Here is a 72,089-nt window from a genome sequence, read left to right as displayed (position 1 = left end):
TTAGCATGATTTTTGTATATGAAATGTGTCACGTAAGGGGTAAATAACTAAATGGTTAAATTTGTCTTTAAAAGATTATTCGTTTTTAAATTAGTCTCCAAATTCGTCTTTCAAAAATTTTAAATTAATCACGTTAGTCTTTCTGTTATTTTTTTTTGTTGATCGCGCCAAAATTTGTTAATGTGACACGTTAAGTGATACTACAATACACACATAGGAGTCTTAATTGACTATTAGCATGATTTATAGAATTAGATCAAATCAAAATCTAATTGAGGGGAGAACTTGAGGCATTGGAATCCTTCAATTTAGAGTTTATTTGATCTAATTTCATAAACTTATCATGTTAGCCGCCAATTAAGATTACTAGGTATTGGAAAAACTCAACAATAGTTCAAACAAGAACCTGTCTAACAGCGGAAGCACCAAAAATAATTTTCCCACAACCTGTGTGATTAAATAAGCAATACCAAAGATACTCCAAGCAACAAATACAATGACAGAATTTAAATAATCAGACACCCGAATTTTAATGTGGAAAAACTCCCAATAAGAGGGACAAAAAACCCACGAGACCTAGTCCAGTAAAAACTTCCACTATCAAAATAATGGGAACACAAACAGTCTTTCTAGTAGCACTAGGGCATCTCAACAATCAACAAAATACATCATCAAAACTGATGGAATCAACATAAACCCTCCACAAAGTGGGTATCTCAAGTCAGACAAAAGAGAAGACAATACAACTAGAAACTTATATCCTAATGTTCATCTCTACACCAGGAATAACATACTAAAATTTCATAAGAAATGGAGCAAGTTTACCGGGTCAATCGGATAAAAAATGGCTTGCCCTTTTCCCCTAAATTTTCTTCTTCTCCTTCGACGAAGCCTCTGCTTCGTTTCTTTCTTTCTTTTCAATATGAGAGTCTAAAAAACTCTCTCTCCCTTCTCGTGGCTTAAAAGCCACTTTCTTTCATTTATTTATTTATTTTTGTTTTAAAAGTTATGTGGGCCCCATTTGAGATTGGGGACCCACCAACAAATCTCTCCCTTACCAACTCAAGTGGAGATAGGCTGCTCTACCAAGTCCGCCTTCTCTTTGCAAGAATCAAACTTAACTGCAGGTAAAATCTTAGTCATCATATCTGAACAATTATCATCAGTATGGATCTTCTCAAGTGCGTATGACTTCATCTCAAACGCTTGACGTATCCAATGATATCTCACCTCTATGTGCTTCGATCTGGAATGAAACGTAGGATTCTTGCTGAGATGGATAGCAGTCCGACTGTCACAAAATAACACAAACTTCTCTTGATTGATGCTAACTCTTGTAGAAATTTTTTCATCCCACAAGAGTTCCTTAGAAGCTTCAACAATGTATTCTGCCTCTATAGTAGACAAAGCAATATATTTATGAAGTCGAGATTGCCACGACACAGCTCTCTCTGCAAAAGTCATCATATAACCAAAAGTAGACTTCCTTGAATCAGGATCCCCAGTCATATTCGCATCTGTGTAACCATCCAATACAGGTTGGCCACTCCCAAAGCATAAACAAACTCTGAAAGTACCATTAAGGTATCTGAAAATCCACTTCACTGGTTGCCAGTGTTTCTTGCCAGAATTAGAGAGAAACCGACTAACAACTCCAATGGCATGAGCAATATCTGGCCTGGTGCAAACCATAGCATACATCAAACTGCCAACTGCAGATGCATATGGAATCTTCTTCATTTCTGCTTTCTCTTCTTCACTTGTAGGACATTGCCGTGAATTCGGCTTGAAATGACTAGCAAGTGGAGTACTAATAGGTTTGGAATTACTCATGTTAAACCTCTTTAAAAACTTCTCAATATACTTCTACCGTGACAACCACAATTTTCCATTCTTCCTGTCACGAGTGATACTCATGCCAAGAATTTTCTTTGCAGGACCCAAATCTTTCATAGCAAAGGATCTGTTCAAGTCTTTCTTAAGACTTTCAATCTTTTTAGTGTCATGACCAACAATCAACATATCATCAACATAAAGTAAAAGAATTATAAAATCACCATCAGAGAATTTCATAACATACACACAATGATCAGAAGAAGTCTTACTATCCCCATGATCTTTCATGAAGGAATCAAACTTCGTGTACCACTGTCTTAGCACTTGCTTCAGCCCATATAAGCTCTTCTTCATCTCGCATACAAGATGCTCATTTCCTTTAACCTCGAAACCCTCTGGTTGCTCCATATAAATTTCTTTATCTATGTCACTGTGAAGGAATGCAGTCTTCACATCAAGCTGCTCAACCTCTAAATTCAAGCTAGCCGCCAAACTAAGCACAACTCGAATAGAGGACAACTTCACAACTGGAGAGAAAATCTCCTCAAAATCAATACCTTTCTTTTACTCAAAGCCTTTCACAACCATTTGGGCTTTATACCTTGGCCGTGAGACATTTTCATCTACTTTCAATTTGAACATCCATTTATTCTTAAATGCTCTCTTACCCTTCAGTAGCTTCACCAATTCTAACGCATGATTCTCATGCAAGGAATTTTATTTTTTCTTGCATGGCCTTCAACCAATCTTCTTTATGCTCATCAGACATAGCTTCCTGGTAGCTCTCTGGCTCTCCAGTCTCAGTGTTCATCACATACTTATGAGGAGAGTATTTCTGAGAAGGATGACGCTCTCTAGTAGATATTCTCAATTCAGGCTCAACGGGTGGTTCAGGTGGAACTTCAACATCTGGCACCTCAAGTTGAGGTGTAGGTTCATCATGCCAATCATCACCATTATTATCAACTTGTACATATTCCCCATCAACAGAAGGTCAAGTGGAAGGACCAGGTTCATCATCAGCAGAACGTCTAACAGTTATTGCTGACTTATCTGTCTTCTCAAGATCATCAATCGTTTGGTCTTCAACAAAAATCACATTTCAACTTCTAATTATCTTCTTTCTCACCGGATCCCATAATCTTTAACCAAAGTCTTCGTGACCATAACCCATGAAGATACACTGCTTTGACTTTCCATCAAGTTTGGACCTTTCATCTCTTGGAATGTGAACAAAAGCCCTACAGTCGAACACTCGCAAGTGACTATAAGAGACATCTTTTCCTCTTCAAACTTTCTCTAGAACATCACCATTTAGTGGAACTGAAGGAGAAAGGTTGATCAAATCTACCGCAGTCCTCATTGCTTCACCCCAAAAGGATTTAAGCAACTTTGCATGAGAGAACATACACCTGATTCTATCATTGATAGTGTAATTCATTCTCTCTGTAACTCCATTATGTTGAGGAGTTTTAAGAACCATCTTCTCAAACTTAATCTCATGTCTTTTACAATACTCTTCAAACGGACCCCTGTATTCACTACCATTATCTGCTCGAACACATTTCAATTTTCTTCCCGTTTCTCTTTCAACACTTGCATGAAAGTGTTTAAAGATACCGAGCACCTGGTCTTTAGATTTCTAAACAAAAGTCCACACTTTTCGAGAATAATCATTAATAAAAGTAACAAAATACCATGCACCACCTAGTGTCTTAGCATCCATAGTGCAAACATCAGTGTGAACTAAATCTAGAACATGTGATCTCCTATGAGGTCCAGAACTATGAAATGATACTCTAACATACTTTCCAATAAAATAATGACTATAAGTATTTAAAGTTGTATCTTTCGCTGAAAGTGAGTGCTTCTTGGCTAAGACGCTTAGTCCTTTCTCGCTCAAGTGACCAAGACGTATATGCCACAAATCAGAAGAGGAATCATCAGCTACTTTCACCTTTTTTTTGCACAACTTTGCTTGTAACTGATAAAGAGTAGTGAGACTATTGTCTTCTCTAGCAATAATGAGATCCCCTTTAGTAAATCTTGTATTTTCCACTACCAAAGGAAGTGTAATACCCCTCTTGATCCAATGTCTTCACTGAAATGAGATTGAACCACATATCTGGCGCATGCCTAACATTCTTCAACTGCAACTTGCATCTCATGTTGGTTTCAAGCTACATATCACCCATACCAATGATATTACACACTCCTTTACCTCCCAATTTGATTTTGCCAAAATTTTCAGCAGTATAGGAAGTGAAAATTCCACACCTCAGAGTGACATGACATGAGGCACCAGAATCCATAATCCAAGTGGAATCATCACAAACAAGATTCACATAATTTTCATATGTGATAAGAACATCTTCATAAACAATAGCAGCAGTTTCTTTATCACTATCTTTACCTTTGTCTTCGTTTTTTTCTTTGATTGTTCTCTTTTCAAGAACCTACAATACCTCTTGATATGTCCCGACTTGCCACAATGGTGACAAATAAACTCCTTTCTTAGCTTGCACGTTCCTCTTGACTTGCTTCGACTCTCTAACTTGTCAGAACTGTGAGGTTTTCTACTTTGACTTCTCCCCTGTGACTTTGAAATAAGTGCTTCTGACCGGGAGGAGGTATTAGTCAAACCTCGCTCTCTTCTTCTGACTTCTTCATTCAACATGCTCTCTTTGACCATTGCTAACGTCAACTTTTCTTTTGGAGTTGAGTTAGTCAATGTCACAACCAGAACTTTCCAACTATCAGGCAAAGAGCTCAACAACAACAAGGCTTGCAACTCATCATTCAAAGTGATTTTATTATTTGTCAGTTGGTTCGCTGTCTCCTGAAAAATGCTTAAGTGCTCCGGCATTGATTTACCTTCAATATACTTTATATTGACAAGCTTCTTAATCAAGAATGCTTTGTTTTGCACATTCTTCCTCTCATATATCTCCTTCAATTTGTTCCACATCTTCTCGGCATTCGTTTTGGTGACAACATGTGGATACATGCTAAGATCAAGCCATTGCCTAATCAAAGCAACTGCCTTCCGATTCAGCTTCTTCCATTTAGCATCGGATTTAGTACCTTTGGATTTATCCCCCTCCATAGGATCATACAAGTCCTTGCTATACAACATATCTTCCATGAGGGTCTTCCAAATCGAGTAATTTTGGGAATTCAATTTGACCATATTTGGTCCATGAGTATTTTCCTCTATTTAATCAGCACAGAAATAAACAACCAAAGCTCTAGATGCCACGTTGTTGGAAAAACTCAACAACATTTCAAATAAGAACCTGTTTAACAGAGGAAGCACAAAAAATAATTTTTTCACAACATGTGTGATTAAATAGGCAATACCAAAGATACTCCAAGCAACAAATAGAATGGCAGAATTTAAATAATTAGACACCAGAATTTTAATGTGGAAAAACTCCCCAAAAAGAGGGATAAAAAATTCACAGGATCTAGTCTAGTAAAAATTTTTACTATCAAAATAATGGGTACACAAACAATCTTCTTAGTAGCACTAGGGCATCTCAACAATCAACAAAATACATCATCAAAACTGATGGAATCAACATAAACCCTTCATAAAGTGGGTATCTCAAAAATACAACTAGCAAATTATATCCTAATGTTCATCTCGACACCAGGAATAACATACTAAAATTTCATAAGAAATGGAACAAGTTTATCGGTTCAATCAGATAAAAAATGGCTTGCCATTTTTCCCCAAATTTTCTTCTTCTCCTTCGACGAAGCCCCTGCTTCGTTACTTTCTTTCTTTTCAATATGAGAGTCTCAAAAACTCTCTCTCCCTTTTTGTGGCTTAAAAGCCACTTTCTTTCATTTATTTATTTATTTTTGTTTTAAAAGTTGTGTAGGCCCCACTTGAGATTGGGGACCCACCAACACTAGGTGTGTGTTGTGGTGTTACTTATCGTATCGCATCAACAAATTTTGATGCCGTTAGCAATAAAAGTGACAGAATGACTAAAATGACTAACTATTAAAAATCTTTGAAAAACAAAATTGAATAAAAAAATCTTTTAGAAAACTAATTTGACTGTTTACTCGTCGCATAAGCAATGCGTATGTGTGTCCACTATTTAAAAGGTTATATAAAAAATATAAATTAATTATAAATCTTTTATTTTTAATGTGTTAAATATATAAAAAATTAATTTTTTTTGTGGGCTTGTGACTGTCGTGCGGTTTCAAAAATAGCAAAGGAGACACCGCGATTTTGAAGATGGTACTCCTGTAACAGTTACCGTCGCCTCTCTTAATATTTTTTTTCTCTGCTACCTTCGATAGACTAACTCAATTTCACTCTTCACCACCTCGAGTTTTCTATTCCCATTTTCTTCTCTTGTTCTTTTTCCTTATTCGTTGTTCTTATTCTCTTCTTTGTTTTTTGTTTTTTGTTTTTTTTTATTTTTATTTTTAAAGAATATATACATTAGTATTTTTGTAAAATTATTATTATTTTATTAGAATGATTTTGATTTTTTATTCTGAGATTTTTAAATTCAAATTAAATTTTTGAAAGTGACTAATAAGCAGTAGTTGTTTTCTAGAAATGAGATATTGGTGTATATTTGTTGGAAATTGAATAAAAAATATAGCTTATCAGAGAGGATGGTGTATTAGTTTATTTGGATAGAAATATATCTTATAAAATTGAGTTTAATTTTGACTTGTTGTCATTGAGTTGCTGATGTCAAACTTTCTCCTTCTCCTCTCACTTTAAAATTGAGTTGTTGTTTGAAAGAAGGGATGATTGATGTTGTGATAAGGTGAGATTGATGTTGTGATTAAGTGAGATTGATGGATGAAGAGTGGTGTGATAGTGGTAGTGGTGATGATTGAAAAAGAGGAAGAGGAAAAGAGAGAGGGAGAGGGAGAGGGAGAGAGAGAGAGGTGCGTAGCCATGGTGACGATGATACAAGGATTAGTGGTGAGGTGGGTTTTTTTGTTTAAAGACAAAATTTTTCGAAAAATGTCGATTATGGACAAAATGATAATTTTATAACGTTTTGTAACGTTGAGGATGATTTTAATAAGAAAAAAAAAGACACGAGACGATTTTTATTTTGACCGAAGACTTTAAAGACGAAAAAAGTATTTAACTCTTATTAATATAATATTATATTTTCATATTTAATTAATATTTTTTATATTATATAATATTTTTTTATTTTACAATAATTGAATTTCGGTATATTAATTAAATTTAATTTTTAAAAATAAAATTTTATTAATTTAATATATAAAAGAGTAAAATATACTTTTTGTCCCAAAAATTTGCTAAAAGTTTTAAAAATATTCCTAAATTTTGATTTGTTTCAATTTTGTCCATCAAGTTTTCGATTTGCATCAATTTTATCCTAATTACTAATTTTCTGATAATTAATATTTTTCTTTCCAAGTATACCCCCTTCCTTATACTATCATCATCATCACAATCCTCTGTCTCTCCTTCTTTCTCTCTTTTCATCTCACTGTCATCTTCACCACCACCATCATTATTGAGCAACACTGTTAACCTCCTCCTTCATCGTCGCCGGCCAAACTCCTCATTCTCCTTCTTTTTCCTTTCTTCTCCGACCCTCCATCTCCATCACCACCATCTCTGTTGAGCTCCATTCTCGATGACCACCACCATTTTTCTCCTTCTTCGCAGAAACCCAGCACCGTCAAAGCCATCGCTCTTCCTCCTTCTCTGTTAGCAAACCCAGCTTCCTATCTTTTCATTGCATGCATATATCATGTATACCCTAATCAATAATTATACTAATAAATTAGGCCCCTCTTGTATTTGACTGCAAATTGAAGCCTAATTGAAGATCTAAAGCTTTGTTATTACTACTATGGCTTTGTATTTGATGATTTGAAGAATTAAGAAAGTTGCAAGGCTTGAAGATGTTGTAAGTCCTATTATTATTATTATTATCATCTATACTAGTATTAGAAAATTTGAATATGCAAGAATCTTGCTGTGAAGAAGCAGCAGCTTGATATGATGATGGCAGAGATGAATACCAATTACTATTTGATGCTTTCTCGACCAAAAAGTTTGAATCTTGATCATTGGGGTTGAAGCTAATTTGGGATTTTTCACAAATTGTAAAGTCAGAATAGTAGTTGTAAGAAGAAGGATCATAGAACCAAGGGGTGTTACTGTTATTATGATTATGATTATGATGAGAAAAAATCATGATGATTGTTGTTTGGAAAATTGGGCTGTTGAAGATAGTAGTTTATAGTGGCTTTGCTTACTTGAAGCTGCAACCTTTTTTTCTTTATCCTCTTTTCTTTGAGAGCATTTTGGTGCCCACCAAGTACTTGTAAATTTGCAAATTCCTTCAAACAGTATTGGCACTCAAGCTTCTTCTCATTATTATTAGTGGTTATGGTTCTTTGATCTTGTGCTGTGATTTTTTCCCTAAGCTGGGTTTGCTAACAGAGAAGGAGGAAGAGTGATGGTTTTAACGGTGCTGGTTTCCACGAAAAAGAAGAAAAATGGTGGTGGTCATTGAGAATGGGGCTCAACGGAGATGGTGGTGATGGAGATGGAGAGTCGGAAAAGAAAAGAGAAAAAAAGAGAATGAGGGGTTTGGCCAGCGACAATAAAAGAGGAGGTTGACGGTGGTTGCTCAATAATGATAATGGTGGTGGAGTTGACAGTGAGGATGAAAAGAGAGAAAGAAAGAGAGACAGAATTGTGATGATGATAGGTATAAAGGAGGGTTATATTTGAAAAAAAATATTAATTATAAAAAAATTAGTAATTAGGATAAAATTGATGCAAATCGAAAACTTGATGAACAAAATTGAAACAAATCAAAACTTAGAGATATTTTTAAAACTTTTAACAAATTTCAGAGACAAAAAATATACTTCACTCTATATAAAATTTATAAAATTATATTTTTACATATGTGATCAACCCAAGTTAAACTAATTTTTTTAAATTTATTTAAAATAAAGTTAAATCTTTAAAATAAATAAAATAAAATGTTAAAATTAAATCCAAATTTAATTAAATTCAACCCAATCCAACCCAACTCATATACACGCTAGCCTAGCACGTGTTATGTGTATGTGAAAACTCACCTTTTTAGTTTTAAAGCAGGAAACTTCCGGTTCCCCGCATTCGTTATCTTATTAATTTCCCGTACCAAGTCAGACTCACAAGACCCTTTTTTGAGTTTTGAAGCACAAGTTTGGTACCTGCTAAATTTAAGTGCATTAAAAGTTAGTACCTGCTAAATTTCACGTAAAAGTGTAGCCTTATTTACTATTTATTTAATATTAAATAAAATAAAAAATAAAAAATTTGATAATGTTTTACTAATACTTTTTAGAATAAATATCTAAATTAATTTTTAAAAATTTTAAAAATAGATATTTTAATAAAAAAAATTAATATACTAAAATATCTTCAAAATTTTACTCTAGATAAATTAGTCTTCAATCTATTTTTCGGCAGAATAATTATCTAAATCAGTCTCCAAAAATTTTAAAAACAGACATTTTAGTCTCTCAAAAAAATTAAGGTAAGATCAATTCTCAATATTTTATTGTCAGACATAATAATCTTCTATCTATTTTTTGACATAACTCACTTTAAGAGAATGCAAATTTGACACACTTTTTTTTTTTGTTAACATAATTTTTACACACATTATAAATCAAAGAAAAATAATATATATATATATATATGTCACATGAATGTATATGTTAAGTTAGTTTAATTATAAAGAAAAAATTCAGTTAGCCTTTTGAATTAATTGATAATTTAGTGATCAAATTAAGATTCAAGTAAAATAAAGGGCAAAAAACCATATTAAGCCAAAGCAAGAATCTTGTAACCAAAATGCGCCAAATCCAATTTCGTTTCAGCAATGAGCCAAAGTGTATTTTAATATAATTCGAACCAAGCTGGTTCGAATTGCACTCCTTCATAATTCGAACCAAGATGGTTCGATTTAGTGTTGTACGTATTTGAATAATTCGAACCACTAAGGTTCGAACTCCTCCCATACATAATTCGAACCACTATGGTTCGAACTTCTCTCATACATAATTCGAACCAGGTTGGTTCGAATTATGCTTTGAATTCGATTCCATGTAATTCGAACCAGGCCGGTTCGAATTACTCCTAGTGCACTCCTTCATAATTCGAACCAGGCTGGTTCGAATTAGGTGTGATTTGACTATATAAGGAGTTCGAATCACCCTCATTCGAACCATTATCCCTCCCCCCTACCCCACAAAATCTCAGAGAAAACGACCCAGATTCTCTCCGAGGAAGACCTGAACGGACTACTCTGCTGATGGGGGACGATCCGGCACAGTTATATCGGTTGGACGGAGTCGCTCATATAGCCGGGGTCATCAACGACGAGGTTAGTGGTTTTGTATCTTGGTTAGACGGTACTTTATGTTAGTGGTTTATGTAGGTGGTTTGGGTGAGGGGATTATGTAGGTGGTTTATGATAGTGGTTTAAGCTAGCGGTATAAGTTAGTGGTTTATGTTAGTGGTTTAGGGTGGTGGTTTAGGGTAGTGGTTTTTGTTAGTGGTTTAAGTCAGTGGTTTTTGGTAGTGGTTTATGTTGGTGGTTTATGTTAGCGGTTTTTGTTAGCGGTTTTTGCAAGCGGTTTTTATATGTGGTTTAGGGTAGTTGTTTAATGCTAGGTGGTTTAAGTAAGCCGGTTTATTGAATTTGTTTCTTGTTAATGGCTCTCGTTAATTGTGGTATATGCTAGCGGTTTAGTTGTGTGGTTTAGGGTTTGTTTTCCAGTTAGTTATCTTTCATGTAATGTTATGCTGTTTAATTTAGCGAAATGGTTAATGTAAACCGGTTTATGGAAACCGTTTTATGTAAACCCGTTTATGTAAACCGGTTTACTGTAAACCGGTTTATGTGAACCGGTTTACTGTAAAACCTGTGTAGTTATATATCTCAGTATGCGGTTCTTTTCATGCGCAGCCCGAGCGATGCATTAGGAGCATGAGGCGGCAGCAGGGCATGCGTCTTGATGACAGATACGTTCCATACTTGCAGATGGCAGGGCTATACCATCTTGCAAGGCTGAACGACCGGTGGTTCCGGCTAGACGAGGCGCTCGTCAGTGCATTCGTGGAGAGATGGCGTCCCGAGACGCACACATTTCATATGCCGTTCGGAGAGTGCACGATCACACTCCAGGACGTGGCATACCAGCTGGGTTTGCCAGTCGATGGCCGTTACGTGAGCGGGTGCCTGTCAGAGTTCCATATATACATCGATGGCGGCCGTCCACCCTGGGTCTGGTTCCAGGAGTTGCTAGGAGTTATACCTCCTCCCAGTCAGGTTCAGAAGTACGCAGTGAACTGCAGCTGGTTTCAGGAGACCTTTGGTGAGTGCCCTGAGGATGCAGGTGATGACACTGTTCGCCGATATGTCCGTGCGTACATCATGATGTTGCTGGGCACGCAGCTGTTTGCGGACAAGTCTGGCAACCGGATTCACATTAGATGGCTTCCATATGTAGCGAGGCTGGAGGAGCTGGGTACGTACAGCTGGGGTTCGGCAGCACTGGCCTGGTTGTACCGGTGCATGTGCAGGGTGGCAAACAGACATGTTGTGAAGTTAGCGGGCCCGCTCCAGCTACTGCAGTCTTGGATCTTTTGGCGGTTTCCTCAGTTTAGGCCTACAGGATATGAGGCGTTCAGCTGGCCGTTGGCGTCGAAGTACTATACTGGGCCTATTCTTTTTCAATATGACTTACAGAATTGCGTGTATGTTAATACTCTATTGCATAATGTAAACACATATATTAGTATATGTAACTCATGTGTATGGTGCAGATGGGCAGGTTACAATCCTTCCGGTAGCGAGAAGGGTCCGAGAGTGCGGGCGTGGAGGCTTAGGATAGACCGGTTACAGTCCAGGGAGGTTAGTATGCTAATTAATAACTGATGCTCTTTTAGTTAAATATCTTACACTTGGGTCGTACAGTTGCCTTGATAAGGGTGGGTTTGTTCTGCAGTTTATATGGATGCCGTACAGTAGCCCCGACGTACTTTAGGTGTTGCACCCGGAGGTTTTGGAGCCTCGGCACATGGCGGTGTGGCGCTCTGTGACCGCGCTGATCTACTTTGCTGTCATAGAGTGGCATCAGATAGATCGTGTTCTTCCTCAGTTTGGAGGGGTACAGGCCCCTCCGCGTCCCGCCTTGAACATCGACTTTCTGATGTCCAAGGACGGGAGAGGCGGCGATCGATGGTTCCCCTCTTCCATGCCGAAGTGGCATGCATACTGGGACGCTCGTCAGGACAGTGTATTGAGGTTCGATGTTGTTGCCGACCCTGGACCGTCTCATCAGTTCCTTCAGTGGTGGAGTCAGCATGGGAAGAGGTTCTTGGCCCCGGACACTCAGCTGGGGGATCCGAGATCAGTTCCTATACCAGTTGAGGCCTCACAGCGGGGTCCGGGGCGTGTGCCTGACATGCATCCTCCGGATGACGTGCCTGACAGGCGCAGGGTTGAGAGGAGGATGGGTGTAGGGACACGGAGGAGCCAGCGTCAGTGGAGGTGGCCGGATCATACGGCGAGGAGTGGTTCTGACCATGGGGACGACGATGACGACCAGCCTGGCCACGTTGGAGGATGCACACACGATGGAGGTACTAGTACACACGATGGCGGTCATGGAGGTGAGTGGTATGGCACAGGGCTCGGTGACGGGGCTGACACTGGTGACGCTGGACCTGGACCTGGATCGGGCCCGCTTGGAGATTACTTCGTTGGTGTGCCAGCGGATGATCAGGCTGAGCAGGGTGGTACACCTTGGCGCATATCAGGATCACAGTGGGCAGACTTTGTTGGGTCAGACTCGTTTGTTGGGGACTTCGGGAGTCCACGCTTCCTAGATGAGATCACCGCCATCATGCAGGGTGAGGTGACCCCCCGCAGAGCTGGCCAGACCTCAGGGATCCAGGCCCCCTTAGATGTTGATCTGAACGAGCCTCCATCCTCATCCGCTGGTCAGCAGTTTCGTCTTGGAGGTACCGCTACATCCGCCTTCACCGCTGCATCAGAGTCTATCGCAGGATCGTCTGCAGCACCGTTGCGTGTTGCGCCACCAGTACAGCCTGCTCCGCAGGAGGAGGAGGATGAGATAGAGGATGAGGAGCCGCTTGTCCATCGAGGTCAGAGGGCACGGGTAGCACGTCGCTGTGGTACTGGTTCGCATCTGTTTAGATGAGTCACATTTCATGTATTTGGTTTCCTCTATTTCAGTCATGTATGATAGTTAGGTGTAGTTTTCTTGTTATGTAGTGCTCTGTTTATGTCTGTTTATGTATTAAATGAAACATGATAAGGTATAATGATTTCGTTTAGTTATTAAAATGAGGATCAACGAGTCCTGTAGCATAACTTGTAATGGAAGACAACATATTCATTACTACTCACAAATAACAAAGTTCAATGCATTAATCTCAACAAGTTAGATACGTGGTCAAGCAATGCATCTAACAAGACAACTAAAAAGTAAATAACACTAACAATAACATCATGGAAACTAATTTCGCCCTGTCTGAGACGATCCTACTACCTGTGGGCATCTACGTCTAGTGTGTCCGGGTTGGCGACAAAGGCCACACCGTTTTGGCCTGTTTGGATCTGCCTCATCCATATTCGTCCGTATCCTTGTGGATCTAGGCCTCCCCTCTCTCGCACGCCTTCTGATTGGGTCCGGAATCACCGTGGGCCCATCGTAGGGTGGCCAGTAGCCCTCCGGGATTGGAGGTGTGAATCCCATCCGATAGACATTGAACACCGAGCTAATCTAATAGACGCTATGAACATAGGAGCTCCAGCTCACACGTGCGTAGGCACAGCATGCAAGTGCGTGCTGACACGGGAAATGAAGCGCCTGAAAGTACCCACAGTCACATGTCCGGGAGGCAAGCGATACTCGGTAAGTACCCAATGAGAAAGTACCAGTCGGAGTGGTCTCCGCTACGGTGAACTCGGAGTTATCACGGTCATACAACGTCACAGTGAAGCACCTGGCCGTCTTCAAGTTGGCCTCGATACACTTCACCAAATGCTGACTGAACTGCTGTCCGGTGCCCATCTGGGCCTCAGCCTCTCGCCCCTTGCGAACAAAGAGTTCGGCCAGCCTGCCATATGTTGCCTTCACCAGGGATGCTACAGGAAGATTTCTTACACCCTTGAGGATTGAGTACACACACTCGGAGATATTCGTCGTCATGTGACCGAATCTCCTCCCCTCATCGCGATGCTGCGTCCACAACGAGTAATCAATACGGTTCGCCCACTCACACATCGCTGGGTCTTCAGACCGCAGTATATCAAACCAGTAATCAAACTCAACCTCAGTCTTTGCGTACGCTGCATTCACGAGAAGCCTCCTAGCGTCTTTGCCCTTGAAGGTAAGGGCGAAATTAGCCACTACGTGTCGTATGCAGAATGCACGGTACGCAGATGGTGGTAACCAACCTCCGTCCGGGGCCTCAAGCGCAGACTTGATGCCGTTTTGCCTATCCGATATAACCAGCAGACCGGGCTGCGGGGTCACGTGCTGCCGAAGGTGCGAGAGAAAGAATGTCCACGACTCCGCATTCTCACCCTCTACTAGTGCGAATGCGACAGGTAGAATGTTGGAGTTCCCGTCCTGTGCAATCGCAATGAGCAACGTTCCCCCATACTTACCATATAGATGTGTGCCGTCAATGCTGACTAGCGGCTTGCAATGCCGGAATGCCTCGATGCACGGAGGGAAAGTCCAGAAAAGTCTGTGGAAATAAGCTTGAGAGTCGTCCACCTGTCCTCCAACTATAACCGGGCTCGTCCTGAGGACCGCAACAGTACCAGGCATCGTCAGCTGGACACCCAACACCCACCTAGGTATCTCGCTGTATGACTCATCCCAGTCACCGTAGATGAGACCAACGGCCTTCTGCTTCGCCATCCAAACCCTCCTGTAAGTCGGCCTAAAACCAAAATGCGCTGCCGTGGCGTTCAGGAGCACCTTGATGCTAACCGATGCGTCAGCCCTAACCATTGGCATAATGAACGCCGAAATCACAGAATGATCCAAACTTATGTGATCACTTGATATGGATGTGGCCAGGCAAGTGTGAGGGCCATTGTACCGTTTGACCTCCCAAATGCCCTTGCGCTTCCGGAGACTGAGCCGAATCAACCATGTGCACCCATTCCCAAACTCGGAACACTTGCCCACATACCGGCGGTGATCGGACTCCACCACCTTGTACTGTACCCCTCGCCGGATGCTGTAAGTCTTCACACTTAACAGGGCCTCATCTTTATCCTGGAATTGCTGACCAACCTGGAACTCTGTGAGACCAGCATTCCCTTCCGCATCTCTAGCTCCGAATCCAACAGGGTGCCCTAGCGCACCCTCATGCGTCATGGCGTCCAGGTCCAGCGAAGAAAAATATGGTGGATACTGCTGTGTGCCAGAGCTAGAACCACCGCCAGCCAATGCAGGCCCAGCCGCTACAACCTCGTCCCCGCTATCATCCTCAATCGTTTCGGGCTCAACGTCGTCCTCATCAGGATCACCCAATTCTCCGTCTCCGACGCCAACCGGTGGAACGCCGTGTAAAGCGTTTGGCAGAACATCAAAGGATCCTACCTCGTCGCGGACGCCGTCATTCAAATCAACAGCAAATGACGGAGAGGCGACAAGTTGGGCCGCTGGCTCGTAAACTGGGACGGAGGAAGAAGCCACAGCAGCCATCGAACTGGAGCCAGCTGCCGTGGCTACATTGGCGGTATTCCGGTTCGAACCCCCTGAGCTGGATACCACATCAACCAGCTTTGCCAGCAACTCTGGTGTGCGGACCTCCGGAAACTGCCTCCGACAAAGAAACATGACTTGGAGGTCCTCATCACTACCAATCGTGAGACAATCATACTTCACCGTATCGTGCAGGATCGTGACTGGAATGCGATAGAAAAACTTCTTAATCCGCTTCGCACCTTCCAGGCCAAGTTTCATTAGCACAGCTCTAACCAGGTCATCATAGCTTGTCGTTCGATTCACCACAATATAGAGAGGATTCTTATCTGTGAACTTCACTCCAGACCGAGTTTTCCTCTTGATGGATCCTTTGTGGTGTACCAAAACAGCAAAACTCTCCTCTTCACTAGCCATCTTAAGTCCTCTAATGAGAGCAAATCACGTTTACAGCGTTTATATAGAGCTCTGACTCCAACTAATTCGAACTAACCTGGTTCGAACCATGATACATGTAATTCGAACCAGCCTGGTTCGAATTACTACAGTCGACCTCTCTCCCCATAATTCGAACCAACCTGGTTCGATTTATTACACTAGGCTAATCTCCACAGAACTCTACCGGTTCGAATTACATGCTCTCCTGGTTCGAACCTAACCGGTTCGAATTATTCACATTTTTCCAGTAGTAGTTCGAACCAATATGGTTCGAATTACTTGCTAATAGAGTTCGAACCTTGGTGGTTCGATTTATATAAAAATGCCTCTTGGCTTATTGCTGAAATAAATTTCTGTTTGGCGTATTTTGGTTAAACTTTTCTGCATGTGGCTTAATATGGTTTTTTGCCCTAAAATAAAAGAATAACTTTAATTATACTTAATTTTTAACTATCACACCAAACTAAGTTATATTAAATAAAAAAAATATCAAATAATTTCAACTTTGAATTTTTTGGATAATAATTTCTAATAATTATATATATATTTTTTGGATAATATATTTTTTGAATTTTTTATATATTTTTAAACAAAAATATATGGTGGTGGTGGTGGTGGTGGGTTTAGGGTTTATAAATTTTTTATGTATTTTTTATGTAAATTTTTTTATATTATAAATACATATATAAAAATCTAATGAATAAATTTATTATTATTTTTGTTTAAAAATATATAAAAAATTATAGTACAATAATATATTATTATGTAATTAATAATAATAATAATAATAATTTTATTTTACTTTTTCTATATGGTGTAATCGTCAATTGATATTAATAAATGTCACTAAATGCGCATTCCATGATGATGATGATTGTATGAATATATTTACTTACAATCTTACATAGTACATACACATGTATATAATCAATGTTTGGACCACTTCTTAATGAAAGACATATCTGACTTGGAGTCACTACAAGAAAATAGAATATTTGTAACAAAAAAATTATATCAAATTTAAAATTGTTACAAATTTTGATTTTTTTGTAACAATAATTAGTTATTGTTACAAAATAAGAATATTTTGTAATAATAAAAAAATTTGATATAAAACATTTCAATATTTTATAACAACATAATTTTTTTGTTACAAATTATATTGGCTTTCGTATCAATAATTGTTATTTCGTTGCAAAATGTTATAATGTTTGGTAACAAAAATTATATTGGTGCAAAAATTTAAAATATTTTATAACAAAATATCTATTTGTTTCAAAAACTCTAAATATTTTGCAAGAAAAAATTAATTTGTTACAAAATACAATATTTTTGTAACAAATTATTTATTTGTCACAAAATTCAAAGATTATTTGTAATTAATAAGAAATTTTATTTTAAGATATTAAATGTAAGGCTCTAATTTTTTAAAATTAAAATAATAATTTATTTGTGATTTATTATATTTATTTAGAATTTTATATTAAAAAAATATTTTACTGAAAATATTTAAATTAAATTGATAATACTTTGAGTTTAAAATTATTTTGGACTCATATAAATTCCATAATCATTGAGTATTTTCTTATTTGAAATTTAAAAAATTTTTAGTAATTAAGATATAATGAGAATTTGATAATTTAATTTAAAAAATTAGAATTTTTAATATAATTTTATGAAATAAAAAAGCTAATTAGATTATCTCTAATTTTAAATTAGAGTACATATTTGAAACTAATTAATAAGTTATTAAATAAATAGTGTTCTTAAAATAGTTTTAGTGTCTGTTTTGGTGCCAATAAGTTGATAGAAAAAATTTTATTTCAATAAAAAATATCTTTTTTTAATCTTTTAGTGTGTTTAGTAAATTTTTAGTAGTAAAAATAAAAGTACTAAAAAAATCAAAAGAACATCTTTTTAAGAAGTCACAATTTACATCTTTTTTTCTTAAAACAGATATTTTTTATATAATAAATAAATAAATAATACTTTTATATTGTTATAGCTAAACATAATTGACAAATAAAAAGATCTTTTTGCATGAGATATTCAAACATAAAATTATTTTTACTTTTTTATAATATCTTTTAAAGAAATATAACTTGAAAAAAGATCTTCTATTAAAACCGCTTGACCCAGTCGACTGAAAAATCGCTCTTCCAAAAACGCCAAAAAATTTGTTGAACCGGTCGGTCGAACCAAATTGAGACTCAGCCGATTTCTCCTTCATTTCTTCCCCCTCCATCCCAACCTTTTAAGCTTCTGCGACTGCCGCAAGGAGTGGTATATTGTCGCCGTCCGCCGCACTCAAAGTTTGTCGTCTATCCGTCCGTTCATCTAGCTTTCCTCGTGCACTAAGTCTCCAACCTATGTTCGCTATCACCGATCGCAACTACTTCTTCGAGCTCGTGTCCATCGTCTTCGTCTGTTTAGCCGCACTTTCTTAGCCGTCCGTCACGCTCAGGGGCTTCCGTCCTCGTCTGATCGTGTTGCTCCAAGTCTCCAACCCATTTTCTCATTCACCAACGGTGTGGTCGTTGTCCGGTCTTCGTCTGCTCGTGGTTGTTTAGTCGTCATCTTGCTCGCTGTCGTTTGTCACGCTCAATCGCTCTTTGCTCTACTCTACTCTAGTCGTCATCTTACTCTACCTCGCTATCGTCAATGATCACTGCTAATGCTTGTTCATCATTTTTTATGATCTGTTCAGAAATTATATTAATTATTTAATAATTATTAAATGTTTTGGGTTTTTGTCGAATGATTAATTGATTATTAATTAGCTCTGTCTATTCCACTGTGTTGCTGTTTTGTGTTTTGTATATTTTTTTTTGCTAGTGCTGTGCTGCTGGAAACCTAGAATTGTGCTATTTTATATTTTTATTGTGTTGTATTTGTGCTTTAGTTCATCCCCATTATAGATTTATAAATTATTAGTCTTTCATATATTCTGTTGTATTTGTCCTCATCACAAATTTGTAGGATTTATGGTCTGTGCTGTTTTTGTGCTTTAATTGTGCTTTTTTGGTGTAGTGCTATATATGCTGTTAGAATTGTGTTGTTTTGTATTTTTATTTGGCTTAATTGTGTTGTGTTTGAGTTTTAGTCCATCCTCATTGATATTTATTTGTGCTTGTGCTGTGTTTTTGTTGCGTATGTGCTTTAGTCAAGGTTCTGAAAACCGAACCGGTTATCGAACCGCTCTAGCTACTGGTTCACTGGTTCATAGGTTCAATCGGTTCGACCGTAGTTGAACCGAAAAAATCGTTTTATAATAAAATAATAAATAAAATATAAATAAACACATGAAAATATAATTATAGTCTAATCTAAACTTTAAAATATCATTCAAATTAAAAGTACTACATAAACCAGAATGTTATAATCTTATTCAAATATAAATTCAAAAGTCAAAAAACAAAACAACCAATCAAACATAACATAGCAGCATCAAAATGATCCAAATTTGTCATCAATCATCAACCCTACCAAGTGGAATAAGGTTTTTTGTTGTATATCTTTCTTATTTTAGCTTAAGTATTTGATTAGGATTTGCTGAAACATATATTTTCTAGGTCCTGTCATTCACCCAAAAGAAGAAATTCTACCCTTAAATGTATCATCAACTCATCATCATGTTAGCAACCGTGGTTTCTAAAGAATGTACACATGTGAATAACCAACAACCCATCTACAATAGAGCAGGATCATCATCACCGCCTTCTAAGATGTCCATGTTTAATCTTCATTTACATAATTAAACAAATATTTATATACCAAAAAATGTAATGAGAGAATCTTTCAAAGGTACCTCTCCTGCAGCTTTTTTTGAAACTTCCCCCTCTGAAGCTAGAGCTCGGTCAGCACATAAATGGGAATGAGCCACATTTCCAACATAAGTGAAATCATACATGTTATTGCCATCACCAATAATAAACTGTTCAAGAGAGAATTAAAATTAAAGAATTAAAAGACTTTAAGAAATTTTCTGGTAATAAGTTACATGTGCATATTGCTCTGTCCAAATCCCTCTTTGTTTCTGGAAGCACAAAGGTTTTCTATTATTTGCAACAAGCCAATTTCTTTCAATTCATGGATAATTTGAATTTGCTATGTCCCACTCAAGATTAATTGTCCAGATTAATTAGCTACTGAAGGAGAGTACAAAAATTTATTAGGGCACTCACTACAAATGCAGTGCAAAGCATAGCCTTCAGCAGAAACTCACATTAAGAGTCAGGAAGTATGACTGAGTATGCCATAGCATCAGCTACAAGGCTCTACAAAGCAGTAAAGTCAAGCTAATTGCTAACTCTTCTCATTCTGCTCAGCCCAAAGGGGATAGGATATAAGAGTAGAGAACAGATCGAATAAACATTAAGCCTGCCTAAATCACGCAAAAACTACAAAAATATATTCTATAGCCCATACTCAAATTGATACATGAACACAAAGTACAATGATGATGCCAGAAACAAAGTTGCATACAGAAATTTCAAAGGGAAACAGAATTTCAAAGTTCACAGTTTCGGTGTTCATCATCTTGAATCACAGCTCAGTTTCAATTCAAAGTAAAATACGTCCAATCAGTTTGAGTAATCAACTAATCACACTACACAGTTCAAAGAAAAATAAAACAGGGAGAGTAGGAGACACTGAGACAGCGAAGGCACCTTCAAGGCAGAATATGCAAGTGATGCAATAGGGAGAGGGAGAGTGAGAGTGAGGCGGTGGGAGACAGCGAAGGCACCTTCTCAGATCTCCACGGCTGCTGCGGTGGCTCGACGGCGGTGGCTCAACCCGTGTGAGAGTGAGGCGTTCTCACTTCTCAGTTCTCGACGGATCTAGGTGGCGCGACGGCGGTGTCTCGACGGCAAGCCCTCGACCCGTGTGACGCGGTGACGCCAGTGACTTCAGTGAAGCAAGCTTGCTCGAAGAAGAATCATCAACAATGGGAACCACTGAAGCAGAGAGAGCAATGAGGGCAATTAGGGATCTCAGTCTCAGCCTTGGGAGTTTTCGTGATTTAGGGATTCAGACTTCAGAGGGAAAAAAACTCAAAAACAGCAGCGTTTTGTTGCTTACTTAAAAATCGGTCGGGTCACGGTTCGGTTTGACTGACCGGTTATCGGCTGGTTTGCCGGTTCAATTCCGGTTTTGTAATTTTGCGATTTTGATGATTGACCGATCCGTTTTTCAGTCCGGTTCACGGTTCGACCGGTCCGATCGGCCGGTTCGAACCGATTTTCAGAACATTGGCTTTAGTTTATTCTCGTTACAAAATTTATAAATTATTAATCTTTCATTTTTTATGTATTGTGCTGTAGTTGTCCTCGTTATAAATATATAGGGTTTAGGATTTGTGCTGTATTTATAAATTATTAATCTTTCATATATTATATTTAAAGTTGGATGACATTTGTTATGAGGATTTTGGCAGAATGTGTGTATTTTGTAGTGATTGTTTGATAATTGATACCATGGTTCTGAAAACCGAACCGGACCGGCCGGTTCAACCGAAATAACCGGGAACCGATCACCTAGCCGGTCCGGGTAAGGTCAGAAACCGTCTGACAAAAAACCGATCGAATCGGCGGTTAACCGGAAGAACCGTCCGATTTTTTAACGGTTTTTGGTTTGAAAGTAAAAGTGCTAAACGACGTCGTTTTGTCTCTTGAAAAAAAAAAAGGCTAAACGCGGCGTAACAATACGGGCAGTACAGAAGGCTCCCTCTCCCTTCACTTTCACAATTCACACAACCTAAACCCTATCAGAGAACTCAGACAAGAGCAACCCCCACCAACAGTAGAGGAAGAAACAGTGGAGGCGGTCGGCGGCGTTCGAGTGTCGCTGCATGCTTCTTCAATGTTGTCGGCGGTAAACTCTTCGACTCTAACCTGGTCGTTCTTCCCTGATTTGAGTTTCTAATTACTAGCAGTAGCCAGCAAGTTTGCAGCTCCCCCGATCTGAGATCCAGCGGTATCACGGCGGCCAGATCTGAGATCAACCTCTCCTTCCCGTTCACCCACTCCTCCATCAATCTGAGATCTGTTTATTTTTTCTTAATGCAGAGTTCAATTTTTGAATGTTAGAGGTCAAGGGCATCCCTAGGTAAGCTTGGAAAGAAGAAGAACATTTTTTTTTTGTATTTTGTGTCTTAAGACTTGTTCTGATGATGTTCTCTATCAACATTTGACTTAATTATATGGATTGATGGCTTGATGCAGAGTTCTTATTTTGCTTTTCAATTTTTTTATTTTGTTAATTATATGAATTAATTGTTATGTAATTCTAAATTTTACTGAATATAAATTGGATTTTGAATTTTGCTATATAAGTTCAAAATTCTGCCCTATTGAATTTTGCTGAATATAATTTTTTATTTTGAATGCTAGATGAATTGATATAATCTTCTGGGTTCTGAATTGTTATATTTTGAATTTTGCTATAATTGTTATAAAGAATTAGTTAAGTTTAATTTGTAGGTTATAACTTAATTTTTACTATGATGAAAATAGTGTTATGTGTTGTTTTTTAATTTTGGTTTTCATTGTTCATATTTGCAAGAGTATGAAATTGATGCCAACATGTTAGATTTTATATTGACTGAAAAATACTAGAAGAATCCAGAACTATAAATCCTATATAATACAAATTTTATGTTAGGAAAAAATTATGTTTAATTGAATTTGTAGGACTTATTTTATTGTAAAAGAATATTAATGTCATGTAAGATATTTTAATTATCTATATGATTATATATTATATACAAATGTTGAATTAGCGTGTCTAAAAAATTAATTGATATATCAATTATTTAATTAAATATTTTAAAATAAACCTTCTATTTTTGTAACTAAAAGAATAAAACATATTATAAAAATAAGTAGTATTTTGTAACAATATATTATGATACAAAAATTTAAATTGTTACAAAAAAGAGTTTATTTGTCAAATTTGTTACCAATTTTTTAACAAATTTTAGAAAAAAAATTGTTACAAAAAATTTATTTTTTGTTACAAAATTTTTTTGTAATGGAATATACTGCAACAATCCTGTAATAATTTTTTTTGTTACAAATTTTTTTCGCTTCAAAATTTAGAGCTTTTGTAACATTTTTTTGTTACAAATACTACTTTATTTTGTAGTGCGCTAGAGAATACTTAAAACAACAAAATAAAACTTACAAACAATAAGACATGAAACTAAAATAAACCACAATAATATGCTTTTAATTTAAGAAAATATATATGAGGTTTAGTATATCTCTTTTTGTTGAGAGAAAGAGTACGTACTCGGAGAATGAGTGAAGGAGAGAGCGGGAGAGAGCGTTTGAGGGTGAAACACGGTGAGGAAGATGGTCATGCCATCAAAAGAGATAAGGGAGAGAGCGTGGAAGGGTTTGCATCAAGTGTGAAGGAGGGATCAAGTAAGGGCAACTTTAGTTCTAAGGTGACTTCCAAGATTTCTTTCTGTGACAAGGTTATTGGTTCTACGGTAGCCTCAGAGATAAACCGGGCAGAAGCTCTAGATGAGGATTCCATGGCAGTAGTCACCGAAAAATAAGGAGATCCTATGCCTCCGAGAGTTTGCTTCTCCGAAGAGGCCAGAAATATCCTTTCTGAACCATACAAGGAGGCAATTGTGATTAAGGTTCTTGGAAAAAACCATAGTTACACGGCCATGTTTCACAAACTGAAAGGGGTATGGAGGATCACCGGTGGATATGAAATCTTGGATGTGGGGTTTGGGTACTTCCTCGTTAAATTTGATCGCATGGACAATCGAGAGAAGGTTTTACTAGGGGGCCATGGATGATCTTCGGTCACTATATTGCCGTCAAGCCATGGACACTAAATTTTTAACCTTGTGAAGACACTTTCGGGGAGACTATGGTTTGGATTCGAATTGTTGGTTTGAGCATTTGGTACTATCAGGATAAAGCCATGATGAGAATTGCTTCTGCTGTGGGGAGACCAGTCAGGGTGGATCTAGCTACTAAGTCAGCGGAGCGGGGAAAATTTGCTCGAGCTTGCGTGCAAATCAATCTTGGTTTGCCGGTGGTCCGGAGTGTGAATGTCGATGAGTTTGAATATAAGGTGGAGTATGAATGCTTACACCTTATTTGTGACAAGTGCAATTGTTTTGGACATCCAGCAACTGACTGCAGAATGACTCCGATAGAGTCGGAAAAGGTGGATCGAAAGGAAACATTAGTGACTGAGACGACGGCCCAGGTGGTGCAGCCACAAGAAGCCTCAAAGGAAAAATTTTTTGAATTTGGATGCAATTCCGAAGATTCAGTGATAGTTGCAGAAATTGGAGAGGAATTGGGTGATACGTTGCATGGGAAGGAAGTGGGGTCCCAGCATTTGAAAAATGAGGCTGGCTGGACCAAAGTCAGCGGTAAAAGGAGAGGAAAATTGAGCCAATCAAACAAAGCCCAAGAAACCTCTAAAGACAAAGTGCCGGTGCACTTAAATCAGAAATTGGACAAAAACCGTGACTTTGGGCTACGTATGAGAGGAGCCGAATCAGGGGTGAAGACCAGATCGGTTGGCGGAGCTCAAGCATGCATGGCGTCTTCCAAACAGCAAGGGGTGAAGGGCAAAGCTGTCTCCGTTGCGGTGCCGACTTTTACTGCCATTTTAAAAAACAGACACAAGAGGTTGCGCCCTTCTTCTTTGCAAAATTTGCCGTCAACTCCGAACTGCCTTGGCGACACCAGCAAGCAGCAAATCAGCGAATCGGAAGGGTTGTCAGTGGAACCGGGTAAGGACAAGCAAGTCTCAGGGGGATATGATGGTGGATCTTCATCATCTCGTTAGGGACTTCGGTTGAGGTTGGTCCTTTTTACAGCACAATTGTTTTATGGATTATGTAGATTTAAGCTTTCTATTTTGGAATATTAGAGGGGCGTCTAATAAATTGGCCCGAGTTCATCGTAAAGAGTTAGTGAATAAATTTCACCCTAATTTTTTTATTCTGTTTGAAACCCATATTCCTTTCGAGAGGATGAAATCTTTTTGGAATAATCTAGGTTACCAGGGTGTTGGTATTGTTGAGGCTAATGGTCATAGTGGGGGTATCTGGGTTCTATGTTCTAATTCAAATATTTTTGTGAGAGTATTGGATGTAGTTGATCAATGTATCAGTTTTGAAATCACTATGGGCAATACTTCTAGTTACTGCAGTGCAGTGTATGCTAATCCGCATATACATCGGCGTAAAGAACTGTTGGGTGACTTGACAAGGATCGCTAATATGATCCACGGACCTTGGATTGTGTTAGGGGACTTTAATGATGTGCTGTTGCAGAGTGAAGTTAGAGGGGGACAGTTTAGACTTGCCAGAGCAGAACAATTTGCGGAAATATTGGAGGATTGTGGGCTGTTTGATACGAGGGCTATTGGGAGAAGATTCACTTAGTACAGGAAGGGAAAGGTGGGGTGCAGGTGGCTAAGAAGCTTGATAGAGCATTCATCAACCAAGACTGGCGACTGATGTTTCCGGAGGCTTATACTGAGGTGCTGGCGCACCTTCACTCTGATCATTGCTCGTTGTTCACTAGGTGCAAGATGGCAGAGAGGGCTACCAAGGGCCATCGTCCATTCAGATTCCAGGCTGCATGGATGACTCATCCTCTTTTTAGGAATGTTGGTCATACAGCTTGGAATAAAGGAGCTCCGGATGTGGTCAAATGTTTGTTGGAGGTTCAAAAAGATGCAACTAGCTTCAATAAAAAGGTTTTCGGCAATATTTTTGTTAAGAAAAGGGAGCTGGAGAGGCTTTTGAATGACGTTCAGATTACTCTGGAGAGTCAGGAGGATCAACAGCTTAGGATCAAAGAGCAAGTTTTGCATAAGGAATTGAATGTTGTCCTTCTTCAAGAAGAGTTGTTGTGGTATCAAAAATCTAAAGAACAATGGGTGAGATGTGGAGATAGAAATACAAAATTTTTTCATCTGCAGACGGTTATCAGACGAAAGAGGAACAAAATTCATGGGTTGTTTTTGGAGGATGGGTCTTGGGCCACGGAGGCTTCGACTCTAGAAATGGCGGCAAATTCTTTCTTTCAAAAACTCTTTTCTACTAGGGAGGATATCGACCTGGACACCATGGGGCATTTTCCTTGCCCGTCTCTTAGTACTAAGGCTTGTTAAAAGCTAGTAGAACCAGTGACGTCTGAAGAGGTTAAAAGAGCTGTGATGACCATGAGTTCGTTTAAAGCTCCAGGGCCAGATGGATTTCAAGCAATTTTCTACAAAGAGTTCTGGGACTCTCTTAGCAATGATGTGTGTGGACTGGTCAAGCGAGCCTTTGAGGGTGAGTCAATGAATGCGGCTATTTTCGATACTCTCGTTGTTCTAATTTCTAAAGTGAAAATTCCTTCTTCCTTACGGGAGTTTCGGCCTATTAGCTTATGTAATGTAATTTATAAAATTGTCACAAAGGTTCTAGTTAACAGGTTCAGACCTTTCCTGTCGGAGATCATTGGTCCTTTGCAAGGAGGGTTCATTCGAGGAAGAGAAACCACAGAGAATATTATCATTGCTCAGGAGATTATGCACTTCATGAGGAACACTAAGTCTCGAAAAGGGACCATGGTGTTCAAGATTGATTTAGAAAAAGCTTATGACAAGGTAGACTGGCATTTTTTGGAAGCTACTTTGGTCCGGTTTGGGTTTCCAAAGGCTACCATTAATCTTATATTGAATTGTGTGACTTCCTCTTCGTTGGCAGTTTTATGGAATGGGAACAGGCTCCAAAATTTCAATCCAAAGAGAGGGTTAAGGTAAGGAGATCCCATGTCTCCTTATCTATTTGTACTCTGTATGGAAATACTTGCCTGCTTTATCTCTCATAGAGTTTCCCAAGGTTTGTGGAACCCGGTAACGGTTTCTAGGAACAGACCACGACTCTCTCATTTGATGCTTGCAGATGATCTTTTGCTTTTCTGTAAGGCATCGAAAGCTCAAGTAATAGAGGTTATGCATTGCCTGGACTTGTTTTCTAGAGCGTCAGGTTTGAAGGTAAATCTTCATAAGTCAAAGGCCCAGTGTTCCAAGAGGGTGTCGGAGAGGAGAAAAGAGGTTCTCTCAGGGGTCTCTAACATCCGGTTCTACAATGATTTGGGTAAATACTTGGGAATTAACATCGGTCATGCCAGAGCTTCCAGGAAGACGGCTCAGGAGGTTATTGAAAAAATTTCGAGGAAGCTCTCCAGTTGGAAAGGATGCCTGCTGAATAAGGCAGGGAGGCTTTGTCTTGTTAAATTGGTTATGGCCTCTATCCCGGTTTATGAAATGCAAATTTCTCTTCTTCCGAAGTATGCATGTAATAAAATTGATTCCTTGATGAGACAGTTCTTGTGGAAAGGCCAAGCGACCGGCAAAGGGCTTCCTCTGGTCAGGTGGGAGGTCACCATAACTCCTAAAAGGACAGGAGGATTGGGTATTAGGGATACTACCTATGCTAACATGGCGCTTCTGAAAAAGTTGGTATGGGATTGTCTAAATAATAGTGAGAAGTTGTGGGTGCAAGTTCTGAAGCATAAATATCTCAGGAATCAATCTGGTATGAACGAAAATGGTAGAAATTCTTCATCGGCTACCTGGAAGAACATTGTTAGTGCCTATGAGCATCTCAGGGAAGGGCTTCATTGGAATATTGGGGATGTCCACAAATCAGTTTGGTATGATGAGTGGACTCCTTTTGGTAAGCTTTGCAACCTTGTTCCTTATGTACATATTTCTGAATCAGATTTCATAGTGGCTGACTTGTGGAAAGGGGTGTCTTGGGAGGTTGATAGTCTTACCACGCCTATTCCGCATGAGATTAAGCAGTTTATTTGTGGTCTGAGATATCCTAGTTCGACTGAGTTGAAGCCACAGTGGGAGTGGTGGCCTGCAGCAACAAAAATGTATAGTGCAAGGGAGGGTTATTGATGGTTATTAGAGAAAACATTAAATTGGAATGCTAATAGTAACTGGAACTGGTTGTGGAATACAAACATTCTGGAGAAGTTCAAATTTACTATGTGGCTTGGCTTACATGATGCTCTACCAACTGAGACCTTTCGATTCAAGCGGCATTTAGCTTCTTTAGATATGTGTAAGAAATGTAATAAGGCGCAGGAGACTATGGAGCATTGCCTTAGAGACTGTGAACGATCAAAGGCAATTTGGCATATGTTGGATTCTAGTATCCTGGACTCGACAACTGGTACTGCTCTTGAAGAGTGGTTTCGGAAGGCCTTGGCTAACAATGAAGCGTCTTTTGGTGCAGGACTTTGGTGGGTATGGAGACATAGGTGCAATGACATATTCAATACTGACAACCCTTGGACAGACCACAAGGTTGTTGCCTTGGCCAGAATTACCGCCAAGGACTTACAGGTTTACAGGAATCGAAACAATGCCTTTAGGTCTCTCCGAAATCGCCTGTGTTGGGAACCGCTGGTAGGCAACAATTTTAAAGTTAATTGTGATGCAAGCTTGTATCAGGATTCAAATTTAGCAGGATTTGGGTGTATTATTAGAGATTCTAAGGGAGATTGGATCTCGGGCTGCTCTGGAAGCATTCCCCCCTGGTCTTTCATCTGATGTGAATTATTTGCTGCTTGGAGGGGGCTAGTTTTAGCTTGGAATTGTGGTTTGAGGGATATTATATGTGAAACGGATTGCCTTGACATTCTGCCCATCATGCATGAACTTACAAGTGGGTATTCATCTGAAGTAACAGATTTGGTTCACAAGATTCAGGAGCTTTTATCTCGTCCTTGGTTTGTTCATGTTGAGTGGGTGTCCCGACGAGAAGCAAATAGAGTTGCGGATTGGATGGCTAGATATGGTGCCAAGAGTAACTCTAATCATGTCATTTGGTTTGAGCCTTGTGCTAATCTCCGGTAAATCATTCGCTCGGATATAGGATAGTGTTTGCTTTATTTTTTTTCTATGTTTAGACACAAAAAAAAATATATCTCTTTTTGTTGGATTTGGAATTGTGTATGTAGTGAGGATGATTCGAAAATATTTTTTTTTTTTGAAAAATACCATATTAAAAATCAAATAGGTTTAACTTAACCTTAAAAGTTAATTTAATTATAATATCTACTAATATTCTTTTTCTAATAAATACTTGAAGAATTTAGTAAGTGAGAAAAATGTTAAAAATTGGTCGGTATATTAATTTTTTTAGGGATTAAAATATCCGTTTTAAAAATTTTTAAAGATTGATTTGGATAATTATTCTGTCAAAAAATAAATTAAAAACTGAGTTATCTACTAAAGTAAAACTTTAAAAATATTTTTATGTAATAATTTTTTAAAAAATTAAAATATCTATTTTTAAAATCTTTAAAGACGAATTTAAATAATTACTCTATTTTTTTTTATCAAACATTCTCGATATAATAAAATGGGTTTAGCTATGAATATCTAACTGAAAACTAGTTGTCAACCTCTTCTATACATTCAGATTATAATATTAATCTTAATTGTTCACACAATGCAATTTTAAGAAAATTTATTTGTAAATTATATATAATTTAATTTATAACCTTTCAAGTAGATTTTAATATAGATAATAATAATTCCGTATGTGTATATATTTTCTTAATAATCCTATTAGCTTTTGCGTTTTAAAATAAAATGGTAGGAATTAAGAGAGTATAAGGTTGGGACGGGATCTTAGCTTTCTGGGAGCTACCGAGCTAGTAAGATGTAGAATTTAATTGCTAAAAGCCTAAAACCCATATAGATAGGGTCAACATATTAAAGTTGATAAAATTGAAGAGTTTGGGACAAATTTAAGTTTGACTAAAATTTGCTCCAAGCCTGCTCATCAATGCCATACCTAAATATAAATCATGTGAATTATTATCCCATTTATACATAGAGATGCTATTTATTTATATAGAAAAAAATTGATAAAATTAAACCTTTCATGCTCAACACATTTTTTAGGTGAATGGAATTTAACCATTTAATCTTCACTCATAAATCATAATAATCGTGTGCCACTTAAATTAGCTAAAAACAACTAAAATTTACATTATTTAATATTTATTAATTATTATAATAATTAATAAATATTAAATAAGATAAATTATATATATATATATATATTTTTATCTCTTTATCATTATCGTTATCTTATATATGTATATAGCAAGTTGTAAACACATTGAAAAAGTCAATAAATTAATTTGAAAAACCCTAATACTAAAGAGTACATGAGAGTATATAAAATAGAGAGCAAAAAAAGCGGAGGAGAATCTTCGAGGGTGGCACATAGCAAGGATATGCCGACGAAAACAATGAGAGAGAGAGAGCGAGGGGGGCATGCATCAGGTGAAAAAGAGGGGCTTAAAGGAGACAGCAACAAGACTCAAAGTCAGGGATAAAGTTGTTGGTGCCTCGAGAGTTTTGGAGGTTGTTGATTCTCTTGATGGGGATAAGATGGCTATGGTAAGCAAGGCGATTCGGAGATACCAACTGTGACGTTTACTGAAGAAGCAAAAGAGATATTGGCAGAGTCCTACAAAGATGCCATCGTGATCAAAATTCTTGGAAAAAATTTTAGCTATACGGCGATCACGCACAAGCTTAAAGGTGTGTGGAGAACCAAATAAGGATATGAGGTACTAGATGTCGATTTTGGCTATTTCTTAGTCAAATTTGATCTCTTGTAGGATAGAGAAAAAGTTCTCCTTGGAGGACCGTGGATTATTACTGATAGTTATGTTGCGGTTAAACCTTGGAGTTCTTCATTCAGACCTTGTGAAAACACTTTTAGGTCTACCATGGTTTGGATAAGAATCACAGGTTTAAACATTAACTATTATCAAGAGAGAGCCATGAAAATGATTGCGTCAGCTGTTGGCAAACCGATCCGCATCGACTTAGCCACCAAGTCTGCAGAGAGGGGAAAGTATGCAAGAGCATGTGTGCAAATTAGCTTAGGACTTCCAGTCATAAAAAAAAATTCAAGTTGATGGTCATATGTATGACATAGAATATGAGCACTTGAATTTAATTTGTGAAAAATGTAGCTGCTTTGGGCACGTAACAAGAAAATGTGCGAAAGAGAACAACAATGACATTGGGAAGGAAAGCACGATGAAGGAGAAAAATTTGCCGTCACTATTTTCGGTGGATAACAACGAGAAAATGGTGGAAGGTAGTCAAATCCTAGTAAAAAATCAAAATTTAACTTTTGAATTTGGAATTAATGTCAAATCAATTCCAATTATAGAGAAACATAGAGCAGAAGATATTGTGCATGATAATTTGCAAGAATCGCACATAGATAGGGATACTCGTGCAAAAGAGGGTGAATGGGTTACAGTTAGTAAAAAAGGCAAGAAAAAAGTGGGTAAAGGCCCAAAAGTGGTGCCAAAAAAAGCCAATGTAGTAATATGCTCCAATTTGGTGAGTAAAAAATTTTCTTTTGGGTCTAATAATATGCATGCTAGATCCTCATCAAATGCAAAGGTGAAGTCCTTATCAAATGCAAAGGTGGGGTTTAAGGAAAAGAAGGATCCTCTATCCACGCTTGGCTCTTTGGGAACAACTCATGTGGCTTTCAAGGATCAGAATACTCTCTTTTTTAAAGTAGGGCACAAAAGACAGCGTCCTATTTCGCTTCAAAACTCACCTATTGAAGCATTGTCAATGGATTCTTGAGTACAAAAAGAGTTTGATAAAGCTAGTGCAACAACAAACTTGGAGAACCAACCTCAACAGAAGAATGATGGTTCTGTGACGCAAGTCCAAGAGAAGACACTTGGAAACAGGGGTCCATCAACGTGAGGTAGGATGATTAAACATTCTAATTATTTAATTTATTTTTATGGATTGTGACCATTTAAATATTATTAGTTGGAATGTAAGGGGGCGTCAAATAAGATGTCTTGGGTGCACTGTAAGGAGTTGGTACGAAAATGTCAACCAACTTTTTTTATTTTGGTGGAAACTTATATTGGGTTTGAAACTATGAAAAAATTTTGGAGGAGATTAGGCTATTATCCTGTAGGAATTGTAGATGATGTTGGACACAAGGATGGAATTTGGTTCCTCTCTGCTAATTTAAAATTTTCTTGTAAAATTCTTTGGGCTATGAATCAATGTGTAACTTTGGAAATTGATGGTGGTGGGAGAAGATGGATTTGCAGTGTGGTTTATGGCAGCCCTCAAGCCACTAATAGAGTAGAATTATGGAGTCATCTGCTTGATATTGGTTTGTACATTCAGGACCCGTGGGTGGTGGTTGGGAATTTTAATGATATTTTGAGTGTTCATAAGGTGAAGGGGGGTAATTTCTATTCGAATTGTAATAGTATCTTTGCAAGTACTCTAGATTCTTGTGGTCTTTTTGATCTGACAACCTCTAGAAGACGGTTTACTTAGTTCCGTAAAATTCAAGGAAACAAAGAAATTGCAAAGAGATTGGATAGAGCTTGCTGTACTACAGAATGACGCCTTCTTTTTCCAGAAATTTTTGTTGAAGTTCTCAGCTGTTCTCACTCTGATCATTGTCCCCTGCTTATCTGAAGTCAAGGAGTTCTATCAAAAAAGGAAACCGGCCTTTTAGATTCCAAGTGGCATGGGCAACGCATCCTGATTACAAGGCCATCGTTCAAAAATCTTGGGATAGTACAGACTTTGGCATCCATAGGAAGTTGCTAGGGTTCAAGAAGTTTCGTTGGAATTCAACTCTACGGTCTTCGACAATATTTTTATTAAAAAGAGAGAATTGGAGGCTTATTTGAATTGTATTCAACGGAAAATGGAAGCTGACGATGATCCGATTTTAAAGCACAAAGAGGAAGAATTGAGAGTTGAGTATAATCTAGTTTTGGCTCAGGAAGAATTGCTTTGGTACCAGAAGTCAAGAGATCAATAGGTTTGGTATAGTGATAGAAATACTAGCTTTTTCCATATGCAAACCATCCTTAGAAGAAAATCTAACAAGGTTCATGGGTTGCTGGTCAGTGATGGGTCCTGGTTTGATGATCCGAAAAGTTTGCAAAGAGAGTTTGTTCATTTCTTCAAAAATATTTTTTGCTCTACTGAGCCTGTTGAGGTTAATTGCATGGGAGAAATTTCTATGCCATCTCTTAGCCAAGATGCTTGTGATAATTTGTCTAAACCAGTAACAATGTTGGATGTTAAAGAAGCTCTGGATAATATGAGCTCGTTCAAAGCTCCTGGGCCGGATGGTTTTCAAGTTTTTTCTTCAAGGAATATTGGGATGTGGTGGGTCATGAGGTGTGGTGTACTGTTCAGAAAGTATTCTTAGGGGAGACGTTAAGCCATTCTTTGTTGGAAACTTTGATTGTTCTTATCCCTAAGTGCGACCCTCCAACTAGATTGAAAGATTTTCGGCCAATAAGCCTTTGTAATGTAATTTATAAGCTAGTGACTAAAGTGCTGGTTAATAGATTACGACCATTTTTAGATGAAATTGTTAGCCCAACTCAGGGAGGGTTTATTCATGGTAGAAGAGCGCCTGATAATATTATTGTCGCCCAAGAAGTTCTTCACTTTCTTAAGCGGACAAAGTCTAGAAAAGGAGTTATGCCTTTTAAGATTGATTTAGAAAAGGCTTATGATAGAGTTGATTGGAATTTTCTTGATTACACTCTTGAATCTTTTGGCTTTCCTTCTCTAATTATTTGGCTTGTAATGAATTATGTTCAAGCCTCAAATCTTTCCATCCTTTGGAATGGGAATAGATTAGACAGCTTCTAACCTCACATAGAGCTCAGGCAAGGAGATCCAATTTCTCCTTATTTATTTGTTTTGTATCTGGAGAGATTGGCGTGCTTCATTTTCAAATAAGTTGACGAGGGTGTTTGGGATGGTGTGGCTGTTTCTAGAGGGGACCTAGAGTTTCTCACTTGATGTTTGCAGATGACCTCCTCCTTTTTTGTAAAGCGAAGAAAAATCAAGTTCAGAATGTTGTGTACACCTTGGAGTTGTTCTGCAAAGCTTCAGGTATGAAGATTAACATTGAAAAATCTAAAGCTATTTGTTCTAGAAATATCTCTAATAGAAGGAAGGAAATATTTTCTGGTGTTTCTCATATTCCTTTTACTAGTGACCTAGGCAAATACTTGGGGGTGAACCTTAATCATCCTCGAGTTACTAGGCTATTTTTTCGGACTCCTTAGAGAAGATCAAGAATAGGCTGGCTAGTTGAAAAGGTCGGCTCCTTAACAGAGCAGACATGCTTTGCTTAATTAAATCTGTTGCTTCTTCTCTTCCTATTTATCAGATGCAAGTGACTCTTTTTCCTACTTCGGTTTGTCAAAAGATTGATTCTATGCTTAGACAATTCTTGTGGAAGGGAAAGGTGGGGGACCGTTGCTTAAATTTGGTCAAGTGGAGCAAAGTTGTCACTCCAAGAAAATATGGAGGCTTGGGAATTAGAGATACTCAATGTGTAAATTTTGCTTTATTAGGAAAGCTTGTTTGGCAATTACTACATAATAAAGATAAGTTTTGGGTAAGAATTATGTTGGCAAAATATTTACCTGGGAGTTCTTGCTTTTCACCAAATTTTTCTAATAATGTTTCAAGCACTTGGCGAGCGATTTATAAGACAATAGAAAAGCTTTGTGATGGTCTTGATTGGTGTACAGGCAGGATGTCTCAATCCTTGTGGTATCATGCTTGGCGACCATGTGGAACGCTAGCTCCTTTGGTTCCTTTTGTGCATATTTCTGATTCTCACTTGAAACTAGAAGATGTTTGGCACCATGGACATTGGCGGTGGAATATTCTTTGCACAATGATTCTAGAAGAAGTTAAACTTGATTTGATGCTCTTTGATCCTATCAAGCAGGCAGGAGATAAAATAGGTTGGTTTTGGACAAATTCAAATACTCTCACCTACTCGACTAAAAGTAGGTATGAATGGCTATTGAAGAAGAAATTTGGCTGGAATGATAATGAAAATTGGCTTTGGCTTTGGCGCTTGAGAATACCGGAGAAGATAAAGTGTCTGCTCTAACTTTGTCTCAACAACGGAGTTTTCACAGCTAGTTACCGGTTTCAAAGAGGTCTTGCTACTTTTGATTTTTGTCAGAGATGTTATCTTGCTCTAGAGGATATTAACCATTACTTTAGGACTTGCCAAAAAGCTCGTCAGATTTGAATTAGCTTAAACTTGGGAATGACCGCTGAGGACTCTAGTTTGGATTTTGTGTCTTGGATTCGTTCTAACCTCCAATGAATCTAAAAGAAAATTGTTCTAACCTCAAGTTTTTCCTTGACAAAATCAAAGAGATGTTCTAGCGCAATTGGACAGGTACTTTAGTGCTCATCCAGCGCACAGCAAACAGAGCGGCTGATTTAATGGCTAAGACTGCTGCTTTAAACAAGCAGTTGTACCTAGAGTGGTTACTGTCCCCTAATAATTTAGACATTATTATTAGAAAGGAGTGCTATTCTTTCTCCTCGATCCTTTTTCTTTGTGTTATGTTCAATCACCAAAAAATCAGTCCATGTACAATTTTCTTGGTCATGGATTGCTTCAGAGAATCTCATTAATAATGATAATTAATTAAGCTCTTTGATTGTTAAGCTGGTTATATTTGTTTATTTAATTTAAATATAATAAATTAATTATTTATTTAAATAAATCGATTTATAAAATTTTTATTTTTTTAAATATTTAATTATAATTTTACTGGTACAAAAAACAAAAATAAAGATTACGATATTTATATTAGTGCTGACAGTAAAAACAACACTAAATTATTTCTACAATTTTGTTGTTATTGCCAACGAAATTAGAGTAATTTTTTTCTTCTATGCTTATGTTATCACTCTCAACGAAAATAGATAAAAAAGAGAAGAGAAAAAAAATTAGAGTAATTACCCAAATCAGTCGCTGAGGATTTTAGAATCGGACATTTTAGTCCCCAAGAAAAATTAATACACAGATCAGTCCCCAAGGTTTTACTCCGGCAGACAAATCAATCCCCAGTTCATTTTCCGGCAGAGTAATTACCCAGATCAGTCTCCAAAGATTTTAAAAACAGACATTTTAGTCCCCAAGAAAAACTAATGTACAAATCAATCCCCAACATTTCTCTCTGTTAGACATAATAGTCTCCCGTCCAAAAATAAAATAAAATAAAATAATTATTATTATTAATTACACAATAATATTGTACTATATTTTTTGTATTTTTTAGACAAAAATAATGATAAATTTATTCATTATATATATATATATATATATATATATATATATATATATCAATAATAATAAAATTATTAGATATTATTTTACAAGAAATTCAAAGTTAAAATTATTTGATATTTTTGTATTTAATATAATCAAAAGATATCCTATGTAAAAAAAATTATATATGTTTATATTAAAAAATATGTATTAAAACAAAATATTTTAATTTGAATTTATATTAAATACATATTTTTTTAATACAAACATATTTTTTAAAATAGTACATCTTTTGATTTTATTAAATACAAAAATATCAAATGGTTTTAACCTTAAATTTCTTATAAAATAATCTCTAATAATTTTATTGATTATTATTATTATTATTATTATTATTATTATTATTATTATTATTATTATTATTGAGTGACTATATATATATATATATATATAAATACATATATAAGAATCTAATGAATAAATTTATCATTATTTTTACCTAGAAAATACAAAAAATCATGGTATAATATTATTATGTAATTAATAATAATAATAATAATAAATAAAAATATTAGAGATTATTTTACAAAAAAATCAAGGTTAAAATCATTTGATATTTTTGTATTTAATATAATCAAAAGATGTACTATTTTAAAAAATATGTTTGTATTAAAAAAATATGTATTTAATATAAATTCAAATTAAAATATTTTATTTAAATACATATTTTTTAATATAAACATATATAATAATAATAATAATAATAATAATAATAATAATAATATTATTATTATTATTATTATTATTATTATTATTATTATTATTATTATTATTATTATTATTATTATTATTATTATTATTATTGAGTGACTATATATATATATATATATATATATATATATAAGAATTTAATGAATAAATTTATCATTATTTTTGTCTAAAAAATACAAAAAATATAGTACAATATTATTGTGCAATTAATAATAATAATAATTTTATTTTTAGACGGGGGACTATTATGTCTAACAGAGAGAAAAGTTGGGGATTGATTTGTACATTAGTTTTTCTTGGGACTAAAATGTCCGTTTTTAAAATCTTTGGGGACTGATCTGGTAATTACTCTGCCGGAAAATGAATTGGGGACTGATTTGTCTGTCGGAGTAAAACCTTGGGACTGATCCGTGTATTAATTTTTCTTGGGGACTAAAATATCCGATTCTAAAATCCTCGGGGACTGATTTGGGTAATTACTCAAAAAATTATTGTCAAACACTCTTAATTTTTTTTTTTGTGTCTTTGCTAACAATAATAAGATAAAGATAATAATTTTTGTTTTTGTTTTTTGTGCCACCAAAATTATAATTAAATATTTAAAAGATTAAAATTTTGTAAATCGATTTAATTGAGTAAATAATTAATTTATTTTATTTAAATAAAAAAAGTCGATTATACTATTTTTAACAAATTACGGGAAGAGAAATACTAGTAGTAGTATAGTAGTAATTAATTAAGAAAGGAAGAAAAATTAAGATTTAGAGAAGAATAAATCGAGGATATAATTACATTTCAGCTAATGTAAATTTTGTGACGGATGTTTTAGTGTTATTCTCTTTTAGGATAAATATAGTGATTAATATTTTTTATTAATATTATTCAATATTTTAAACTAATATTTTATTAAATTAAATATTATTTTAGTCCCTTATAACTTGGGATGGAAATTAATTTTTTTTAGATTAAATTCAGTATTAAAATTATCCTTTCATGCCCAATAACTTCTTAAAGGACAAAATTGATTCCTTTATTTTATTTTCTATGTCATTCTCATGAAACTCGTTATTTGAGAAGTGCTATAGAGGGTTAGTAAGTTTTGTGATTTGTAATCATTAATCAATTAATATTAATATTTTTAATGATATGAGATTATATATAATAATATAAAATTACTCACTTTTTTTAATTTATTAGTTAAGTGCTGACCAAATTTTAATAAAAGTATTAATTCTTTATATTTTTTTATTATTTATCACTCATCAAGCTAAGTAATAAAACATTTCACTATCCAATGTGATTGCTTGAAGCCCTGACAGATTCAAAGCTCTTAACAATTCTGCCTATTCTTCAATATAACATTTTTTGGGTAATTGATAAGAAACAAAATTGGGAGAAAAAGCTCTAAGAACAGCAATTGTTGAACAACAAAATCGATACCACCGTCTTTTGGATTAGTTTTATGTTGAACTTTCCTGTTTACATATTGTTTGGTTTAAAAGAATATGGAAAAAAATACATAAAAAATTAAATTTGTTATTATTTGATTTAAGAGAGAAAATAAAGAGAGACAAAAAGGTTTGGAGCCTATTCAAATATCTTCTCCTCAAGTATGAGATGAAAATTAATGAAAAAGGTGTAAACAATGCTAAAATTATAAGTCATCAAAAAGAATTATAGTCACCAAAAAAAAGTAAAAAACAATGCTAAAATTATAATTTTATCCTTTATTTAATAGAAAAAGCAAAATTTTTAAATTCACTCTCTTTCAAATCTCAAAACACATTTTTTTTTGTTCTTCCATTTTGATAAAATATTTTTTGTTAATAAAGATAATATATTAAAATCTTGAAAACTAATTTGGACGACTGTTTTCTCTTGAAAAAAAAATGATTTAAATATATTAATAAATTATAATTTATATATAATATAGATAAGGATATTAATATAATTTTATTCGATTATATTTTTTTCTTATTTTTTTATTTAACTAAAAGAAATTTTTATTTTATTTTTTTATCTATTTTTCATCAACTAAATAATACACAAATAAATTTATTTATTTTTTATTATTTTTTATTTTTTTTCTCTCATTTTTTATTGTATATCCAAACAATGTGTTAAAGTTTTAAGAGAAATAAATTCTCTCATAAGAGCATTATAGGATTTAGATCCTATTGCATTCGCAACATCACAATTTTTAGTATTTAGGATTTAAAGTTAGTTAAGTAGAGAAAGTATTGGAAATAATGTTTTAGTTAGTCAAGCGTTACCTACTTTTTTTTTTATTTAATTTTAAAATTTCTTATTTTTTGAAGGATTTAAGATTTAAGAGTTATAGTTTAAGGTTTAAGATTAAATATTTATTTGATAGAGTCTAAAATTTAAAATAAATAAAATAATTTTTAAAAAGTTTATTAATGTTGACTGAAAATAAAAGTGTCAAGTAGGTGCACGACTGAATTTGTATTAGAAAATTTTTTTGGCTCCCATTTTAAATGAGTCTAGGAATTACCAACCCAAATTTGATTCGTTTGAGTTAATAAGTGAATCGAATCGACTCATTTGTAAAAAGAATATTTCACAATTTTTGCAATATTTTTTGTTTGATATCCAAATAAGTCAAAAAAAATTTATCATACATTCATATATTTTTATAATAAATTATCTAAAGTATAAAAAGCTTGTTAACAAGAAAATAATTTTTTACACTAAAAGAGACTTTATATATCCTTACAAAAAAATGAGTTTGACAAGCTAACACCAACAAATATGCACTAGACTTGAATTTATTTAACTCACAAGTTATGTGAGTTGAGCTAAATTGACCTGTTTTTATACGAGTTATAATTTTACTGTCTCAACTCAGGGCACAAATTCAGTACACAGGAGGACTATGCACACCGAAACGCCATTTTTATGTTTGGCACACCGGTCAGCTAGAGAAGGCCAAAATAAAAATGCATGTTTTTGTTGGGTCTTTTCCGCAATTTCGTATAATAATAATGTATTTTCAACACGCAATACACAGCCGCCGAGAGAGTTTTCGACGGGTAGAACGGCGCGATCGGCGATCCAGAGCTCAACGGCTTGGAAAGCAACCTCGAACTAATCACAAGGTATGGCTTCTCCGTTAGGGTAGGCTTTGCCAGCGGCAGCCTCGGAGTACGCACCGGGGACTCCCTGGTATGCCACGCGCAGCTGCGAGCCGTGCATCAGTGCTGGCGATAGGTCGGAGATCGTGAGCGGCTTTGGAGGAAGCGTTTTTTTGCCGCTGATGTGGACTAGGTTCAGGTCTGTTACGGCGGATTTGTGGCCTTCACGGCGGCTATGTTCTCTCCGGCAGCTGCGGGGTTTGAGTCCTCGTTCTGAGAGTTGACCTTGCTAGATAGGATGGCGCATGCGCTCTGCCAGTCCGTTCGGGTCGACCCGACTCCCTGCGAGAAGCTTGATGATTCGAACCCGTAACCGCATTTAACCGTTATTCGGGTTGGAACGACCCGAAATGTGGGCTCACTCCCTTGGTGGAGGTAGCTGAGTGCGTTGGAATACGGCGGTGAGAGAGTGTGCATTTTTGTTCCAATTTGGTAATTAAGAAGAAAGAGTCTTAGTTAACAAAATACACAATCATTAACCGTAATCACTTTCAATTTAAGGATTCATAAATTTTTTCTACATAACCCCATTAGTTTTCGGATCTAACAAAAAAACCAGCAAAAAATTAAATTTTGCAAAACAATCCTCTGACACAAAAGCAGTCAGTAACCAATCAAAAGAGAGAAGTAACAAGTAATCTATACCGTCGTATAAAAAAACAAGAAAGATCCAACGACTCTCGTCCTTTGGCGCACCGGTATGCTAAAATTAAGTGCTATGCACACCGAAACGCCAAACACACACGGCACATGGAATCCGTGCCCCTCAAGTCATCCGTTTTTACGAGCCTTTCAAGTTTACTTGCGGATCAAGACTCGTTTTGACTACTATAACTAAAAATAGTTGATTCTCTAATACTATCCTAACTAAAAATAATAAATTTTATTTGTCATCCACCAATTTTATTGTGTTGAATTGATTTGTCTATGATTACGTTTGTTTAAAGTCACGAGACATTAAGACAGAAACACAAAGACACAAAATTATAGTGCCAGATAAAATATAGATAGAAACATTGTACCTGAAAACACTGAATTAGTATATTTTATATCAATTTTAATAAAAAAACATAAAAACATTAATAAAAAATATAATTTATTTTTTATTATTTTTATTATTTTTTTATAATTATATTTTTTATTATTATATATTTTTTTAATTTTTTAAATAAAAAAATAAAAATAAATCTTTTATATTTTATTTCAATATCTTATCTTATTTTATTTTTAAAATTAAACCCAATCCAAAAAACAATACTGCACCTTTAAAATTAATAACATGTGTTTGCTTCTGCAGCACTCTATCAACTTTGCATTGAATGGCTAACCGTATACCAAAGAAACGTGTCGGTATTTTTCCTTTCTTTTTTGGGCTGGAGTAGGTGCTTCCTCTTCAATTTTTTTTCACATGGATATATACAATGGGTCCGAATATGTTTAAATACTTGTCCTTATAATTAGCGGGAAAAAAAAGAAATTATAAAAAATATTTTTATTTTCGAAAAGAGATATTAATTGATTAAAATATTATTTTTATCAATATTTCAAATAATATTATTAGTAGAAATAATTTTTGAATAAAATATATTTTTTATCTTTAATATTTTTAATTTTTTTTAAATTACCGTTAACATTTAATTTAATTTAATTTTATTTTATTCTTATCGTTAAAATTTTTATGGTATAAATTAGTCAGTTATTTTTAACTTTATTTTTTATTGTATCACTATGTCTATCACCTTCAATTCTAACTTTAATCTTAACATTTACCATAAATTAGTCAATTTTTTTGTTCAGGGTAAATTTTTATAAAATCTATCTTTAGATTAGAATTGCATATACCGTAGATCATAAATTATTTTGTCAATTCGAAATCATATATTATACTTTCTAATTTGAAAGGTACATAAATATAAATTTTTTAAATATAATTTTACTAATGTTCAATTTTTACAAAATTTAGTACAAAAAAAATTCTCTAAGTTGAGAAAGATAATTTCATGAAAAAACAGAGAGAGCAGGCAATGTACTATATACTTTATAATGTTCCTCGTCGGATCCAAAAGATTCCAGACAAATTTCATCAAAAGAAATAAAGCTAAGAGTTTGGTATATACATAGATGAAAGTGACTTCACCTAATAAATTCAACCTCCCACTAATTATTAGGGATGCCAGTGGGACGGGGTGGGGGCAAGGAATGTTTTTCTGCTTTTCGTCTTCGCTCCTAGAATTAATTTTTGTTTATGTCCCATTCTCTGTCATGGGAGAATAATTGTCTCCATCTCCGTTTCCCGCATTCTCATTTTCCATTTCCCATTTTCGCGGGAAACGGAGAATAATTTTTGCGGGATCCTATTTTCCATCTTTCTATATTTAACATTCATATGAAAATTATAATAAAAAAATATCAAAAAAATTAAAAAATAAACTATAAAATATTATTACAAACACACAAACATATCTTATCCAAGATTATAAATTCAGAAATATAACATAGCAAATCATAGTCCATAAAATAAAATCTTGAACAATAGGGTTAGAATTTTTTAATGAGTGAAATTACTAAAAAAATCCCTATAATAAAAATAAAGTAAGAATTATTAAGTAAGTTCAAAAATTCGGAGAATTATCAGGGATGAGGCGGGAATTCCCACTCGAATCCCCGCGCTTGTCGGGGGAATTTCGCTCTCCATCTCCATTCCCACGAAAAAAATTTTCCACTATTAGGACCCATTCGGGGCGGTTCCCGCGAAGATCCCCGACTTCTGAAAATTTTTGACACCCCTACTAATTATCAATAATGGTATGATAAGAAAATTTTATTGTGTGAATTTCATCCATCGCTAAAGGTGTACTTAGTTACAAAATTAATATAAGAAACTTCTCCCTCCATGCTTGGGAATAAAAGGACTGTTTTACCAAAACACTCCACACACCTCACCACACTCCAATCCCTTTTCAGCCAAGCGGTGTGTGCATGTATCCAAAATCTTCATTTTTATATATTTCTTTCCTAAAGTTCTAAGCTTATCTCCATCTATAGCTAGCTAGCTATAGCACAATTTCTCATCTATCCAATTTTAATCTTCTTTGGGCTACTAATAATACTTTCATTCAAATTCAAGTAAACATCTATCATTCTCTCTTTTATGATATTAGAACATTTTTAAGTATTTTAAATTACTGATATTTCGGTAGTTTTAATTATTAATTTCAATTTTTAACTTTGTATACATTTTACAACCGAAATTAATGACTAAAATAACTAAAAAAACACTAGTATTTTTAGAATATTTTAACGCTTCTTATTATACTTTTATATGTGTGTATATACATGAATAATAATGTTTTCTCACTATGATGAACCCATCTTTGTACTTAGGAAAATAAATATAATATATAGTTGAGGATGTGGAAGTTGAAGATAGCAGAAGGAGGAAAGAACTTGGTTTCAGGAAACAATTTCATAGGAAGACAACATTGGGAGTTTGATCCAAATGCAGGAACACCACAAGAACATGCTGAGGTTGAAAGGCTGCGCCAAGAGTTTACTAAAAATAGATTTTCCATCAAACAAAGCTCTGACCTCTTAATGAGGATGCAGGTACATACATTACTTTAGGAAGAATTTTTAGTGTACCTGACAATGTTCTAGTTATTTTAACCGTTAATTTTAATTATAAAAAATATATATAATATATATTAATTAAAATCAACTTGGCACTGAAACACCGATGTTTCAGGTACACTTGAAAATTTTTCCATACTTTAGTCTTAGTATGTCTTTGCATAATTGTATTAATTAACTTTTTCTTTCTTAATTTGAATTGAGAATTTAGTTTTCGTGCATTACAAGTATAACATTTAGTTAGTAGGATAATATTCTGTGTTCTAAGTATAAAAGTCTTTCATAATTGTATTAATTAACTTTTTCTTTCTTAATTTGAATTGAGAATTTAGTTTTCGTGTATTACAAGTATAAAATTTAGTTAGTAGGATAATATTCTGTGTTCTAAGTATAAAAGTCTTTTTAAGTTGATATGTCCTGTTATTATATAGATAAAAATGTTTTATTTTTTAAGATATTAAGTATGGAAAGTTAACTTTTATTTTTTCTATTTGATTGAATATTAATATATAGAGTTTAATATATATAGTACATACAAACTAAACTTTAAAATAATTTATAGTTATATATTTAAAAAATTCATATTAAAAAATTAGGATTAAGTAAGATTTTCATCTCTAAGGTATAGGCCAAAAAAAAATTTTTCGTCTCTAATTTTTTTTTTTTTTGCATACAAAATCGTTCTTAAGGTTTAAAATCAAATTTTAAAATCATCATTTTGACCTAAATATTAAAATTTTGGACCAAATTACCTATAACAAAAAATTATAAAATAGATACAAAAAAAAAAAAGAAAGAGAGTGTTTTTGCTCTTCCCAAGGGGGAAAGGGAAGAAGAAGAATAAGATGTCTACGATTCACCTTTATCTCCGGTTTCGCCGCTATCTCCGTACGATTTTGATTCCTAAGTTAAGGACAATTTTAAAACCAAATTAAAATTTAGAGACGATTTTGTATGTAAAAAAAAGTTTGGGACGAAAAAAATTTTCAGCCTATACTTTAAAAACCAAAATTATAATTAACCTAAAAAATTATTTACAAAAGATAATCCTTCCGAATATATCACTTATGCCTTTTCCACATACTATCTTATTTACTTTCTTTTTTGTTATTGTTAGTTATAGAATTAAATAATAAGTTTTGAGTTTAAATTTTGGTTTATAATAAAAGAAAAGTATGATGCATATTCAAGATAAACACCAAAAATTTAATGTTATACTCATATTTCTTATTATAACTTTTTAAAACTGTTTATTTATATAAAATAATAATATAAAAGGAATATAAAACTTTTAGAATATATATTTAAATTGGTCCTTAATAAATTTTAAATTAGATATTTTGATTCCCAATAAATTCTTATTACCTTAAAAGTTTTTAAGTATTACTTTTGTCAAACAGTTTTGTTTCTCTATTATTTATAATAAAATATTTAATATATCTATTTGATAAATAAGTTTCTAACCCCTAAATTTTATTATAAGGCAATTAATTAAATCTCTAATAAATATCATCATAATATAAATTAATTCTCTTTATAGAGAGACCAATCCATCTTAAAAACTTTAAAAGTAATATAACTTTATTATGAACTAAAATATCCGATTAAAAAATTTTCAGAGACTAATTTAAGTGTTTACTCAAATTTTTAAATTGATAAAAATACTAAATTTAAAAGTATCATCTCTAATATATAAATATGGATATTTATAAAAAGAAAAACACTTAATTTTTTTCCTCCCAAACCAACCTTCATAAAACAAGCATTTGCACTTTCTTTTTCTTTTTCTTTTTCAAACAATATTTTTTCAAGTTCTTTTTTCCCCTAGCTAATTTTTTCTACACTTTAATGTTAATAATATTGAAATTAAAATCTTTATACATAATCAATAAAAAGCGGCTTGATGGATGCTAGTTATTAATGAAGCCATTTTTAGAAAGCAATTAAATACCTATCAATGTCCCAACATAATATCTATTGATAAATCCTCCAATGTTAGTAATTAGTATATGATAGATGGGAATGTAATAATAAATTAATAATGATGTACGTGGTGATTGGTGAATGGTAATTGAATATCAGAAGTTCAGAACCAATGTTAGTTGATGCTCTATAAGGAAGGGGTCAATAAATTGGAAAGCAAAGTTGGTTGTTTTGTTGTTGGAAAAGTATAAGTAATCAAGTGTGTATTCAGTGAAGAATTAAACAACTCAATTAATTATAATTATTAATAATTAATTTTAAAATTTTTAAATTTAAAATTTAAATAATTAGAAATTAATTAGGTAAACCTAATTAAAAATTATAAAAACTTTTTTTTCACATCTGTAATATAAAAAATTCGAAAAATACATTAAAAAATATTTATTTAGTATAAAAAAAAAACATTATAATACTTAACAAAAGAAACATCTATATATATCAACTTACTTTTATTAAGACGGATTTTGAGATCTAATTTATTAGAGAATTAGCAGAAATTGACTTAACCCTAATTGGTTCCCTAGCAAAACTCTTTGTTGTTTATTATTCTCGTTTGTCAACATTTTTATTCGATAATACTAAGAAAACAAAAAAAATTCACCAAAACTTACTTTATTTAATATTTATTAATTATTATAATAATTAATAAATATTAAATAAAATAAATTCTGTCTATTTTTAGTTAATATTTTTTTGTTACTAAACCGTTTTTATTCCAATTATTTTCAAAATTGATGTGGCAGCTAAGAAAGGAGGAGTGTAGAGCAATGGGAGAAGCAGTGAAAGTGAAAGAGAAGGAAAATGTAACAGAAGAAGCATTGATTACAACAATGAAAAGGGCTCTCACTTTCTTTTCATCCATTCAAGCCCATGATGGCCACTGGCCTGCTGAGTCCGCTGGCCCTTTATTTTTCCTACAACCTTTGGTATTAATATTCTATAAATATGATTACATTAAAAAATCATAGTAAATGTAATCCACCATTGTTTTTAACTATAAAAAATGTAATATTAAAATTAATTTAAATTTTATTAAATATATACATTACTCTCTTTTTTGGGTTTGATTTAATTTACCTATTGATATCATCATCACCTGATGAACAGGTAATGGCACTCTATATTACAGGATCCCTTGATTATGTTTTAGGACCAGAGCATAAAAAAGAAATCATTCGGTATTTATATAATCATCAGGTGAGTATATCTATTATTACTAATTAAACTGCCATGAATAAGTCATCATTTGTGTAATTAAATATGCTTGAACTTGACAATAATTATGGTTAACATTTTGTCATTAAACAGAACAAAGACGGTGGTTGGGGGTTCCATATAGAAGGTCACAGCACAATGTTTGGATCATCATTGAGTTACATTGCTTTGAGAATACTTGGAGAAGGACCCGAAGATGGTGAAGATATGGCAATGGCTAGAGCCAGAAAATGGATCCTTGACCATGGTAGTTTGCTGGCTATTCCTTCGTGGGGAAAGTTTTGGGTCACGGTAAACACATTATTATTATTATTATTATTATTATTATTATTATTATTATTATTATTATTATTATTATTATTATAACCTATATGTTGCATGGATAAGAATATATGGTGTTAGATGATAGATTCTAGTATGACTATGTTATGGTGGCTATAATAAGTGTGTAAGTGTTGTTAAAATTAAAGGCGCACTTTTTATTTATATTTTAGTAACACTTTTTTTAATCAGTATTTTTTATTAACAATAAAAAATATTAATTTAATTTTAATAATATTTTTTAAAATATTATAGTCGTCGTAATCATCGTATCATATTAAAATGATTCGCGTGTTAAATATATAAGTAATATGATAATTCATATTATTCTACCAATTTAAGTTTTTGAGATAAATAATTTCATCATAAAATTGATATTAAAATTTTTATGATAAAAAATTTAAAATTCAATTTTATTTAGTTTAAAACAACCTATTATTTGAAAGAATATATTAAATATATAATTATTTATATGATTCTTTTCTATAATTTAATTTTTTTGGAATAAATAATACGAAATGCAAAAATTGAAAGAAAAAGTATGAGTACGACAATATACATAAAAATTTATATATATAAATTAAAAAGAAGTTGTAATTTTCACCAAATAAAAGATGATTAATGTAAAACATAGATAATAGATAACACATAGAGAGGATACTCTGATCTACGTAGTTATTAACATATAGTACTTGGTGAAGCAGGTGCTTGGGGTTTATGAATGGTCGGGGTGCAATCCACTAGCACCAGAGTTTTGGCTTCTACCCAAATTTGTTCCTTTTCATCCAGGTTTTTGTCAATTCATTCATCCTTTCAAATTCTTTAAGCTCTATTTTGGCAATTATTTATAAACATAAATATAAACTTATTACAAGACAAATTTATTTAAATTTTTTTTTAATAAAATTAGAAAAATGTCTTGATTTTGGGACAAATTAATTATTTTACTTTATTAAAAATGTCTTGATTGTTTTTTAATAGAATTAACAAAAATTTGACCATTGATTATTTTTATCTAAAAGATTTATTTTTCGTAAATACAACGTTAGTTTTATTTTTTTTTTCATGGTCCATTTTATTCGCATCTAAATCTTTCATAATAGCTATTTATTCCTCTTTATAATAAATATTTGGTTTTTGTGTTTTTTTCTTTGCACTTATATGGCAGGAAATATGTTGTGCTATTGTCGGTTGGTTTATATGCCGATGTCATATTTATTCGGAAAGAGATTTGTGGGAACTATTACCGGCTTAATCAAATCTCTGAGAGTTGAAATGTACAATGAACCTTACGAACAAATCAATTGGAATAAAGCTCGAAAAAATGTTGCAAAGGTTTGGATAAATTATTTAGTGACACATTTAACTAGATTAAAAAATACACATTAATTGCATGCAATTCAATTTCAGGAGGATCTATACTATCCACATCCTTGGATCCAAGATTTTTTATGGGATTTTCTCCATCATGTGGGAGAGCCTTTGCTAAATTGTTGGCCTTTTTCTAAGCTTAGAGAAAAGGCATTAGAAATTGCAATTAATCATGTACGATATGAAGATGAAAACAGTAAATACCTTTGCATTGGAAGTGTAGAAAAGGTATACACATGTTTAAATTAACAATCCCGCTACGTTACCAATAGCATTTTTGCCAAATTCTGCTAACTCTTATTTATAATTGTGTTTAATGGAAGTGTCTTTGTGGCTGTGTTTAATAAAAATATCTTTTTTATGGTTATATTTAATAGAAGTGTCTTTATAAATCTATTTTCTGGATGTGTCTTTTTATATATGTGTTTAAAATATAATAATTAATTATTGTTGGTAATAAGTTGGCAGATAATATGTTGGTACCCTATACTTTTTCTTAAATTAAATTATAAATACTAATATTAATATCTTGAATTGATATATATCACCATTGTTAGATTGTTAATGTATTTACCTATAGCTTAGCTTGACATTTTATTTAAAAACCACAATTGATGAAAATTGAAGGTTTTGTGTTTGATTGCGCGTTGGGTTGAAGATCCTAATTCAGAGGCCTATTATCTTCATTTAGCTCGAATTCCAGATTATTTTTGGCTTGCCGAAGATGGCTTGAAAATTCAGGTTAGTGAAATTGAATGAATTAGTTTAAATGTTTAATTATTATAAGAAATGTAGATTATATTTAATTTTAATGCATATTATCGGTTAAGTATTGCTATATATAGTTTATTGACTATGTTACGTATACAATAAAATCAGTCATCAAAGTCAGCCATTAGTATAAAAGACATGTTAAAATATAAATATGCATTGAAAATAAATTAAATCACACATGTATTTATACATAAATACACTAGTGACTAATTTTAATATACAAATAGCATTTTTGATAGTTTATAGACCACATTTGTGGTAGTATATATATATTTGATAAAAAGAAAACATTTTGCATTGTTTCAATATTTTATCTGTTGAATTAATTAAACAACAAAGTATACTAGTTCAAATATGAAATTTATTATCCTTATAAGTATTATTAATTGTCACCTTAATTAATTTTGATATAGAGTTTTGGTAGTCAAATGTGGGATGCAGCATTTGCTATACAAGCAATACTTGCTTGTAATCTAAGTGAAGAGTATGGACCTACACTTAAAAAAGCTCACGATTTTGTCAAGGCTTCACAGGTACCAATTAATAACTATTAATTAATTAATTAATTAATTATTAGTGTTTCTTCATTATACATATCTATACTATATGATTTTTGAAACAATAATTACTATTAAAAGAGACATTGATTTGAAATTGAAGGTTAGTGAAAACCCTTGTGGTGACTTCATGGGAATGTATAGACACATCTCAAAAGGTTCATGGACATTCTCAATGCATGACCAAGGTTGGCAAGTCTCTGATTGTACAGCTGAAGGATTACAGGTTCATACAAATTCTTCCAGTAAATTAATTAATAAATTTATCAAGTTATTTCTAATTTAGTGAAGAGTAATTTAAGAACACAATAATTTAAAATTATCTTATTTAACATATAATATTTATAATTTTATGTCTATAACATCTAAAATTACATATTTATTATATCTAATATTATGTATTTATTTTAAAAGTAATTAATAAATATAAAATAAGACAGTTTTTTTTAGCTTATTTGAATCGTTCGTTATTGTCTCCCAAATATTTTTGTTTAGTGAAATAGTTGGCTTTCTTTAGATTAAAGACAAAATTCAATAAACATTTCACAAGATGTATATGTTAAATTAATTTAATACAATAATAAGATCATGCATGTAATGTTAAAAAGTTAATTCACTATAAAAGTATAATAATTAAATAAATACTAACTAATAATTTGATTAAAAAAAAATCAAATTTTCAAAGAATTATATGGCTTTGATTAAGGTTTCATCCAACTCAAGTAAAACCCATTCCAGATTAATATAAACTCTTAACCTTAAACTTTGCCCTAAAATATTTTTGGATTTGCCAAAATGTTGCATCATAACAACCACAAATTGTTATTAGTTGGAGGATTATAATAATTAACTTTTCAATTATTACATATTACATCTCCTGAACTTTGACATTATTTACTACTAAAATTATCTATAGGCTTCACTCCTATTATCAGAGATGTCAACTGATCTAGTTGGAGAAAAAATGGAACCAGAGAGATTTTATGATGCTGTTAATGTCATTCTTTCTCTACAGGTATGGTTTCCAATTAAATTCTATCTACCAAATTATTTCTATTTGTAAATTTGAGCATTTAAGTACTAGATGCATGCTTGATATCTTCTTGTATTATTCAGAGTACTAATGGCGGTTTTCCCGCTTGGGAACCTTCTAAAGCCTACCGTTGGTTAGAGGTAATAAGAACTTAGAATATAAGAATTTATAATATGTGACATCGAGTTTTCGTTTACTTTTTTATTTTATATTTTTGAATCTATTGTTGGATTCTATTTAAGAGTAGAATTATATGTTAATTTAGTATTCAATATATAGAATACATATAGATAACATATTTTATGTTAAAGATAAGATTAATATAAAAATATAAAAATATTATGTGTAGATTAAAATTAACTACTAATATATTTGTGTATAATAAATATATGTGTTAATATTTATATTTTAACATGTATTTTATATTAATGGTTGATTTTAATTAATATACACCTAGTATAGTTATAAAAATATTTGCATATAAAATATGTAGGACGAACATGTTTTTGGTTTATTATACAATTATTACATTAAATATCACAAACAAAATTAAGTAATTGCAACTATTACAAACCAATACAAAAAAATATCCTATATTTTTAAATAGTGACGGTTTGATAGTTTGAAACCACCGTAATAAAATAACAAATTTTAGAATAAGATATGGTACTTATAAACTATCGCAAAAACAAATGACTCGATCTTTGCTATAGCAACAGTTATATTAACATTCTTAAAAATTATCATAAATTTATTTGTCGGCAGTCTATCAAACACTTTAGATCTATTTTGCTGCAGTTTAAAACTGTCATAAATATATTATTTCAATTGAGTGAGAATTTATGTGTATTGCAGAAATTCAATCCAACAGAATTTTTTGAAGAAACTCTCATCGAGAGGGAGTAAGATAATTATTATACCCATAAACATTTTGTTATTTTTGGCATGTTATCTTATTGTTCCTACTTATTGGGGTTCATGTTGAGTAAAATAGGTACGTAGAATGCACAGGATCAGCAATGGAAGCCCTAGCTCTGTTTAGAAAGCTATATCCAAACCATAGAAGAAAAGAAGTTGATCATTCTATTGCCCAAGCAATCCGCTACATTAAAAACACACAAAATCCTGATGGCTCATGGTATTGTACATTTTTTTCTCATTTATTATTTTACACTTGAATATTATACATTTAGGATTTAAATTAATATCTATCTGAATTGTTGGTTATAATATAAGATAGATTAAATTACTCATAATTTGTATAATTAATTATAATTATAGTAATCCTCCCATTTCTAAAATAACCGTTATTTTTAAACTTTAATGGAATATATTAATAGTAATTAATAATAATTTGATACACTTAAATATAAATAATATATTGGATTATGGATATACACTACTAGAAAAATCATTTTTAGCGGTCATTTATTTTGTTTTTAGCGATAATAAAAATAGTTGCTAATATATTTACTGTTAGTAATTAAATATTAATCGTTTTATGTTTTGTTGCTAAAAAATTTCCGTAACAATTCTAGCGTTGCTGATAAAGACCTTTTTATTAGCATAAAAATATATAATTCTCATTATAATATATAATAATAACAATAAATATATAATTGATATAAAATATAAATTAAATAAAATATATACCGAAAATTTGTCACTAAATTATTTTTGTTGTAGTGATACCGAATTTCTAAAGTAATAAATTTTGAAATAAAGAGTATCTATCTTGTGATATATTAATGCTAAAGTTAGTTGTTTATTTAACTTGTCTTAACCTTTATTTGGTTCAATAGAAGAGGTCAAGATTCATTATATATTAATTATACCTAAGAAAAAAAATAAAAAGAGACAAAGTTCATAATTCACCACTATGGACAAAACACTTATACAGGTATGGTTGTTGGGGTATTTGCTATACCTATGGAACTTGGTTTGCTGTAAAGGGATTGAGAGCATGTGGAAAGAACTATCAAAACAGTGCTTCATTGCGCAAAGCATGTCAATTTTTGTTGTCAAAGCAGCTTCCCAATGGTGGTTGGAGTGAAAGTTATTTATCAAGCCAAAACAAGGTACCTTATTATAACTACATTGTATTATTCATTTTACTTGAATAATGCACCATATAATATAGGAAGGTAAACAAGAATTGTAATAATTACTACTTAGTACTTACTACTCGCATAAGGTTCACATGTGTTTTAATTTCCTTGTTAATTAGGTGTATACTAATGTAGAAGGCAATGAAGCAAATTTAGTTCAAACTTCATGGGCTTTGTTGTCTCTTATTGGTGCAGGCCAGGTTAGTAAACAAATCGAAATGTTTTGAAACCAGTGAAAATTGTACATAAAAAAATGAATATTATTATTTCTTAATTGATAATGTCACTATTCTATTATTCACGAAATACTCATAATGAAAAATTTTATTTTAAAATTGTGTTTCATTCACATTTCCTAGTTAATGTCACTTTTTATGGTATATTATTCTCAAATTATTCTTATAATAAAAAATTTTATTCTAAAAGTGTTTCATTTTAATCTTACTAATAACATTATGCTATGACACTTTCAAGTTTCAACTTTCAACACGTGACTCTATCATATATAAAAGGTGTTCCTTATTACGGTATATATATATATATATGTTAAGTTCAAGAGGCTTTATTGTTAATAACTACATGGAATATACAAGGAAGAATTAACGTATAGCACAACAATTAACAACAATGAAGTATATATAATAATAATAATAATAATAATAATAATAATAATATCTAACATCTTAATAGAATAGAAGAAAGTACATAAATAGTCATATTTCTAGCATATTCTTTTAAATAAGAATTTTTTTTTAAATTTATCTAAATTTTTGTATAGACTTTTTCTTAATTTTTTTATGCCAAAATTTTTTTTAGAATTTAACAAGAATTAAATTCTAAATCTTTCGGTTATAAAAGTTGTTATTTAATACTATATTATGATTTTTTTTTAATTTAAATTGACTGAAAAAATCATAGAAATAATTATATTTTTAACAAAACAAAAATAAAGTTATTGTGCTAATTATATAATTAATGTTTTGGTGATCAAACAAGGCTAAGATTGATCCAACACCTATACATCGTGGAATAAAGACACTAATCAATTCACAAATGGAAGATGGAGACTTCCCACAGCAGGTAACATATATATAAGTTTTAACTTATTATTAATCATAATTCTCTCATCAAACTTATCTTTATGTATGTATAGTTATGAATGAACAAAACAATTAAACTATGCAGGGAATAACGGGAGTGTTTATGAGGAACTGTACCCTAAACTACTCATTATATAGAAACACATTTCCCATATGGGCTTTGGGAGAGTATCGCCGCCGAGTTTTATATGCCTGAAACTAAGAAAACTACTACAAGATTATGATGATATATATGTCACACATGACTCACGGATTTTAATTTTATTTTTAAAAAATACTGTATACATACTAAGAATCAATTACCAAATTAACTATTTATATATAAATATATATTATTTAATTTGATTTTAATATATATATTTTATACAAATTATTAATTTAGTAGCTATCTTTTATGTAATTGATTGTCTACAACATATGCAACGCATGTATACATATAACTTAGGAAGCGTTTCACCTATGCTACTGTACTTTCTTGGCATTTCGGTCTTCCACACTTTAAATCATTCGTATTTAGTTTAAAATATATATCAAAGTGATCCAGATTTAAGGACAGAATCCTGTTGTGAATATTAAGCTAAAGAAGTGCATGAAGAGCATGCAACTAGTTCATTCCTTAGATATTGATAAAACTGTGAAAGAATAAGAAAAGAAGAGAGGAAGAATATTATGCTTTGTATTTTTTGATTGATTGAATTGAAGTGAATTGTGAAGATAAAACTAAATATATATGGAAAATTTTTTGGTGGCTAAGAATATAGTGGCTAAGAATGACTAAATTTTGACTGACCTGTAAAAAAAGGACAAGTAGCAACAATAATAATTATGAATGATTCTATTAGGTAGGTGAGTGCTGTATGTACTGCAGGGTCCATCTGTAATTACATTTTAAAAAAAATTTTCATGTATATGGACTTTATATGTAATTGGACAAAAACAAACATGAAACAATTGTTTTTTTTTTAAAATTAATCTAATATAAGGTGTTATCTAATTCTTCTTAACAAAATATTTTTTTAAATTATTAAAATTATTTTTTTAAAAAAAATTATTATTTAATTAGACAAAATGTATTTTAAAAATAAAAATTCCATTAAAGTGATGAGAGTAGTTTTAATGATTACGTACATAATTACTATTTTCTATTAATTAGAAAATATTAGCTAAGAATTTGTATTATATATTTTAAATTACGAAATAGATAAATATGAAATATGTGTAAACAGTTTTTTATTAAATATACCACATGTTGTTATGAAATTGTTTTACAATTATTCACGTTATTTTATTAAACGATGCTATTATTCTTATTAGAGAAATGCTAAAAGATCATTAAAATTTATTCTTTTAGCTATCATTTAATCATAGACTCAATTTTTTAGTCAATTTTTTTAATCTAGTAATCCAACAACATACTTTATCTCATATTTTTAAACATTGATGGCTAAATAATCACCAAAAGTAGAATTAAAATTTTAAACAAAATAAAAGAAATTAAACCTTTTTATTTTTTTGACAAAATAAAATTGTTGAAGTAGATGAAGCAATAAAATTTATTAGTTTAATAAATAATTTATTTTTTTTGGACTTTGTTCAAAGTGCACAAAAACAAACCTGACTCAAAGAATTGTTAAATTTTGACTGGTGATCTATGAATAATATGAGAGTATAAATTTACAAAGTGTCTAAATTTTATAAGAAAATATTATTATTTTGAATAAAAATAACTATTAAACAGTATTGTCGATATTACTATAGTTATTATTATTTTTGTTCTTGGTATTATTGATATTATTGTTGTTATTATTAAAAGAGAAATTTTTGGAGATTATTAATCTTTAGTTTTTTTGGCCATCTTTTGGTCAATATAAATACTAAATTATCTTTAATAGATAAATTTTATTAATTTATGTGTTTAAACTCAGAAAAATTTAAATGCAAATGGTAATGATTCATGGGTGCAAAACTTTGATAAATATAGGTGCAAACTATATGTTTATTGTGTATAAAATTTTTTTGAATATAAGTACAAATTATAGTTTGCACCTATATTTACCAAAATTTTGCACACATGAATCGTTTTCACTTGCATCCAAATTTTCCAGAGTTTAAACACATAAATTAATGAAATTTATCTATTAAAGATAATTTAATATTTATAGACTAAAAAATAGCCAAAAGAACTAAAGATTAATAATATCCAAAAATGTCTCTTTTAATAATAACAATAATAATATCAATAATACCAAGAACAAAAATAATAATGCCAATGAGTAATAGCTCAAATGGCATAGTCTCTCTATACTCAATTAAGAGGTTGCGGATTCGAGTCTCCTATATTTGGTAAAAAAAAAAAACAAAAATAATAATAACTATGATAATATAAACAATATTATTTAATAGTTATTTTTATTCAAAGTAATAATATTTTCTTATAAAATTTAGACATTTTATAAATTTATACTCTTATATAATTCATAGACCAGTAAAAACTTAGCCATTCTTTGAATCAGGTTTGTTTTTGTGGACCTTGAACTAACTCCAAAAAAAAAATAATAAAAAAAATAAATTATTCATTAAACTAATAAATTTTATTGCTTCATCTACGTCAATTATTTTATTTTATCGAAAAATAAAAAAGGTTTAATTTTCTTTATTTTGTTTAAAATTTTAATTCTACTTTTGGTTTTTTTCAATTTTTAGAATAAAATAATAAGAAGAGGAATACTAAATAATTATCAAAATTTATTATTTTTTGTCATTATTTAGCTATCAATGTTTAAAAATATGATATAAAGTATATTGTTAGATTACTAAACTAAAGAAACTAGACTAAAGAAATTGAGTCTATGATTAAATGATAGCTAAAAAATAAATTTTAATGATCAAATTCCTTAACATTTCTCTAATAAAAATAGTAGCATAGTTTAATAAAATAACATGAATAATTATAGAACAATTTCATAACAACATGTGATATATTTAATAAAAAATTATTTACGCATCATATTTCATATTTATCTATTTCATAATTTAAAATATATAATACAAATACTTAGCTAATATTTTTAAATTAATAGTAAATAGTAATTATGTAAGTAACCATTAAAATTACTCTCATCATTTTAGTGGAATTTTTATTTTTGAAATACATTTTGTCTAATTAAATAATAATTTTTTTGAAAAAAAACTTTAATAATTATTTGAGAAAATATTTTGTTGAGAAGAATTAGATAACATCTTATATTAGATTAATTTAAAAAAAAAATAGCAATTGTTTGATATTTGTTTTTATCCAATTACATATAAAGCCTATATACATGGAGGACTTTTTTGAAAATGTAATTACAGATGTACCCTGCAGTACATACAACACTCACCCACCTAATAAAATTATTCATAATTATTACTGTTGCCACTCGTCTTTTTTACACAGGTCAGTCAAAATTTGGTCATTCTTGGCCACCAAAGAACTTCCCAATATATATAGAGCATTGACCTAAAAAAGATAAAAGCAAATAAAAATAAGATAAGAACAACTAAAGATAAGATAATAAAGACTAAAATTGTAATTGAATTTATGTATTCTGTTGGACTGAATTTGTGGGTCACGAGACTTCTTTATTGTTGTCATGCGCTAAGGTAAAAGAGTAATTTAATACGCCACCGCAAGAAGATGTCAATAATCCACAGTTTGGATAAGTTCCGATGAAATTGTTGAGGAAAACGCGTCTGACGTGGTGACGCGGAGGAAGATGCGTGCGGCGGAGCTTGAGCTGCCGGTGGCAAAAATATAAAAGGAGATGCTGTGGTTGAGCAGGATGCTGTGGTTGAGCAGCGATCTTCAAAAAATGCGTGTGTATGGCGCAATAAGAGTGCAGATGAAACTGCTAAAACAGATGCAGATTGAACTGCTGAAAGAGAATGCAGACATGACTGCTGAAAGAGAATGCAGACGAAATTTTCGGAAGAAGGTGCAGATGAAACTGCCAGAAGAAGGCGCAAACAGGCCATAATAACTATTCCATAAATGATAATTATTTTCTGTTAGAACAGGTGTAACCAAGACTGATGTTGGATTTTTATTTGGATGGACGTAATAGAGATTGATTAAATTCTAAGCTAAATTAAAAGATTGATTATTCATAGTGAAAAAAATTAAAAAAAAAGTAGAATAATTTTTTACCAAAAAAATAATAACTTACTTATCCTGTTCGAGGAGAATGCCAAAGCTCATATCACTAATTCAAGGACTAGAAAAAAATAGAAATCAAAATAGTAAATATACTAATACACATTTCATAACCCCACCCTACCATCATCCCAACTTCTTCCATCTCCATGAAGAAAAATAACAGGGTCAGAACCGCAAAGTAGTTGAGAGCGCAAAATGCCATTACAACATAATAGATGGCTACTATAATATTTTAAAAAATATTGTTTAAAAAAGTATACTAAAATATTATTAAAATATAAAAAAATATAATTTTAATTTTAATAATTTTACATGGTCGTTGTAGTTAGCGTAGTATAATTATAATAGAATCTATTCATAAATGCGTCTTCAATCACCTCCACGATGCTGCATTATTGCACGAAAATAGATTTTTTTAATTTTTTTAATTTAAAAAGAGAAAATATAATCTCTAATATTCTAATATATTTTTTTTATATTTTTTTAAATAAAAAAATTGAGAGTATTAATTCTCGCATCTTACAAAAATCTCAATGTCCTAATTTGAAAATACACAGATCACAACTAGGGCTAGCAAGCGGGGAAGTCCGTCTCGCCTTATCTTGTCCCGTTAGAAGCCTGCCTTTTAACGAGTTGGTCCGTCCTGCTCTACCTAATGAGGCAGTCCTAGAATTTTATCCTGCCCCGCTTAATTGCGAGCTAGCGAGCTGGCGGGTTGGCGGGCTTCTTTTTTTTATTATTATATATCTACTAAATAATATATATAATTTCACAACCATATTAATAAATTTATAATTTCTAAAGGTATAAAAAATTATATTTTTTATATTCACAAACATTAAGGTCTTTGTAATTATAAATATCTAATAAACATAATTATAAACCAAATTTTCATCCAAAACATAATTATAAATATTGTCTCCAAAGCAAAATAAACATAATCCAAAACATAATTATAAATAATTTCTTCAAAGCAATATAAACATAATCCAAAATACTCAATTTTCATCTTCATACTCTTGTAAGTTGGGTTGGGAGAAGTTGTATTTTAGCCAAAAAATTACAAAAATTCCACCTTACAAAAAAAATAAACCCAGCAGAAAAATTTGCTCCGCCCTGCCGAAACCCGCGGTTTAAGCGATGCGAGTTAGATGAGTTTTTGTTCTTTAACGATTCCAATTTTTCAGCCTAATCCACTTTTTATAACAGATTACACAGATTGACCCGAACAAATTTAGACCCGTTTAGCATCCCTAACCACAACGGGGCCACCTACGCTGCTAATCCTGCGCCAAGAATTGAGTATTAAATACTTTCATGGAATAAGAACAAAAGGTAAAAATGATTTATTTTTTACATAATAGGTTTTTGTGTTTTTTTTTAAAATAAAAAAAAGCCCATTGTCCTTTATCCATTCAAGAAAGGAAAGAAAAATAATGTGGAGAATTAACAATAATTTTACATGATGATTAAATTCAACGTGTTACACAGAATTAAATAACAAAATACTCTTAATTAGTCAGCAATTTTGTTAAATTCTAACCAGCATGTAACCAATAAAAAAAATGAGTTATTAGATGAAATCTCATATCAATTTCAAAGCATTAAAATCATCATTAATGACTATTTGACAGCTACAAATCACAAAAATTACTAGCCTTTAACATTCCTTCTTAATTAAATCAGATGAAAGCGAAGATAAATTACAGTGAACTCTTAACAAGTCAAAAGAGTATGATATAAATTTAGAATACAAGATTGCATACCAATTTTTTTATATGTTCTTTAAACTAAATATAAACACAGCACAACACCCTGAAGTATAAAAGAATATCTGAAAAATTCAAGTACCACACAAAGTTTAAGGGTGTGCTTGGCAAACGCGTTATAAGAGAAGAAGTACGTTTAGTCTTCTTGAAAGTTTCAATTTTTGGTTTGACAAATTTTTTATTTATGAACGTAGAAATGATTTTGCTTTTAAAATCATGGTTTTCAAGAAGCTACAATTTTAAGCTTCTGCGTTTTACAAACGGGCTTCTAGCCATTAATACTCCATCTTTATTTACCTTTTACCAACTTTATCCTTTATGCATGTTATTATATTATTTATAAAATTCTTATTATTGTTATTTACATGAACTCTCTTTTTTTATTATTTTTATTTTTATTTTTTATTAATTATTTATTTGATATTATACACTTTTATAATTGTAATTTTTTGTATTATTTTTATTATCTTTTTATAATATAATTTATTGATTCTATTAGATAAAGTAAATTAAACAAAAAATTAATTGTAAATAATAATAATAATAATAATAATAATAATAATAATAATAATAATAATAATAATAATAATAAATTATAGCATACTAAAAAAAAGTACTAAGAATACTAAAAATATACTATATAAAAAATATCATAATTTTTTTTGATTTATTTCAATTACTACTAAGATAAATATTTAATTTTTTTATTATTTTTAGTACTCTCTAAAATTTATATTTTGTTAGTTTTAATTAAAAATATATTTTGTCAATTTTTATATATTATTTTTATTTTAGTGTATAAATATTAATTTTATTATAAAATTAATTAATAAAATCTATTCAATTATCTAAATTATAATGATAAGATAATATACAAAAATTATTTAAGTTGGTGTCTATTTTAATAATTTTTTATTTAAAAATGATTTTGAGTAGTAGAATCCAAACAATATTTATTTTACTATAATTCATTTTGATACAAAGATTACCAAACATAAATCACTTTAACACAAACTTACTTTTCATCAAAATCAAGTTTACAAAATCAATTTTATTCAAACTCCAATTTATAAACTGTAATCCAAACACACACTAAATTTTTATATGAAAAGCATTTCATATACGTCTTTCAGTGATAAAATTGTTCTACCACCGCTTCTTAAATACCAATCCAACTTATCCAAGATGTCAATCTATGTTAAAACCATTAATTATTGTATTTTCACGTATTTAGATTAAAAAAAATTAGAAAAGCAGTCCATTAAATCAGATTCCAATAGTTAATCCATTCAATAATTTCATGTAAGAATGGGAATTAATTATTTTCTATCTAAAGTAATAATAAAAAAAAGACAGAAATCAACAGTTGTTAACTAATTTTTGTTAGAGTGTGTAAAAAACTAAAAATTAAAAAAAAATTTTGTTTTTGAGAACACCAAACCGAATCTCATGAAAGTAGTGAGAGCAGTTGACCGTTTTTGCTGCATCAGTGTCGTACCAAAAGGTGAAGTACGCATGTGATCTTTGAATTTTCTCTTTTTTTTCTTACGTTATTTTTTTTCTTCATCTATTAGCAATTATGTTTGTCTCTATTAAAACTATTAGTTCCAATAATGACTTTGGGAGTCCTCCTTTTTTCTTATACATTGGATATTTATTTTTTTTATTTAATAAAATATATCTATATATTATCTTTGATAAAAAAATAAATTAAGAGCTGTTTGGTAGTGTTTGTTTGCGAGACAGTGACTGAGGAATAGTGACTGAGAAACAGGAACATAAAAAAATCTTAGTATTGTGTTTGGTGTAATAGTGTACAGGACTGAATTTTATCTCAGTATCCTGTTTGGTTTGAATTAAAACCAAGGTTGCGAGAACCGGACCGGTCATCGAACCGGTCAAGTGACTGGTTCAATGGTTCAATGGTTCAATCGGAGTTGAACCGTGGTTGAACCGGTTTAATTAAATATATAATAAAATTATAAAAAAAAATCAAAACATAATTTTAAAAAGTTAAATGCAATAATTTTTAAACTAATAAGATTCAAAATTTAATAATTTCACAAAATAAACAATACATAATTCATCATTAAAAGGTCAAAGACAACTTCAAATGAGATTCTTGTACAGCATTATGTTGTTGTTGTTGATCATTTTGGGACTGTTCCATCTAAATTCAGAATGCCAACAACATACAATTTATTCACTTTATTCAACCAAGAACAGAATTTAATCAACCAAGAACACAGAACTTAATCAATTTATTCAACATACAACAGCCTTAATAATTTGAAGCACAGAACAAAAAAAACCAACAAAATTTAATAACAGAGCAGAGTTCATTATTAACAGAGCATAGTTCATTATCCACCCTAACAACCGAAATTAACAATCAAAAATTAACAGAACAGAAATCATTATCAACCAAGAAGTCAAGAACACAGAACTTAATCAAATTATCCAACATACAACAGCCTTAATAATTTGAAGCACAGAACAAAAAAAAATAAAATTTAATAACAGAGCTTAACAACCGAGCAGGAAGCACAACCCTAAACCCTAACATCAGAAGCCTTAAACTGGTTCAACCCAGAGGCCAGAACGAACTAACCTCGAAGGAGAGAAGACGACCAGCGACGGTAAGCGAGCACGAAGCAGAGAAGACGACCAGTGATGGACGAGCGACGGTGAGCGACCCTGGAAGTAGAGAAGACGACGAGCGACGGTGACCCACGACCCGCGACTCCAGCGTCGACGCAGACAAGACGACCACCTCCGCCGTCTGCAGCTCCGATTAGGGTGGCTGTCTTCGAAACAAAGGTGAAGGGATTTTGGCTTTAGGTTAGTTTTGGAGATTTGGGGGAAAATGGGAAATGTCGAAGGGAAGGGGGAAGCAGCTTCAGATATTGGCTGTTTTAATTTTTTTTTTTTTAAGTTAATACGACGCCGTTTTCAGGGGGCTGGGAGAGAACCGGCGTTGACAAAAACCGGGCCGGTTCACCCGGTTCGTCGGTTAACCACCGGTTCGGCCGGTTTTTTCACCGGTTTTTTGCAGGGCGGTTTTCCATGTGGACCGGATCGGCTAGGTGACCGATTTCCGGTTAACCCGGTTGAACCGGCCGGTCCGGTCCGGTTCTCAGAACATTGATTAAAACTAAATACTAAAATTGTTAAATTTACAATTATACCCTTAAATTTTATATGAAACCCTAATCCCAAATCCAGATTTTAGTTCTTCCTGTACCCACGGTAGCTAGAACCCAGTCCAGACTTCTTCTTGTCTCCTCTCCCCAAATCTTCCGGTCTTTCACGTCGCCGCTAGAAACGCTGGATACGACCGAGCAACGACGGCGCGCCTATCTCCAGCGCATCACAATCGCGTCTTGAAGCCTCTGACGGTCCTCTCATTGCTGCGGATTGGGTGCTTTCGGGTCTGCACCGCCACTATCGCCACGGTGTCGGACCTGTGTCTCTTGTCTCTCAACGGACCCGGTAAGTTCGTGAAGCACAATATTCATATCTACTTTGACATCTATTGACTTAATCTAATTTGTTATATTGAGTCTTGATTCTGAGCATGCATTCTACAACACATTTTTCTTAAATTCAATTCCTGATAATGCCACCTAACTAAATGAAGAAGGTATAGAGATAGAGTTATGTATGTAGTTACTTATTCGAACCTGCCGTATTTGCAGTTTTGAATCTATTTTTTTGTTTTCCCAAGTTCAGAATTGCTTTTAATTTTGAAATTATTTTAGAAAAATGAAATGTTTATTTTCCTAATTTTTCTTTGTCCGCTAATTTGTTTGCATCTTCACATGAACCTGTGACCTTTTGTGGTCCTTAATACAATAAAATTGGGGAATTGGAGTTGGTAGAAAACTGCTCAAGTTGATTTGGTTCAAGTGTTGATGTTGTGTGAAAATTAAATACTACTGCCTATTCCCCATTCCCCTTTGAATTCTCTTTTTCTTTTCTTTTCCTTTATGGCATTGTATTATTATATCTTTAGTTGAAATGGTTGAAATAATTAGCTGCCTCAGTTCTTGACTTTGAATTTTATTTAGCCTCATAAAATTATAATTGAATCACTTTCTTGCTTAACTTTTCATCAATTTCAAACTTATGGTTACTTTACATTATTCCCAATTGATAAGTAACCAATCGCTAGCTACACAAAGGTTGATAAGACAAGTGACTAACTCACTTAATTGAATTGATCCTAACTTAGTATTCAACATTTTATAGAATAACGAATCTGGTTAACTTTCGAAGACTTATTAAATCCAAAATTAGTTTATATGACCTACAATAATCAATATGATTTAGTTAGTTGAAATTATAATATATGACCTGGTGTGCTATATTGATTTGGGAATGTATTATTATTACTGCCTAACATGCTAGGAGTGTGAAAATTTATTGAAAAATCCAGAGGCACTAGCATTTTATTTTAGCTAGAAAAAAAACCAAATTAAACAGGTAAAAAGACCAAATAATTTTCACAAGTAGACTTCAGTGCCGTTAATTTCACTAAATCAATGTTTGCACTAAAAATTATTGCTGTTAACTTATTAGTTATTATGTTAATGTTGTATGATGGCAAACATTATTTTTGGCATTATATTATTTTTGGCGTCAAGCATAGACTCGGTTGTTACCATTTTAGGTAACTTTCTTGTTCTCACTGCTCTGCTTTTTTCTTAATTGTATAGAATTTTGTCAATTTCTATATTGTGTTTTGGTGTGGAAATGGGGATAGGTATGCAGGGGAGTATTTTGGAGACAAAATCCATGAATTTGGTGTATACTACTTTGCCAATGGACACTGCTATGAAGGAGCATGGCATGAGGGACGCAGGCAAGGTATTGGAACTTACACCTTTCGAAAGGCCGACCGGAGATGCGGTGAATGGAATGCTGGCAACCTCAAGCACCCTCTGCCACCACACTCTCATGCCGTCCTTCGAGCACTTCAGGTATTCAATTCATTCAATCGTCCTGTTGTTTCCTCCAAATAAGCTGGTTGTTTTTTTCCTTATCTATGTGTTTGTCTAATTGCAGGCTGCAAGGAAAACGGCCGATAGCGCGATTAACCTTAGGCGCGTCGACAATGAGGTGAACAAAGCAGTGATAGCTGCTAACAGGGCTGCCAAGGCGTCTAGAGTAGCCGCCGTGAAAGCTGTTCAGAACAGAATGGATGGACAATTTTGCGATACTGATGTCTAAGAATTAAGGCATTAGCTTTTTGTTATACAATTGTAAATTTTCCTTTTTACTAATTCTGAGTACTTAAAGGTGTCACCCCGGATAGCAAAATCTTGCTGGAGGTTGATGATAGTCATGCCTTTTTTTTTTGGCCTTTTTCAGATGTAAATCAAATCAATGAAAGATGAATTTTTTAACATTTTCACTGTGAGGCAACATCCTAAGTAAAGTTTATTAGCATGGTGCTAAGTTGTCAGTGTAAGATTGATCCTTATTTTTACTTGTGTCACTTTGTTTATCATTCTCTTTCTGTGATTCTTTTAAACAGAGATTGAGTTACCACTACTTCTTCTTGAATAACAGAGATGATGACATTCTCATCTTAAACCAATATTTAAAGAGTTAATGAAAAATAAGTTTTTTTCTTCCTTAAAGAAATGAAAAGGCTTGTTCTTGGTGTTGTGATCCTGTAATTAACAAAAGCAAAGACTAGAAGAAGAACTACATTACTGAGAACCACAAATTATAAGAATGGGACAGTTGATGACCAAAAACTATTCATTAACAAGATCATGACCATAAATATTGTACTTAGTAACAAATTCCTGCTCAAACCACCAAAATAAAGGCCATACCACAATACCAATAAAACTGTACAAAGAACCTACACCTATTCTGAACATAGCAAAATAAAGGCGTTTCCAAAATATCTATCCAAAATGCATACCAAATATAAGTTTGTACGTTATATCATCTTAAACATAACCTACTCCCAAAATCCTAAAACCCTACAGTGAAAAACTTAATACCCTAGCCCAAACCTAATACCCTTAACCAACAGTCAACTTCATATAATGGAGCGGACAAGGCCAATCATCTGTGAATCTGACAAGCCCCAGAAGTGTGCATACACGTTAGGACTTTCAGCAAACTTCAAAATCGCCCTCACCACCTCGTCATCACCGAACCCAAGCTGTGTGAGCTTGTTGCCAACCTTCCACTTCTCGTTCACACCAACAATGGCATCAGCTATCAGTTGTTCATTCTTCCTTTGGTCAGCTGAAGATTGCTGAATATGGTCGGCCATCCTCTCCAGTACGTCAAGTTGTTTTCTCTTTCTCCCATATCGCCTTGTGCTTCCTGCACTCGCACCTGCTTCAGATTGTGATGCTTGTCCTTGCATTGCTGGCCCTCCACCGTTGTCTGGATGTGGAGACATATCAGACTCATCAAATCCAACTGCAGTGTCTTCTGTCTCTTCGTTAACCTGTTCCTCCGCATCAAAACCACTAACTGCTGCTGCTCCTGTAGCTCTATCCCTGCCAAATGTACCCTCCAGCCGGTGAAACAGAGAAAATGGCTTGCCAGGACTGTAGAACTTGGTTGGATGTGCCTGTGAAAAAATAAACCGCATTTAACAAATTTTGTATGAAGTTAATATTTTAAAAAAAGAAAAACATGAATGGCTGAGGCTTGTATATATTATAGAGCATGTTCTATTGCTTAATGTGAAACCAAGAAGAGAAGGAGGCTGCTCTTGCCAACACCAGAGTTACCGATGAATAACACCTAATACAAGTAATCAAAGCTACTATTCCCTACCTTTGAACCTGAACCCATTTCTCTCTTTTCTTTTTTTACCCTTTCCAAATTCATTTAAAAAACTCCATAAAAAGTATGCGAGTAGACTCATTCAAAAAGTAGGAGAGATAGTTAGGACAAGTCTGCCTGTGAACAAGTGTCCAAATAAATAGTAAAACAACAAAGTACCAACAAACTCATTCAAGTCATAGACTGCAGGAAATTTTAACTACTAGATCAGGTATAATATGCAAAAGTGAAATAATTCTGCCTATGTTATCACGCAAATTCATTCATCAGTCAATTCGATCCATTGACTCCAGATCTTATTGTAATTAGAGTTTATGAAATTGTATTATTCACACAACAGATATAAAAGAATGATATTCCTATTAAATATATATAGAAATTCAATATCAGACTAACACATGTTTGAACACATTCAAACTGAATGGTGGAAATCACAAATGATGTATTATCAAGTTAACAAAATAAGCCAAGTCTAAAGTTCTCTATACCAGAAGAATACTAGCATAAAGCTTCATAATAGATTGAATTATTACATTATTCAACTAGACTTGTTCAAGAAGTAAGCACAAAGAACAACATCAAGTCTTCATGTTTGGATCTCATATCTTCATAAAAAGACACGCATCGCTTAATAATTTCGGAGCGCTCCATTTCTTCCTAGCAAAATCATTACATCAACAATTACATAAACATTTAAAGAAATCTAACAATACTTGATGCAAAATCTGCTATATCTTAGGACAAAAAACAAGATCAAGAAACTGATCCCAAAAGACAGTTATCACTATCTAGATCTAATCATATATATTGAAGTTTATCTAATCATATATATTGAAGTTAAGCAACACCAGCACTAGAAGGCAAATCTCTAAGACAGAACTTAAGCAACACCAGCACTAGAAGGCAAATCCATGCATGGAAAGTTATGGCTAGCATTTTTTTGATTTGCAAACTGATCATGCGGTGATGATTCTTGATAATTGTGGAGCAAGATTGAATTTTAAATCAGTACATCTCATTATTATTTTTGCATCAGAATACTATTATTTTGGCGTATGCCATAGAAGGCAAACTTCAAAACATAAGCTACAATATAATGTTTTAATACACAAAAAGCTAAGGAGATGCAGATACTTATTATTCTCACAGTGGAAGTCTCATTTAAATTTTGGTATTGTAGGAACCACAATACTTCCTAGTTTAATTAATAAGACAAACATACAATTAACCCCTTTGAATTTTGGCTTGTGAAGTTTATTAATAAAAAGGCTTTTTATGCACTATTTGACAACCTCAAGTTGTCAAAAATCGCAGATTTTGAAAATTTAGTGGTGTAAAGTGCATAGGAGCTAAAATTCAAAAGAATTAGCTGCATTTTTTCCTCCTTAATCAGAATCTGAGTACATAAGTCCATTAGGTTTTCAACTTTACATATCATACAAATACAGATTCAGCAACCAGATATCATTCAAGCTAGAAACATTCGGGATAAAGAAATAGACCAAATCATCCCCCAGAATTTAATATTACCATACTAAACTAACAAATTCCTCTTCAATACGATTTAAGAAATTACAGTGAGTGCGCTGGTTATAGCCACAACAATCATAGATTTCACAAAACAATTTACACATTCTCACATCAAACAGATATAAATTAGATAAACAGAGCAACCCAGAATTCAGAATCAAAAGATGTATAAGAATGCAAAACCTAAATAACCAATCTGACCAAAACCAATTCATAAGAAGCACATCACAAACAAAATTAAAGAAATAAGGCATGAAAACATATACGCATATATACATCAAAACAAATAACCAAATCGAAGTGAAGAGAGAAAAACCCAGATTCTTTCTATAACGAAATCCACGGAGCAGAACTCGCGAAATAAAAATGCATAAACATTCAAATAAATCTGACACTTCTTCATGCAAAATCTGCTATATCTTTTTAGAACCAAAAACAAGAATAAGAAACTGGAATCAAAAGACATGTAACTCTATTTACTTCTCCAAATAGGAAATACAATAGAAACATAACAAAAATGATAATATTGATTTTCCTCTCTCATTTCATATACTGGAAGTGATTTTGTCACGTACTTTAAGCACATCAAACTCTTTCAAAAGGCAAAAAAGAAGGAGAAAAAAGAGGAGATGAGAAGTACATAAACAATTTGGGTTTAAATTGAGAAGAACATGAAGCACATAAACAATTTGGGTTCTTTAACTCTATTTGCAATGGGGTTTTAGTATCTTCGTTTAATTCCTTTCCCAAATTTAAAGCATTTGATCCCGCGCAAATTACTATATCCCATTTCATTTTCTAGCATTTTTGTATATTTTAAATTCCTAATCATGTCATAAAATAATCTTACTCTTTAAAATGATAAATTTGTTTCCACTATTTTAAGATAAAAAGAGATAGATTAAACATAACTTCATAAAATTCGTACATATATGAAAGAGGATTAATATACACTCTTTTCCAAATAATGAAAACCAAGTTTAATTGTTAAGAATATATTCAAATTTTGTGAGAGTATGATTCTCCTACTGTTTATATGATTAGAAACTTCAATTGCCATATAGCAAATATTACCCATGAACTGGGAATCTTGGTTTATATGTTAATTGTGAAAAAGTAAAATACCAAACTTGCATTGCTAGATGCAAAATCCTTCTTCTTACTCTGCCTTCATAGCCAATTCTGTTCTCAGGTATAAGTGGGTCCACACTTGCATGCGTAAAGCATATATTAACCAGTACATATTCTTACTGAGGGAGAATTACAATTTACAACCTTATACACACTTCTAGATTAGCAAATAACATTTTATCCATACGTCCTAGTAGTAAACACTCGCATAAAAGATTTTAAAGAAATAGAAAATATACATTTTCCCCCTTGCTTTAAAAACAAGCTTGTTGTAAAAGAACGTTTTCCTATTTTTAGGTGACTGTATCCAGAGTTACACATTCAAAATAAACACTGCAAATCTTATGTCTAGGATATGAATCACACTCAGTTATACTGATTCCCCCTCTTCTTTAAATCTGATTAAGCACTCTATCAAGTACAACTTATGTTTTATAAAAATATATATAAATAAATTTAGTTAGACCATTTTTACATAAAAAAGCAGCAATTGCTTTATCAGACTATGATTCGCAAACTATGAGAAACCTTAATAAGGTATAGAAACGAATCAGCTTTATCCATGAAAATTTTTACAAGTGCAGTGTAATAGAATAAACCAAGGTAACTAATAACAGTTTGCTTGCAAGTTTGTACTACATATTCAATCATACAATATAAGGTCCAATTGAGTTAGGCTAATGAGAGCTCTGTGCAGACATGGAACAATAGTAGTCGCAGACATGAAAAAATGGGAAAAAATAGTATAACCCATAATGAAATCAACAAATAGATGTTGTTAGGCTAATAAATTGAGTAATCATCCAATTAGTGGCATTTAAAACGAAGTAAACATCATAAACTCATTATTTATAAAGCTGAAATAAATGGGTTATGTTAGGTCACGAACAAATTCACACTAGGCAAAGAACTTCTTTAACTTCAATGCTACTACTACACACTATTAACAAAAATAATTACAAATCAAGCAAAGAGGTTCTGAGTACAAATACACCTTTCAAATACAAACAAATTTGATTTAAGCATTACAAAAATAATGGTTAAATCCACATATCAAATTGATTATCACAAGAAGAGAAAAGTCCCAATGCTAGGTCACGAACAAATCCAAATTAAAGATTAGAGCACGACAGAAAAGATGAAAGGAATCAGTAAATTAAATAACATTTGTATAAAACTAACCTGGTCAGAGCAGTTCGGAGGAGGAGTTGATGGTTGAGGTGGACAGCAATCGAGGAGAGGCGGCAACTTCGCTCTTCGATTTTCCTGTGAATGAGAAAAAGAGGAGGTGAGAAGATGGGGGATACGAAGATAAACTCGCAAGCGGCAAATTACTTACCTAGCGGTGGCGAGGCCAGCGGCGACGCGGTGGCTGTTCTTGAAGAAGAATGCTTGAGTGCAGTGGCTGTTCCGAAGAAGAATGAGAAGATGACTCACGATGGTTGATCAAGAAGCCCTAGATTTACAATAAGGATAATTTTGAAATTATAAAATTTGGATGGGGTAATTTAGGTATAAATTATAATTAAAATTTCTGTCCCCGTCTTTAAATTTTTCTGTCTCCAGTGTCCCTACTTTTTGGAGGTACTGAAATATTGAAATTTTAAAGACAGAGACAGAAATTTAAGTACCAGTCTCTAGCTCAACAAACATAATACTGAGTCCCTGTCTCTCTGTCTCAGTTCTAGTCTCTGCAAACAAACGCTACCTTTGTGTTGGTGGGGCCGCAACTCAAGTGAGACCCACAAACTAAAAAAAAAGTGGCGAAATCTATGGAAAAGAAGAGAAAGAGAATGTCCTTCATTTGAAAAAGGAAAAAGAAAACAGGGAGAGTTGGGGAGAAGAGATCGATGAAAGAAAAGAAAAAAAAAAGGAAAAAATGGCAGTTTTAATATATTCTGATTGAACTGGTAAACTTGTTCCATTTTTTATAAAATTTAGTATGTTGTTTTAGTGTATAGATAAACCTTAGGATATGACTTGTTACTTGTATTACCTTTTTTTTTGTTTGATTTGAGATACCCACTTTTGTGGAGGCTTAGTTTAGGTTGATTTCATCAATTTTGATGATGTATTTTGTTGACTATTGAAATGTTCTATTGCTACTAGGAAGACTGATTGTATACCCATTATTTTGACAGTGAAAGATTTTATTGGACTAGGTCCCGTAAATTTTTTGTCCCTCTTTTGAGAGTTTTCCTACGATAAAAATTTTGGTGTTTGATTATTTAATTTCTGCCATTATATTTGCTACTTGGAATCTTTTTGGAGTTTCCTATTTAACTACACAGGTTATGAAAAAAATTATTTTTAGTGCTTTCGCTGTTAGACAGATTCTTATTGAACCTCAATGTTTCTAACA

General features: G+C 32.8%; 3 protein-coding genes, 1 long non-coding RNA gene and 1 pseudogene across 6 annotated transcripts; 3 read left to right on the top strand and 2 right to left on the bottom strand.

The window, feature by feature from the left end:
• Positions 1–7,643: 7,643 nt before the first annotated feature.
• Positions 7,644–11,471, bottom strand: LOC140179428 (uncharacterized; annotated as a pseudogene).
• A 14,095-nt stretch (positions 11,472–25,566) lies between these two features.
• On the top strand, positions 25,567–26,226 carry LOC140179427 (uncharacterized). Its single transcript, XM_072218309.1, has one exon. The coding sequence runs from the start codon at positions 25,567–25,569 to the stop codon at positions 26,224–26,226; it is 660 nt and encodes a 219-aa protein (XP_072074410.1).
• A 51-nt stretch (positions 26,227–26,277) lies between these two features.
• Positions 26,278–28,974, top strand: LOC140179426 (uncharacterized). The gene is made up of 5 exons (XM_072218308.1): positions 26,278–26,858; positions 26,931–27,258; positions 27,430–27,758; positions 28,050–28,524; positions 28,828–28,974. The coding sequence occupies exons 1-5, from the start codon at positions 26,278–26,280 to the stop codon at positions 28,972–28,974; spliced, it is 1,860 nt and encodes a 619-aa protein (XP_072074409.1).
• A 14,062-nt stretch (positions 28,975–43,036) lies between these two features.
• On the top strand, positions 43,037–58,069 carry LOC112751378 (lupeol synthase). Of its 3 annotated transcripts, none has more exons than XM_025800490.3 (19): positions 43,037–43,159; positions 43,573–43,794; positions 46,545–46,727; positions 46,909–46,998; positions 47,110–47,307; positions 48,042–48,126; positions 48,506–48,672; positions 48,748–48,936; positions 49,336–49,449; positions 49,896–50,015; positions 50,143–50,265; positions 50,956–51,054; positions 51,156–51,212; positions 51,928–51,974; positions 52,067–52,210; positions 52,973–53,150; positions 53,300–53,380; positions 54,177–54,260; positions 54,366–54,631. In XM_025800490.3, exons 2-19 carry the CDS (start codon positions 43,600–43,602, stop codon positions 54,474–54,476), a joined length of 2,265 nt encoding a protein of 754 aa, XP_025656275.1. In that variant the 5' UTR covers positions 43,037–43,159; positions 43,573–43,599; the 3' UTR covers positions 54,477–54,631. The 3 variants fall into 3 exon arrangements, with proteins under 3 accessions (XP_025656275.1, XP_072073353.1, XP_025656274.1); XM_072217252.1 differs by lacking the exon at positions 54,366–54,631 and adding an exon at positions 57,923–58,069 and having other exon boundaries at positions 43,121–43,314; XM_025800489.2 differs by having other exon boundaries at positions 43,121–43,314.
• A 1,344-nt stretch (positions 58,070–59,413) lies between these two features.
• LOC112751377 (uncharacterized) lies at positions 59,414–63,151 on the bottom strand. Its single transcript, XR_011872555.1, has 2 exons — positions 62,856–63,151; positions 59,414–59,761 (listed from the first exon to the last, which is right to left on the bottom strand). It is a non-coding gene; the product is annotated as an uncharacterized lncRNA (long non-coding RNA).
• Positions 63,152–72,089: the final 8,938 nt, after the last annotated feature.

This window comes from Arachis hypogaea, chromosome 15, assembly GCF_003086295.3.
Source record: "Arachis hypogaea cultivar Tifrunner chromosome 15, arahy.Tifrunner.gnm2.J5K5, whole genome shotgun sequence".
Taxonomy (NCBI): Eukaryota; Viridiplantae; Streptophyta; class Magnoliopsida; order Fabales; family Fabaceae; genus Arachis; species Arachis hypogaea.
This window is presented reverse-complemented; position numbering and strand designations above follow the sequence as displayed.

Bases quoted from the DNA above. Each gene is read 5' to 3' on its own strand.
- LOC140179427 (XM_072218309.1), top strand. From the start codon at position 25,567: ATGTTTCCGGAGGCTTATACTGAGGTGCTGGCGCACCTTCACTCTGAT.
- LOC140179426 (XM_072218308.1), top strand. From the start codon at position 26,278: ATGAGTTCGTTTAAAGCTCCAGGGCCAGATGGATTTCAAGCAATTTTC. The intron at 26,859-26,930 runs GTAAGGAGATCC...TATCTCTCATAG, and splicing joins AATCCAAAGAGAGGGTTAAG to AGTTTCCCAAGGTTTGTGGA. The intron at 28,525-28,827 runs GTAGGCAACAAT...CACAAGATTCAG, and splicing joins GCCTGTGTTGGGAACCGCTG to GAGCTTTTATCTCGTCCTTG.
- LOC112751378 (XM_025800490.3), top strand. From the start codon at position 43,600: ATGTGGAAGTTGAAGATAGCAGAAGGAGGAAAGAACTTGGTTTCAGGA. The intron at 49,450-49,895 runs GTTAGTGAAATT...ATTTTGATATAG, and splicing joins AAGATGGCTTGAAAATTCAG to AGTTTTGGTAGTCAAATGTG. The intron at 50,266-50,955 runs GTTCATACAAAT...AATTATCTATAG, and splicing joins GTACAGCTGAAGGATTACAG to GCTTCACTCCTATTATCAGA.